The 60,948-nt window shown below is 30.9% G+C and overlaps 3 protein-coding genes across 5 annotated transcripts in view; 2 read left to right on the forward strand and 1 right to left on the reverse strand.

Moving 5' to 3' along the window:
• LOC100810455 (uncharacterized) overlaps window positions 1-14,914 on the forward strand; it is a 21,401-nt gene extending 6,487 nt beyond the window's left edge. Inside the window, exons 3-12 of one of the 2 annotated variants that reach the window (XM_014777797.2) lie at window positions 380-3,303; window positions 3,399-3,650; window positions 3,754-4,470; window positions 5,186-5,992; window positions 9,140-9,529; window positions 9,638-9,802; window positions 10,185-10,958; window positions 12,565-13,029; window positions 13,562-14,381; window positions 14,572-14,914. In XM_014777797.2, the coding sequence (XP_014633283.1) occupies window positions 421-3,303; window positions 3,399-3,650; window positions 3,754-4,470; window positions 5,186-5,992; window positions 9,140-9,529; window positions 9,638-9,802; window positions 10,185-10,958; window positions 12,565-13,029; window positions 13,562-14,377 (7,269 nt within the window). In that variant the 5' untranslated portion in view covers window positions 380-420 and the 3' untranslated portion in view covers window positions 14,378-14,381; window positions 14,572-14,914. Of the gene's footprint in view, window positions 1-379; window positions 3,304-3,398; window positions 3,651-3,753; window positions 4,471-5,185; window positions 5,993-9,139; window positions 9,803-10,184; window positions 10,959-12,564; window positions 13,030-13,561; window positions 14,382-14,571 lie in introns of both variants that reach the window. The other variant, XM_006583213.3, reaches the window with a different exon arrangement.
• Window positions 14,915-31,288: 16,374 nt separating this feature from the next.
• LOC100812611 (uncharacterized) lies at window positions 31,289-33,945 on the reverse strand. Of its 2 annotated transcripts, none has more exons than XM_006583212.3 (4): window positions 33,845-33,945; window positions 32,990-33,621; window positions 31,842-32,567; window positions 31,289-31,659 (listed from the first exon to the last, which is right to left on the reverse strand). In XM_006583212.3, exons 2-4 carry the CDS (start codon window positions 33,617-33,619, stop codon window positions 31,516-31,518), a joined length of 1,500 nt encoding a protein of 499 aa, XP_006583275.1. In that variant the 5' UTR covers window positions 33,620-33,621; window positions 33,845-33,945; the 3' UTR covers window positions 31,289-31,515. The 2 variants fall into 2 exon arrangements, with proteins under 2 accessions (XP_006583275.1, XP_003529918.2); XM_003529870.4 differs by having other exon boundaries at window positions 33,705-33,855.
• A 2,065-nt stretch (window positions 33,946-36,010) lies between these two features.
• LOC100782848 (uncharacterized) lies at window positions 36,011-60,403 on the forward strand. Its single transcript, XM_006583211.3, has 10 exons — window positions 36,011-36,261; window positions 38,044-38,132; window positions 43,869-46,850; window positions 46,946-47,197; window positions 47,301-48,014; window positions 48,478-49,287; window positions 51,872-52,522; window positions 53,312-54,154; window positions 58,451-58,909; window positions 59,500-60,403. The coding sequence occupies exons 3-10, from the start codon at window positions 43,908-43,910 to the stop codon at window positions 60,295-60,297; spliced, it is 7,470 nt and encodes a 2,489-aa protein (XP_006583274.2). The 5' UTR covers window positions 36,011-36,261; window positions 38,044-38,132; window positions 43,869-43,907; the 3' UTR covers window positions 60,298-60,403.
• Window positions 60,404-60,948: the final 545 nt, after the last annotated feature.

The following is a 60,948-nucleotide window of genomic DNA, read 5'->3' on the forward strand; positions in this document are numbered from 1 at the left end:
AAAATAGTTATCTTAAAATATTAGTACAGGTATTAAAACCTATTTCAACAATAAAAAGGGCTATACATGCAGAATTGGTACACAGATAATGAGTTTAAAAATTCAGTAGATGTGCACCAATTGGATGAAATGTTTTTCAGATATGTCTGAGTGTGACGCTAAGCATTCTTCTTTCTTCTGGGAATAAAAGAAAAATTATTTGCTGAAGACAAAAATATACAATATACATTCAAACTTGATATCTTTTTTATGTTTTTTAACACATGGTTGCTTGATTTGGTTTTAGTAAATGTACTTTGATTTTTGATTGATCAACTATATAATATTCTTTCCTCATTAGTTCTTGACCGATCTGTTTCCACTCTTCATTTTGTTGAAGAGATGTAATTGTACCTAGTACAAGAAAATCAAGGTCAAAGCATGGAGGCTGTGTCATCCGCACTACTAGAGCCAGTAACTAATTCTGTGTTGGATCTGCTTAAAAAGCAAGTGGATTACATCCGTTACAGGCGAAACTTTGATGAACTAGACGAGTGTGTTAAGCAACTTAAACTTGAAAAGGCGAGAGTAGATCATCAATGTGACGAAGCTGTCAAAAATGGACACAAAATTGAAGGTAAGGCTAGAGAATGGTTAGGGAAAGTGGGTAAATTTGAGACAGAAGTGGAGAAGTATTGGAACGATGATGGCCACAAAAAGACACGGTTTTCCAATTGTTTATTTCCTTACTTTAGGCATAGACTAGGCAGACTAGCAAAGAAGATGGCAGTTGAGGGTAAAAAGATAACCGACGATTGCCCCAAGTCTGCTGAAATTGCCTATCGGGTAAACGTAACATCTAATGATGCCATTTTGTCTAATACTGACCTTATGGATTTTGGTTCTAGAAAATCCATAATGGAACAAATAATGGCAACACTTGAAGATCCCACTGTGAAAATGATTGGAGTGCATGGGCCAGGTGGGGTGGGTAAGAGCACTTTAATCAAAGCAATTGCTGAAATTGCTCGCGACAAGAAGTTGTTTAATGTGGTGGCTTTTTCAGAAATAACAGTCAACCCCAATCTGAAAAAAGTCCAGGAAGATATTGCTTACGTGTTGGGATTGAGATTGGAAGGAGAAGGTGAGAATGTAAGAGCTGATCATCTACGGAGGAGGTTAAAGAAAGAGAAGGAGAACACCCTCATAATCTTGGATGACCTTTGGGACAGATTAGACTTGAATAGGATGGGGATTCCACTTGATGGTGATGTTGATGATAATGATAAACAGGGTCTCAAAGGACCGACAAAAGAAAAATCTCTTGGTGATTATAAGGGCTGCAAAATTTTGCTAACTTCAAGGAATAAAAACGTATTAACTGATAAAATGGAAGTTAAGTCAACTTTCTGTGTAGAGGAATTAGATGAAAAGGATGCTCTGAAGTTGTTTCGGAAGGAGGCTAGAATACAGGGTGAAATGTCCCAGTGGAAACAAGAAATTGTTAAGAAGTACTGTGCTGGGTTACCTATGGCAATAGTTACAGTTGGAAGGGCATTAAGAGACAAGAGCGACTCAGAGTGGGAAAAACTTAAAAAGCAAGACCTGGTGGGAATTCAGAATTCTATGGAGATTTCTGTAAAAATGAGTTATGACCGTCTAGAAAATGAGGAGCTTAAATCCATTTTCTTTCTTTGTGCTCAAATGGGTCATCAACCCCTAATTATGGACTTGGTGAAGTATTGCTTTGGTTTGGGAATACTTGAAGGGGTCTACTCGCTTGGGGAAGCTCGGGGCAGAATATCTACATCAATCCAAAAGTTGAAAAACTCAGGTTTAGTGTTGGATGGAAGTTCTAGTATTCATTTCAATATGCATGATCTGGTTCGAGATGCTGCTTTATCTATAGCACAGAAGGAGCAAAATGTATTTACTTTGAGAAATGGGAAACTTGATGATTGGCCTGAACTCGAGAAGTGCACTTCTATTTCTATATGCAACAGTGATATCATTGATGAGCTTCCAGAAGAAATAAATTGTCCTCAACTTAAATTTTTCCAAATTGACAGTGATGATTCATCTTTAAAAATACCTAACAGTTTTTTTAAAGGAATGAAAAAGCTCAAAGTATTAATGTTGACTGGTATTCAACTATCAAGCTTACCATCTTCAATTGAAAGCCTATCAGACCTCAGATTGCTTTATTTGGAGAGATGCACCTTAGATCACAACTTATCCATCATAGGGAAGCTAAAAAAATTAAGAATTCTCAGCCTTTCTGGATCTCGAATTGAAAATTTGCCAACTGAGTTAAAGGACTTGGATAAACTACAATTACTAGACATCAGCAATTGTTCAATAGTCACCATGATTCCACCTAATCTTGTATCAAGGTTGACTTTGTTGGAAGAGCTGTATGTAAGAAAGTGCTTCATGGAAGGGTCGGAGGAAGGAGAGAGAAACCAATGTCAAATTTCATTTATTTCTGAACTAAAGCATTTGCATCAATTGCAAGTGGTGGACTTAAGCATTCCATGTGCTGAAGTTTTTCCCAAGGAATTGTTCTTTGACAACTTAAGTGATTACAAGATTGAGATTGGGAACTTCAAAACGCTTTCAGCTGGAGATTTCAGAATGCCTAATAAGTATGAAAAGTTCAAGTCTTTGGCATTGGAGCTGAAGGATGACACTGACAATATTCACTCTCAGAAAGGAATAAAGTTGTTGTTTAAAAGAGTTGAAAATTTGTTGTTGGGAGAGCTGAATGGTGTTCAAGATGTTATTAATGAGTTGAATTTGGATGGATTTCCACATCTGAAACACTTATCCATCATAAACAACCCTAGCATCAAATATATCATCAACTCAAAGGATTTGTTTTATCCTCAGGATGTTTTTTCCAAGTTGGAATCTCTATGTCTCTACGAACTAAGAAAGATAGAGATGATATACTTTAGTTCAGGTACAGAGATTATATGCTTTAGTCCATTTACAGATTGCTCATTCACCAAATTAAAAACCATCAAGGTCAAGAAGTGTGACCAATTGAAGAATCTTTTCTCCTTTTGCATGGTAAAATTGCTTGCGAGTCTTGAAACAATTGGTGTTTCCAATTGTGGTTCTTTAGAGGAGATCATTAAAATACCTGACAATTCTGATAAGATTGAGTTTCTTAAGTTGATGTCTTTGTCACTTGAATCATTATCATCATTCACTAGTTTTTATACCACAGTAGAGGGGTCTTCTACAAACAGGGATCAGATACAAATTACTGTTACAGAGAATGAGCATAGTGAGATGGCTCCTCCTCTTTTTGGTGAACTGGTATGATAGTGCATATTTTTCCTTTAAAATTTTTAATTAGTTTGTGACTAATTATTTTTCAGTTGTAAATATGTTAATTGTGTATGTGTTTGCAGGTTGAAATACCAAACTTAGAGAACTTGAATTTAATCTCAATGAACAAGATCCAGAAGATATGGAGCGACCAGCCCCCGTCAAACTTCTGCTTTCAAAACTTAATAAAATTAGTTGTGGATGATTGTGATAATTTGAGATATTTGTGTTCAATGTCCGTGGCCAGCAGTTTGAGGAAACTGAAAGGCCTCTTTGTAAGCAAGTGTAAAATGATGGAGAAGATTTTTAGCACAGAAGGAAATAGTGCAGGCAAGGTGTGTATAGGTGTAAATAAGTAAATTTTTATAGTTGACTGAATGTTATGCATTTCTGTTTAGTTTGATTACCAAATAATGGTTTGTTTTCATCAAAGTGCAGGTCTGCGTCTTTCCTAAGTTGGAGGAAATCCATCTCGAAGGAATGGTTGAGTTAACAGACATATGGCAAGCTGAAGTGAGTGCTGATTCCTTTTCTAGTGTCACTTCTGTGAACATTGATAGTTGCAATAAACTAGACAAAAATTTTCCGAGTCACATGGAAGGATGGTTTGCGAGTTTGAACAGCTTGAAGGTTTATTATTGTCAGTCAGTGAAAGTGATTTTTGAAATCAAAGATTCTCAGCAAGCAGATGCATCTGGTGGGATAGACACAAATTTACAGGTTGTTGATGTATGTGGACTCCCAAAGTTGGAGCGGGTGTGGAGCAGGGATCCAGGAGGAATTCTTAACTTCAAAAAACTGCAGAGTATACAAGTGTTCTCTTGTGATAGACTGAGGAATGTATTTCCAGCTTCTGTGGCCAAAGATGTTCCAAAGCTTGAATACATGTCGGTCAGATGGTGTGATGGAATTGTGGAAATTGTTGCCTGTGAAGATGGATCCGAAACAAACACTGAACAATTAGTGTTTCCTGAACTAACCGACATGAAATTATGTAACCTATCAAGCATCCAGCATTTCTACAGGGGGAGACATCCTATAGAGTGTCCAAAATTGAAGAAGTTGGAAGTAAGGGAATGTAACAAGAAGCTAAAAACATTCGGAACCGGAGAAAGGAGCAATGAAGAAGATGAAGCAGTTATGTCAGCTGAAAAGGTAAGTCATATAGTGAGACATAAATGGAGAGTGATATTGTAAGATGTGTGGCATACTTAAAAAAGATATAGCCCTGCTAAATATAATATGGATTATTAATTTAACGTCTCTCGTCCCCTAATCCCTCTTTTATTTAGAATTGAAGGGAATGTTTGATAATTATTATATTTTTTTAGATATAGCTAGGAATGATTAAAAGACGCTAAATTGAAGCATCATTATAGCTAATTTGAAAATCAACTGTGATTACACTACTACCACAGTAGTGAAAAAAGTTACTTGCATTTTATTCATCAACTGAATTAATACTTCTCTTTAAACACAAATTTGGTAGTTGGCCCAAAAACTGGTAGTTGATCCTTTGATCAATCTATTAAAATTTTGACACCCATTCACTTATCATAATTAATATTGCTGAAGAGTAGTCCATGGAGGCCAATGGAATGATTATATGGGGGTTGGGATTGAGACAGCCTATTCCTTTTTCTCTCATCCCCTTTTAAGTTGCTCTCAAGATCTCTATATTGGGGTGAAATTGTCCTAACAACCACAGTAATGCGGTAGGTTTGTTGGTTTTAGGAAAATTATTCAGGTACTATTTTTCAAACCCATCTGATATCATTAGAGTAACCAATGTGCAGGCAAGGGGCGCTCCATCAGGGATAAGCTTCCTTCTTCATAGTTTACTATTTACTTTTCTTTTATTTTTCTTTAGATATTCCCCAACTTGGAGTATTTGTATATTGACTTTGACGAAGCACAAAAGTGGTTATTGAGCAATACTGTGAAGCATCGAATGCACCGTTTAAAAGAGCTTAGGTTAACCGAAGTTAATGATGGTGAACGTCTCTGTCAGATTCTGTACAGAATGCCAAATCTAGAAAAGTTATACTTGTCGGGCGCTAAATATTTGCTTAAAGAGTCGTCGGAGTCACGTTTGGGAACCGTATTACAGCTGAAGGAATTGGATTTGTGGTGGTCGGAGACAAAGGATATAGGATTTGAACGAGAACCAGTTCTACAGAGACTAGAGCTTTTGAGCTTAAATGGGTGTGACAAATTGAGGAATTTGGGTCCTCCCTCGGTATCATTGGCTTACTTGACAAATTTGGAAGTATGGTATTGTAAAGGATTAAGGAATTTAATGGCATCCTCAACGGCAAAAAGCTTGGTTCAACTTAAGTCCATGAAGATAGGGGGATGTGATGAATTAGAGGAAATAGTAAGCGATGAGGGAAATGAAGAAGAAGAGCAAATAGTGTTTGGCAAATTGATTACTATAGAACTTGAGGGGCTAAAAAAGCTGAAAAGTTTTTGCAGTTACAAGAAGTGTGAATTCAAATTCCCGTCATTGGAAGTATTGATTGTGAGAGAATGCCGAATGATGGAAAGATTCACGGAGGGTGGCGCAAGAGCAGCAAAGTTACAAAACATAGTTACTGCTGATGAAGAAGGAAAAGAGGAAGCCAAATGGCAGTGGGAAGGAGACTTGAATGCCACCATACAAAAAGGTTTCAACAAGGTACTTATTCATTTATTTATGATTTAAATATATTTTTATTTATCTTGTTAGTATTTTTTTTATTCGTCCTTTTTTATTTTTGTTCTTCAAAGTTATTATTTTTGTTAATTTTAATTTTTTAAGATATTTTATTCATTTTTAATACGTTAATATTTTTTTTTTAATTTTAGCCTCTTTAATATTTTAAAACATACATTTATAATCCTCCACGCGAAATTAAAATTAAAAAAAATACAAACTTATAAAATTAAAAATGAGTAAAACATATTATGGAGATCAAAATAAAAAAAGCATAAAATTTCAAGGACTAAAATTAAAAAAAAAAACTTACCAGAGACAAAATTAAAAAAATATTAACTTTCATTTATCAAATACATATTTAAACTTATATTTATTTCAAATTCTCCTAGTTTTATTAACTTTTCTTCTTTCCTTAAAAAAACAAATTTTTCTTCTTTCATGAGATAAAAAAAATTACTTGCCATGAATGGAAATTATAAATCCTTGTTTTTGCCATAAAAAGCCTTAACCAGCAAGTATGTTAAATTTCTTAAGATATAAATATGTTAGCTCAAAAAAACCAGCATTTATATAAATTTATTAATCATTTTTGTTTTAAAAAAATTCATTCATAAAATTTAAAATAATACAATTTGACTGCTTCACGTAGCCAGCGTAGTCATAAAGAAAACTTTCCCTCATCATACAACTTTTCTTTTTAATCAAAATAAATAAACTTCAATTCATATTTGATTGTCATCCATTAATTTTTTGTTAACATTTTTAGTCCTTCTAGAAATTTTTGCTCATTATTAATCCTATTGTTTATGTTATATTTAAGAAAAAAAATGACTAAAAATGGATCGACGAACACATTTTTAGGGGAATTAAAACTTTAAAGAAAGATTGAAAATTGTTAAAAAAGAGGGAAAAATTAGAATATAAAAAGATGTGAAGTTAAAAACTTAATTAAAAAAAATTAACTTGTTGATTTGTGAAATGGAACAAGTTGTATTTGACTTTACATATATAAAATAACATATAAACGTGATAATAAGTTAATAAATTTATTCATATAATTTGTGACTATTTATATATCTATAAAATAAAAGTCACATGAGAAGTTATTATAACTTACAAGGTTGATTTTGTAGTTGGGAAAAAGGATTTGAAGGAAAAAGGATGAAAGAGGTTTTAAGTTACGATACTTTCACTAATATTTTAATAAAAAAACAAACAACTAATATTAATTGATGAAAAAAATGTCTTTTATACATACTGAAAAATAAGGATAAAATATATTTTTTTCTTTTTTTGTTGAAATATAAAATATCGTGAAAATAAAATGACATTATTAGTAAATGATAAAATATTTCTTAAACAAATCATCCATAATTTCATCATTGATAAAAATAAATTATCATATTATTTACTTATATATTTTTTTTAACCTTTTGTGCAGCTATCCATATTTAGTATTTTAGCACATGAATGGCAGAAAGTGAATATTTATTTATACAACAAGAATTTGTAATTTATAATAAATAAATATTTTAAGTATATAAATTATATTATAATTAAATTTTCTAATATATAATTTTTAACATATAAATTACATTTTAAATTTATGAAAAATAATTTATGTTAGGATGTATTATTATTTTAAATAATTGATGTTTTCTTTTAAAAATATTTAAATTAAGTTAGAAACAAGGATGCCGTCAAGTTTTCTTACGCCAATTATCTTAGTTTTGTTTCTCTCTGATGGAAGGAAGGTGTTTTAATGGTCCCCTATGATTGATGATGAAACTTGGAATGTAATTTTATAATAAACAACGGACATAATTGCTCCCTCCATATTAATATCTGTCTTGTCACACAACTCAGTCTCCTCATTCTTTGGCGTTGGCTTCTTCATCTTATATCAAGATACCAAGAGTCCATGGATTCATTTTTTACTATTAATTATTAATTATATAAAAATTTATTCATTTGACTAGTGAGTTTTAAGATATTAGGTGTTTTTCATTAAAATATAATAAATATATTTTTAATTAATATGATAATCTCAAAGTAAAAAAAATATTAAATTTATTATTAAGAATTTTTCATTGAAAGTTTAAAATAATGTTAACAACAAATTCTCACATAAATTAATTTAATGATGACATCCACGTATGAATTATATATATATATAATTTAATAAATAAGATTAATTATTTTTTTTCAATAAAGATGATTATGTATACATTAATATGTCTCGATTATTATTATCCTATTTTATAATAATCTTATGATAAAAAATAAATTAGATTAAAATTATAAAAAAATTGATTATTATTATTATTATAATTTCTATCATATAACATGTGTTTAATTTTAATCTAGACCTATCAAGTTAACAATTTAATAAAAAATAAATAATAACTTTTTTTTATCAAAATTGATAATAAGATGAATTAGATATTTAGTATATATATTTAATTCCAACAAATATATATATATATATATATATATATATATATATATATATATATATATATAATTCTACATTTTTACTTATGGTTTATCTAAAAATAATAAAATAAATCTATGATCTTATAGTTTATATTATAAATAGCTTTCTTTATTAATTAATAATAGTTTTTATAATATAGAGCTATTTCTTTTCATTTGTTAAACCATGTTTGTTTGAATTTTTATTCAGAACTGTTATAATTTTGAGAGAGAAAAATATGATTATTTTCTTTAAGTTTATTAAAAAATCCATAGATTTTTTTCCCTGTATCCTCACACAAATATTTTGTATATAAAAAAACAAACTAAATGTTTCAGGTTCATTTTTTCACACAAAAAATGGAAATGAAAATTTTAATTTTTCAGACAAAAGTAAAAAAAAATTATACTATATAAAAAATATTTTGGTTCCTCCAATATTTTTTTTTCTCAAAGTTCCGCCAATGATTTCATGCGTCTCTATGTCTAATATCAAGTTCCTCTCTTTTTCTTTGTCTTTTTATTAACTAAATTCAGTATTAATAAAGTAACTGATTTATGACTAATCTATCTATTTGTTATAATGTAATCGCCAGCTATGAAACTGACATATTAGCCTTTTGTAAATAATATCCTATTTTGCATGCACAGCTTTTTGAGTCTGCAAGTACTGAATCATCTCTTAGTCTCATAGATAGCCCACTACAAGTGATATGGCTTGACTCACGGCGGATCCCAAAGTCGTGCTTCAGTAAGTTGAAGTCTTTGACTGTGGACGGATGCCAATTTTTAACAGATGTTGTCATACCCTTCTATTTACTTCCTTTCTTAACTAATTTGGAAGAATTAGAAGTCTCGGACTGTCGTTCTGTGAAAAGCATATTTGAAGTGAAAACAGCTATGGGATTGGGAGCAGCAGCCTTCCCTAGACCTCTCCCTTTTTCCCTCAAGAAATTGACTTTAGAGAGGCTGCCAAAACTGGAGAATGTCTGGAATGAAGATCCTCATGGAATTCTAACCATGCAACTTCTACAACATGTTATTATTGAGAAATGTAAATGCCTTACAAGTGTGTTTCCGGCATCAGTAGCCAAAGATCTTGTGAAACTTGAAGATCTATTTGTGCAAGACTGTGAGGAATTGATGGAAATTGTTGCAGAGGATAATGCAGATCCAAGAGGAGAAAATCTAGAGCTTACGTTCCCGTGTCCCTGTGTGAGGTCATTGAAACTACAAGATTTGCCCAAGTTCAAGTATTTTTACTACTGCTCACCGCAGTTTGACATGTTCCAGACACCTAGCGAGGATGAAATGGTACTATTGTCTTACTACTTTGTCCTTACTGCATAATCTCATGCCTGCAAATTAAATATAATTGCACTACTTCATTTTTATTGTTCAACATGAGTGATATGAACATTCTCTTAAAATTAAAATGTGAGAATTTCACGTTCATTACTATATATGCTGTGTTCTATCTTCTATGCCTATAAACTCCCATTTTTCATATGTTTTACATAAATAAGTAAAAGAATACTCTTAAGGGTACATGTTGCATTCATGATACAACAATTACAGAGAATCTTACACACGCCATTTTACTGTATCAAATATCATGTATGGATCCCAATCTTTATAAACAACCTTTATAACTGCTCTAACCTGCTTTTGCTTGGTTATCGGTTTCTCTTGGTAGCCTACATCCAACTTACAGTGCCTGTCACTCGGTGAAAAAGGACTGGAGATGATCAAGCGTGGAGAATTTCAGAGAAACTTCTTACACAAGCTACAACCGGCGCCCAATATAGAGAAGCTTGTGGTGTGTGATGGTTCCTTCAAGGAGATTTTCTGCTTTGATAGTCTTAATGTGGATGAGGCTGGACTCCTATTACAGCTTAAAGTCTTATGCTTGGACTCCCTTCCAGAGCTTGTTTCCATTGGGTTAGAGAACTCTTGGATTCAGCCCTTACTGGGAAATTTAGAAACCTTGGAAGTAATAGGTTGTTCTAGTTTAAAAGACTTGGTACCATCTACAGTGTCTTTTTCCAATCTGAAATATTTGAAAGTAAAAAGTTGCAATAGCATGCTATATTTGTTGACATCCTCAACAGCCAAAAGTTTGACTCGACTCAAAAGAATGGAGATAGAATGGTGTGATTCAATTGAAGAGGTAGTCTCTAAGAAGGGAGGTGAATCACATGAGGATGAAATAATATTTCCGCAGCTCAAATGTTTGAAACTTGAAGGATTAGGAAAGCTGAGAAGGTTCTACAGAGGAAGTTTATTAAGTTTCCCATTATTGGAGGAATTGTCAGTAATCTATTGCGAGTGGATGGAAACATTATGTCCAGGTACCCTAAAAGCAGACAAGTTGGTTCAAGTTCAACTTGAACCAACTTGGAGGCACTCAGATCCTATTAAATTGGAAAATGACCTGAACTCTACCATGCGGGAGGCATTTTGGGAAAAGGTATGTTTTCAATTATTTTGATTAAATATGATTGATATTGGTGTATGTTGTTCTTATAATGCAAAATATACAGCGTTAGGTTAATTAGATTCATCTTCAAATTAACTTTGGCCTCATCCAATTTATCTTGGATTCTCAGCGTCGTCCAATTTTTCGGAAAACCAAAAAACTCTTAGAAACAACATTTATGTGCCAATCCAATTTGGCTAATATTAATTTTTTTTACGTTAAACTCATAATATTTAAATAATTTAATTTATTTTCTATGTATTTTATCATTGCTACTTAACTTATATATATATATATATATATATATATATTAATAATATATAATGAATCCAAACTCTTTCAAGTCATTGTAAAAATGATTTGAAAATTATTTAATTTTTTTTATTAGTAAACTATTTAATTTTATTTATATTAATCCTATTAAATAAAAGACACTATCAATCTTTTATAATCCACTCTTATATACATATTCAAAATATTTATCTTTTAGCAATTTTAACTATATAAAAAAATTATCTTCTAGGATTAAGATACTAATTATATTTAAAATCTAGATTAGGTAATTAAAATGTTAGTTGTTCATTTTTTTAATTATCTTTAACTTTTTGTTATTTCTTCATTTATACATAAAAATAATTAAATAAATATTAAAAAAATTAGAGTGACTTGAAGAAGTTTAGATTCACTGTATATTATTATTATTATTATTAATTACTAATACAAATAAAAGTTAAGTAGTATAAGTAAGGCATATAAAAAATAATTATTTAAATATTAGTGAGTTTAGCTTACTAAAATATTAAGAGATTCTTTTTTGAGTATAAGATAAGAGATTAATAAAAGTTAAATAATTTTGTTTGTCAACTTAATTGTATGACGTGAATGCAAGCTCAATCTTATAGTATATATTGTGTTGGAGAGAAAAGTATGTTCGAGAGCATCTAGATCTTATATTTTGACGGAGATTAAATGTGTTGTATTTATTAGTAATCATTGCATATATGAATTTTTTATAAGGAATGGTCATTGAATTTGTGCGATTTTCTTATAAATAACTCGCCAGTTGAGACCAATAAATATGTTAATTTTTTTTTTAATTTTTCTAAGTAAGATAAAAAAATACTCGATCCACTATCTAGCTTTGATTATGCATATGTTTTGTCGAATGATTAATTTTGAATTTTGAAAAATAATCTACTCTTTCTGATACAAATATCTAGAAACTTTTTTATGAGTGCAACAAAGGCATATCAAAAATATTCTGGAAAATACTTTCATTGTGTGTATTTGATGATAAATTTAGAATGAATGTACTAGAATCAACTAGTTGAAAACTGTTATTTCAGACGAATTCATCCAGAAATCAACTCAAGGAGGAGCTGATTTTTTTTCCTTTACAAATTATTTAAATAATTTTGAAGGCAGATTTTGATTAGAGAGCATCCACGATTAACGGAAATCTGGACTATAATCAGAAATTTGTTACTTTTTATAATTTATTAAAATTGAGAGCACATTAGTTATTTGGTGCGATTGGGGATGCATTTCTTCCTACAGAATAATACTACTCTTTTTTTTTATTCTTTTACGTTTGCAGTTATGGCAGTATGCACGTAGGCCATGGGAATCAGTTCTTAACCTCAAAGATAGCCCAGTACAAGAGATATGGCTTAGGCTTCACTCACTGCATATCCCCCCACACTTCCGCTTCAAGTACTTAGACACCTTGATTGTGGACGGCTGCCATTTTTTATCAGATGCGGTCTTACCCTTCTCTTTACTTCCTTTATTACCTAAATTGAAAACATTGAAAGTTCGAAACTGTGATTTTGTGAAAATCATATTTGATGTGACAACTATGGGACCACTCCCTTTTGCCCTCAAGAATTTGATTTTAGATGGGCTGCCAAATCTGGAGAATGTTTGGAATTCAAATGTTGAGCTTACGTTCCCCCAAGTCAAGTCATTGTCACTGTGTGATCTGCCAAAGTTAAAGTATGACATGTTGAAGCCATTTACACATCTAGAACCACATCCTCTAAATCAAGTCTCTATTCAAAAGGTATCATTACTACTTGTATATATATGAACTAAATTGCCATCATTAGTGTTCTTTACTACTTCTATATATATGAACCAATTGCATCCTGTTAAAATTAAAAAGTTGTGAACCTTTCCCTTATACAGTTATATATGCTATGTTGAGTCTTCTATCCATCTTCTACGCATATTGGCTTCCATTTTTATTTTATTTATCTACATAAGTCAGATAATACGGCTACAGCTACTATTCAATATTGATCATGATGAATTTATAATGGAACATGTTGCATTCATGATGTGAAACAGGATTTGAGGTACGGTCCTTATTCTCATTATTTTCTTCTACAACCTTACTAATAATCTCATTTATCACTTTTCCCGTCTTAAAATATTAAACTCGACATACGGTGTGAATATCCTTTCTCCACCTTATTCTTTTTATGGTATCCTTTTCCACCTTATAAATAGTTCATTATTTCAATTATATAAAAAGAGCTGGATCTATAACTGCCCTAACCTGCTTTTTCTTCATTGTTGGTTTCTCTTCGTAGCTTACACCCAACATAGAGCACCTGGCACTCGGTGTGCATGAACTGAAGATGATTTTGCGTGGAGAATTCCAGGGAAACCACTTAAACAAGTTAAAAGTTCTTGCTCTGTTCTTTCATACTGAGTCCGATGTGTTTCTACAACGGGTGCCCAATATAGAGAAGCTTGAGGTGCTTGATGGTTTCTTCACAGAGACTTTCTGCTTTGATAGTCTTAATGTGGATGAGGCTGGATTGGTTTCACAGCTGAAAGTGATATGCTGGGACTCCCTTCCAGAGCTTGTTTCCATTGGGTCAGAGAACTCTGGGATTGTGCCCTTTCTCAGAAATCTAGAAACATTGCAAGTAGTCAGTTGTTTCATGAGTTTAATAAATCTGGTACCATGCACAGTGTCTTTCTCCAATCTGACATATTTGAAAGTAAAAAGTTGCAAGAGTCTGCTATATTTGTTCACATCCTCAACAGCAAGAAGTTTGGGTCAACTCAAAACAATGGAGATAGGTTGGTGTGATTCAATTGAAGAGATAGTGTCTTCAACAGAGGAAGGGGATGAATCAGATGAGAATGAGATAATATTTCAGCAGCTCAATTGTTTGAAACTTATAAGATTAGGAAAGCTGAGAAGGTTCTACAAAGGGAGTTTAAGTTTCCCGTCCTTGGAGGAATTCACATTAAAGGATTGCGAGAGGATGGAAAGTTTATGTGCAGGTACAGTCAAAACAGACAAGCTGTTACAAGTGACATTCGAATGGAGACATGATATCCCATTGGAAACTGATCTCAACTCTGCCATGCAAAACCGATGGTTATATTTCTGACAGGGTATGTCTTTTTATTCAACATTATTATAATTGTTGTTATCATACACCGTGTCAGTTATATGTTACGTGGCACGATTAACTTAAATTTTGAGAAGAGTTTAATTACCGTGTTTAATTATTATTATTATTATTATTATTATTATTATTATTATTATTATTATTAACTAGCATAATTTTTATAAATTGTGTAGGCAATGACTCCAACATTAGAGTTAGAGGAGATTGATTCACCAAAAAGAAAATGGTTAGAGGAGATCAACGAATTAAGTGGCTTGGTGCCTACCGAAAAAAAAAAAACAAAGTGGCCCAATTTTATTATATTTGTTTGTGTGTGAATAAAAAAACAAATTGTGCGTGTGGTCTACACAGTTAGTGGTGAAATACACTGTTCTATTCTATTTATTATGTAATGTGTGTGATTATAAGTCTTAAACGACCCTGGAGAATAAAAATGAAGTGATGAACTGTAAGTTTGTAACACTAAAACTTGACTCTATTGTTTTATGACAAAATAAAATAAAAATGTGTCCTAAATTATGTATGTTTACTATTCATTTTACTTATATTTCAAGATTCAAATTCTTCAACATAATTCTTGAAAAAATGTCTTCAGCATAACTTTGATTGTGGTAGGAGTTTAATTATCACTTTGTCCATCTCCTACTATTAGCATCTAAAGACTGTGTTAGCTTTAATTTAGTAAAGGCTAACAACGGGATTGATTATATCTTTGTTGTACTAAATTGTGATAATGAATTGAAAATTTTCATAATTTATTGAAATGTTATTTTTTTAATTTTCATGCGGTGTTAATATAGTATGTCAAGAAATTGTAACATTACTAAAAAAATCATTTCAAATATCATTTTTAAGTATTTTTTTACGACGATTCTCAACCATCTCTAAATCTGTGTTGTGAAAATACTTTTCACCGTGATTTTTTAAATTCTATAAGAATATTGATTTTTACATTGATTTTCTTGAAATTATTTAGATTGTATTATTTATTATTTAAAAAATGTTAAAAATATTAGGATTCTAAGATGATTTAAAAAAAATTCTAAGATGATTTAAAAAAAAATTCTAAGATGATTTTTAGATTCCAATGTTGTTTATTATTTTAATACAAAATTTCATTAAAATAATAAAATATAATTATAATATGATTAAAAACTAATATTTACAGCAAATAAATCACAACGTAAACTATGGACCACAAATTATATATTTACGCATCCAATATGTGGGATCCCTAATGCTAGATTCCTTTCTAAAAAAATATTAAACATCTATCAATTTGTTGTAAATCAAATCTAAAGTAGTTTAACACTCTAGGTTTAACATATTTCAATCAAACAATAGAATACAACTTTACATCTTAAAAGTGATATAGTTTTAGTATTTTCATTAAAAAAAATTAGAGGAGACGTCTTTGCATGTTAAAATATAAAAGTTAAAAATGAATAATTTTTTTAAATAAAATAAAATTAGTAATATTTAAAGGATAACGAAATATTTAATTCAACCAAACTGTAGTAGTCATAGCTAAATTTTTCAGATTTGAAATTACTAGGATTAAACCATAATACTTGTTTGTCATTTAATCTGTGTGCATTGAGGTATCATATTGTCTTATTTCAGAAATAAAGAAAAACATGGAAAGAAAAAACTAATTAATATAAAATACTCGTAACTAAAAAACTGAAGAAAAATTAGGATATATGCTATGATAGTATTTACACGTGTTAATTTTAATTTATCTATATTTTCTATAGTAATTAACTTTTGATCAAAATAATGGAAAATATTTTTTGATCAAAATTGAAAAATTAATTAAAAGTTACAAAATTAATTTTTTTAACATGATCTTGTTAACTGATTTATTAAATTAGAAATATTTAATTAGTAAATTAACTGTTAAGATTGCTAGTAAAGACATAATAATATAAAAGATATATTTATGATTTTTATATAAAATTTTATTGACTTTGTGCCGCAATGATGACAACACGTTCCCATCTCTAGAGAATGGATAAGCCATCCTGGACAAATTTTAAGCGTAACATTATATTCATAAGTAACTAACTAGAGAAATTAAATCCCTGTCATATGGAAAATGCACTACGGGAAGGTAATATTATTATTATTATTACTAATTGAAAAATAGATATTCTGTGTCTTATGTCTTAATTGTTTTTTTAGTTGGATGTAGGTGTAATAATTATCCTTTTAAAAAGTTATTAAATAATAATTACTTATAATTTGGGAGTGTTTTTTAAAGTAATACAAGAATAAATTAGGAATAATAACAAATGTATATAAAAACGATTACCTTTATTAATAATTATAAATTTACCATGAATTGCTAAGGACCGAAGTCAAACCACAGAAACAGCGACAACTAGCAAGCAAATAATGCCCCCAATTCCATGGGCGTATCTTCTCTTGAAAGGCAGATAAAACATTTGAGCAATGGCATACCCACCAACTATAATAGATATCCCAACTTCAAAAGGTAAGGGATGTTAGTAACTGCAAAGCTAATGCCTAGTATGTAATCCCATCCAACTATAATATAGATATCCCAACTTTGCTGATTATTCCTTTTGGTCCATTTCTGTCTGCAAATGCAAGTTAATTTGTAGTAAACAGAAAGTCTTCTTGGTCTAAATCATATGAGCTGATGCATCATACCCAATTATGGCATATTGACTCTGTTATGAAATTGAGGCGGTAAACATTGGTGAAATTTATACTAATGAGCTTAGAGTAATCACATAGGTATACCTCAACCACATTTTAACTTAAAACCTTAATTATAGATTTTTTTTCTTCTTTTTCATTTCTATCGGATGTAAGATTTCAGCTCATAGTTACACTTCAAGACACTCATTAGTAAAATATGTTGGGTTTTGTGCTTTCATATTGAGTCCAATGTATTTCTGCAACAGGTAACCAATTTAGAGAAGCTTGTGATCCTTCGTGGTTCCTTCAAGGAGACTTTCCACTTTCCAGAGCTGAAAGTATTACCTTTGGAGTCCCTTGGAAAGCTGGCTTCCAATGGTTCTGAGAATTCTTGGAAGTATTCATCTGTTTTAGTTCAATAAATTTGGTACCATGCAGTGTGTCTTTCTCCAATTTGACATATTTCGAAGTAGATAGTTGCAAGAACATGCTATATTTGTTCACATCCTCAACAGCCATAAGTTTGACTCAGCTTAAAACAATGAAGGTAAGATGCTGCAATTCAATTGAAGAGATAGTGTCTAAGAAGGGGGATGAATCAAATGGTGATGAGATAATATTTCAGCAGCTCAATTGTTTGAAACTTAAAGGATTACCAAATCTCAGAAGCTTCTACAAAGGGAATTTAAGTTTCCCATCCTTGGAAGAATTGTCGGTAATCCATTGCAACAGGATGGAAACTGTGTCCAGGTACTGTAAAAACAGACAAGTTGTTAGATGTTCAATTTCAGAGGTTCTCAGATGCTATCCCATTAGAAAATGATCTCAGCTCTACCATGCGGAAGGAATAGCCTAATTGATCCTTCGTCCAAGTAATTTGAAGCACGAGATCTTCATTAGCTTACATATAGCATCCAATATTTCAAAGCCGTCACAGAACTATTGTCATTTAAAGCTTCAACTGCACTGCTTTCAACCACATATCCACATAATCTTTTAACCCAAATCCACTGCTAGGTCTTAGAATTTGCTTGAACAATGCCTTTTTGGGAACATTCCAGTGCTCCACATGCCTGAAACTTTTTCATAGATATTTAGATCATTGCCAAAATAATAGCACTGAAAGGTAGAAACATCAAACATGTGCCTTCACAATTGACAGTTTTTATCACCTGCATACTTTTTCCAGATTGTGCATCAAAGTAGTATTTTGTGTATCCAGTTGCTGCAGCATATATCAACATGGTCAGATTGAATTGCATATAGTATGAATTATGCTATTTTGTCTCTGTTAAATGAGCATTTTTCTGAAGACAACTAACTGCCTCTAATTCTACTAGAATACAGAACCATGTTTATTAGCCCTTGCAACCAATAGTATAAAAAACACAAGAAAGCAGAAGGATCCAGTGAAATGCAGATAAAACATACAACAAATATTTATAGTAATATGAGACCGGCTAGGAAATTTTGGCCTTCCACGGTTCAACTAATGGAATATACACTGATAAGCTCGAAATGTACCAGAAAGAATGGGCTTCCAAGGAAAGGACAAGATACAGTTGAATCGCCAGTGTCCAATTCCTCTATCCTGTCATGGAACCATATCTATTAAAACACTAAGCTTTCTGTAGAAAGAGTACAACATGCAATGAGCACAACATGCTCTTAACTAGGACTATTACTTGCAAAACTAAATTTAGGAAAGGAATAAAGTTGTATCAAAAGTTTCTTCACTTCAAAATCTTCCCACTTCATAAGCTGCATGTTTGAGTTCTCCAGATGGGATCCAAAATTAGTTCAGTTCCTTTTGAGTCGCTGAAGCCCTTTAAATGAGCCTGCAGTACTGGAAGTACACTTCAAGTATGGCCCTTTTCTGCTAGTCTTCATACACATTTAATGTCAGATCTCCTGATGAAAGAACATACTCCGGTACTGGAAGTACACTTCAAGTATGCCCCTTTTCTGTGTAGTAATTCCTATCCTCCACACTCTCCCCTGATAAGTTGAGTGTAGTGATATAAGACTAACAGTGATAATCTCTCTGCCTGTACCAAGTTGCATCAGGGGAGCTAGCAACAATTTGTAGTACAAGTCATCAAACCTTGTAGATGCATAAGGATTAAGGAAATCATGATGCTTTTCCCTTTGATTAAAATAAGACAAGAAGCCAAGGTTACTTAGAAGGGTTCAAATTTTATAAGGAGGGCTTTAGTAAACACTCGTAAGTCATTTAATTTTATAGAGGGACTGTACCATAGAGCTTATCAACCAATCAGGATCAGCCAAGGATAAAGTAATTATCAAAATAAATTATTTGCTATTAAATTTTATGAAGCAAAAAGGTCACATATGTTCACATTAAGGTCATATACACAACTCTCGTTTAGGGTCTGTTTGATAGAGATGTTAGAGAGGAGAGAATTACGATGAATAGAAATTAAAAAAAAAAAAGTAAAAATAGGCGAGAAAAAAGTGAAAATTAAATGTATTTAGTTGAAAAGAAAAAAAAAATAAGTGAGGAGAAAGATAGAAAAATGAACAAAAATATGTGACAATAGTATAGTAGGTCTCATCATTTTTAAAATTATTTTCACCTTTTCATCCACTTTTTTCCCCTAATTTTTCAGTGCCTCACATACCAAACACAAGTTAAAGTAAAGTCCCTCAAAATTTTCTTTAGGCCATCCCTGCAACCAAATAGACCACTACGTACTATCATCTTTGCAAAAAAAAATGTAACCTTCACTTGCTAAAAAAATATTCTTAATTTACATGCCAACAGAATATATACAAAGGAGGGAGATCAGTTAGATTACTCAAAGATATTCAATGAACGACAATCACTTATAATCTCAATAAAATTTGTGTTTATCATGCAAGCTATAGAAGTGCATTGTTATGTGATTCCGAGTCTTTTATTCGGATTAGTTCCAGTGCATCGAAACCTGTGGATTCTAAGGTGCTGCAGCTTCTGTTGTTTCGGTGGAAAAATCAAAGAGCTATGCTGACTTCTCTTGAATGAAGTCAAGGCAGTTAGTGCCATGACACAACACAACACAAGACAGTGTGAGAGAATCAAAGTGGCAGTTGCTGGTTGTTACCTACGGTTTGTTTAAACATCTAAGCTTCAAACTAATGATAGCCATACAAAAACAGTTTTTTTTTTCTTTTTTCTGGTCGCGGGAATCACCAACCAAGCATAGTTGGAAGTTAAATTTCAACTATTTTAATCAACTCTATTTTAGCATGTAAAATATAATATACAAGATAAAGATTTTTTTTTTTTAAGATTAGCAGAAGTAGATTGAGTCTCCAGCCCTCAACATGCATGTTGGTGCGCGTAGGCGAAATGATGACAAATAGGAGTAAATTTTATATTAACACCAAAAAATGAGTAAATCCTAAGATATTTCACGAAATACAAAATGGTAAACTAATTTAAGCCTTTTGATGATGACACAACTCAACACCCTCAAAGACAAGGTCACAAAAAACTCATGAAACGATGTGCTTGCCCACTAGCCTCTTTACTTCTCCTAGCAATAGTAATCATAGTTTTAATCTTCACAATATTTCGTGTCAAGGGCCCCATGATCACAATGAACACCATCAAGATCACAAAGCTCCAACTGGTCAACACCACCATGGTGTCTTGTTGAGGGAGGCTAGAGGACCACCTGGGAGGGCCAAGGCCAGAAGAACATTGAGGATGAATGTCACAATTGATGTCATCACGGATCGCGTCGTTTCTAGCCCGGATTTTGCAACGCGATTTAGGTTCGGGGCTGTTGACTATGAGCAGCTTCTCTAGAGTTCCTGGGCAGGTGAAGATCTTGAACTTGATATTTCCACACAGGCTATTAAGGAGCAGAGTTGTAAGCGGAAGGTTAAACTTTAGTGATCATGTGTAATGTGTTAGTTTATTTTCTTTCCTCCACTTTGTATCATCCATCCAAATTACTATATTAGTTTAGTTTATCTTAGTTTCCTTGAATATACTTGCAAAATTACTGTACCGAAAATAATGAGTGTTTACTTTCTTCTAGACAAAAGTTAAATTGATCAAAATCCCTCTGTTTTGAAGAGTTGAGATTTCATATTAAAACAAATACAATTTGCCTGTAACTATTCTCGTATGTTTTTTATTTTATTTTGGGTAAGTCTTGCGTTCCATCATCTTTAGCTAAGGGGATGAAATAGAATGAGAGAATTTATGAATAGGTTGTGGTGTGTTATCCGAAGAATAATGCTACGAATTTTCATAAAAGTGGAGTGTTGCCTAATTTGGAACCATGCAGAGTGCCTTTCTCCAATTTGACATTTTTGGAAGTAAAAAATTGCAACACTGCTATATTTGTTCACATCCTCAACACCCAAAATTTTGAGTCAACTCAAAAAAAAAAAGGAAATAAGTTGGTGTCATTCAATTGAAGAGATATTCTCTGAGGAAGGGTTGAATCACATGAGAATGAGATAATATTTCGGCATCTCAATTGTTTGAAACTTAAAGAATTACCAAAGCTCATAAGGGTATTATGTCACTAATGGATTGCGATTGGATGGAAACTTTCTGGCAAGAGTATGTCTTTTTATTCAACATTATTATAATTGTTGTTATAATACACCGTGTCAGAAATTTAGTTTTATGAGTATGTTATATGATAAGATTAATTTAAATTTTGAAAAGGGTTTAATTACCATATTTATAATTAAATTCAAAAAATTTCTATCTTTCGTTGTCTTTGTCATAGTCGTCATTTTATTATTATTAACTAACGTAACTTTTATAAATTGTTTAGGCAATGACTCCAATATTGCAGTTAGAGGAGATTGATTCACAAAAAAAAAATGGTTAGAGGAGAATGATGACAAAGAGAGTTGACGGAGATGAACAAATCAAGTGGCCCAGTGCCTAGAGGAAAAAAAATTACCAACTTAGCTTTGACCAATTTGCACGCTCATTTGACTCTTACGAATTTTCATTTTAAAAACTTGATGTTGTGACTACTTTGTAATGTCATTCATATTGGGAAAATCATCCTCTTGCATACAAATTTTCTCTCCGTTTCTACAACTATTAGTAGTATACTATTGCACTCTCAATAAACTTGAGAAAATAAATTTTAAACATATATATTCAACGTATTGAGCAAAAGATAGATTTTTTTTTAAAAAAATTATAATAGATGTGGTAAGAAAAACAAAAAAAAAATTATAGATATAAAAATGATATAAGAAGATGAAAGTTGAAATTATTAAAGAAAAAAATTGATGATGCGATACCAAATTAAAAAAAAAAAAAACCCTTTCTCCAACTAGAATTTAGCTCTTCTAGATAAAAAATAAATTTCAATTATAGATGAAAAAATTAATAGTTGATATTCTAACACATTACCATATGACCAGAAATTACTTATTATATTCTCTTATTTACCTAACAAATCTCTACACATATTAACAAAGATAAAATAATTACTTTTGTCCTTCAATATGTAATCAAATTCGCTGATAAATATGTCTCTAAAAGATAAAAATACAAAACTTAATTTCTGAAAGTGTAAAAAGTACAACAAATATGTTTTGTCATTAACTTTTGTCCGTTAATAAAATAACTTACGTGACACAAAAGGACAAATTTGTCATTGAAATGATTATCAACATAGATTGTCAGCATATAGACATATTTGTAATAATATTTTTTTGGTTTTTTGTCTTCCAATTCCGTTGACAAATACATCCCTAAATATAAAAATGTAAAATTTAGTTTCGGAAAGTATAAGAAGTCCGACAAGGAACGTTAATAATGAATTGTATATGAGAGAAGCTATGAAAAAAGAGATTGAAAACAGTAAAATACAACATAAAATTTGAATTTTTATACTTTGATTATTTATCTATTTATCTATCTATCAAATTGTTAATTATTTTTTTTAATTAATCAATATAAATACTTATTTTCCAAAATAAAAAAAATCTTTAGTTTTATGATATAAAAAAATCGAGTTACCATTTGAAAAAATAAAAGTCTTTTATTTTTTAAAATTTTTTGTTTCTTCAATTAATTATTAATCTTTATTATGCACTATGCATAGTATTCAAATGAAATGTAAGGTCGTTACAACACCTAAATCAGCGAGAGATACAACTCTACATCCCAAAGGCAAAGAATAAACTTCTGTATTAATTTTTTTTGTTTTAAAGTTGACATTTGTATTAATTTGAGCATTATTGTATTTTTTATTTAGATTTATTTGGTTTCTTTATCTGTTAGTAACTATTTTCATTTCATATTATGTATAATAAGTGTTGTATCGAATGGAAGCACATAAGGTTTATCCAAGAGATTTTTTCATATTTGAGATGTATATATATATTATCAATTAAGGAAAATGACTTATAATTTCACTTTAGTTTTATCTAGTTTAAATTTTGTGATATTTTTTTAAAAAAAAATTAGTTGATTAAATTCTTTTTTAAAATAAATAAATTTAATCTCGTGGTCGATTGTATTTTTTATACTCAAAATTCTCGATATATTATTTTCAATCTAGATAGGAGGACAGTTAAGTTGAAATTGTAATATAGAATAATTTTAAAGATTAAAAGTGAAAAATTTAGTAAAAATTTGATAAAATTATAAGATATAAGATAAAAAAAATTTTAACAACAAAGATATAATTAAGGTTTGAGAAGGAAATAAGCTAATAGAAATATATATATATATATATATATATATATATATATATATATATATATATATATATATATTAAAAGGAAATTTAAAAAATATATTGCATAGTTAACAAATAAGAGTAGTAAATTATAAACTAATAATAATAATAATATGGATTATTAATTTAACGTATGTCGTCCCCTAATCCCTCTTTTATTTAGAATTTAGAATTCAAGGGAATGTTTGATTAATTATTATAATTTAAGAAAAAAATTTAGTCTTGATGGGACCCGAGAGTAACCAATGTGCAGGCAAGGCGTAAAATAATGGAAGGGGACGCTCCATCAGGGATAATATATATAAAGTAGCTTCCTTCTTCATAGTTTACTATTTACTTTTCTTTTATTTTTCTGTAGATATTCCCCAACTTGGAGTGTTTGGTTATTGACTTTGACGAAGCACAGAAGTGGTTATTGAGCAACACTGTGAAGCATCCAATGCACCGTTTAAAAGAGCTTAGGTTAAGCGAAGTTAATGATGGTGAACGTCTCTGTCAAATTCTGTACAGAATGCCAAATCTAGAAAAGTTATTATTGTGGGAAGCTAAACATTTGCTTAAAGAGTCGTCGGAGTCACGTTTGGGAACCGTATTACAGCTGAAGGAATTGGTTTTGTCGTTGTCAGGAATAAAGGATATAGGATTTGAACGAGAACCAGTTCTACGGAGACTAGAGCTTTTGAGCTTATTTGCGTGCAAGAAATTGAGGAATTTGGCTCCTCCCTCGGTATCAGTGGCTTACTTGACAAATTTGAATGTAAAGTATTGTAATGGATTAAGGAATTTAATGGCATCCTCAACGGCAAAAAGCTTGGTTCAACTTAAGTCCATGAAGATAAGCGGATGTGATGAATTAGAGGAAATAGTAAGCAATGAGGGAAATAAAGAAGAAGAGCAAATAGTGTTTGGCAAATTGATTACTATAGAACTTGAGTGGCTAGGAAAGCTGAAAAGTTTTTGCAGTTACAAGAACTGTGAATTCAAATTCCCGTCATTAGAAGTATTGATTGTGAGAGGATGCCGAATAATGCAAAGATTCACGGAGGGTGGCGCAAGAGCACCAAAGTTACAAAACATAGTTACTGCTAATGAAGAAGGAAAAGAGGAACCCAAATGGCAAGTAATCAGTTGTTTGAGTTCAATAAATCTGGTACCATGCACAGTGTCTTTCTCCAATCTGACATATTTGCTAGTACAAAATTGCAAGAGTCTGTTATATTTGTTCACATCCTCAACAGCAAGAAGTTTGGGTCAACTCAAAACAATGGAGATAAGTGGGTGTGATTCAATGGAAGAGATAGTCTCTGAGGAAGGGGATGAATCAGATGAGGATGAGATAATATTTCAGCAGCTCAATTGTTTGGAACTTGAAGGATTAGGAAAGCTGAGAAGGTTCTACAAAGGGAGTTTAAGTTTCCCGTCCTTAAGAGAAGAGATTGAGAGAATATATAAAAATTGAGCTGCTGAAATATTGTTCACCATTCATATAGGAAAAGAGACTGAGAGAATATATAAAAAAACAAAAAAAAAATTCTCATGATTCATCTCACCTTAAGATTATTGAGATTATGTTCAATTTTTGACACACCATTAAGTTTCACCATAACTTATGAAGTTATATGAAGGAAAGTGATGTAAATATGTTCTTTTGTGTTATTTTACTCTTGTCCATTACTTCAAAAATTAATTATATCAAATACTTTTAATTTAATTAATTTGTAAGTGTAAGCTTTCAGTTGAAAGCGTGGAAAGCATATTTGGTAATACTTTTTTAACTACATGAAAAATTATTTTACTAGCTAAAAAATTTGTATAAACAATCTCTAAGTAGTGTTCCATCTTCTTATCTCTTAGTTGAAAATGTTTTCTTCTCATTTTTATTTCTAATGTGTTATTTTTTTTTTCACAATCTCTAGTTTACCCGTTTATATATTTTCAGAAATGTAATAGCCTCTCACATTCGATACTTCAAGTGCTTCCTTCAACATGGTTGATGAGAATGAATCTTTGAAGACCAGAAGAAGATTATTGCCAGCAAACCTCAGCAATTTTATAAAAGAAATAGCAATTGAAAAATGAAAAGCATTGCTTCCTTGGGCAAAGTTTTTACAGTAACTGCCAGATTGGGGGACCATTATGTCAAGTAATAAGGATTACTTGCATGGTACTCACTGACTCCCGATCTTTAATTGGTGAGGAAAGTCGCGTTTCTTTCGCTATATATAATTATTTTACGTGTGTGGAAAAAGGGTATAAAAGCAATGAAATGTTTTTAATACATTATGGTATGTTTAATATATTTGAAAGATAGAAAATTAATGGAGCATTCTCCTGTTAGAGACTAACAGGATAAATATATGAGATAAGTGCCAAAGCTAGAACACACGGATATCTAAGACTCGAGAATATAATACTATTTTTTATTAATTAAGATCATGAATTCATGGTCCTTAACGTGAATGATTTCTCTTAATTTTTTTAAAAATAAAAGTATGAAGACACTATCAAATTAAATTAAGGATGATAATTGTTAAAGGAGTAGGTATCACACAAATACCAATATATATTTACTCCAGGGGAGATGATATGGCCGCATATTTGGTGGAGGATCGCAGATGACAGTGATAGTCACAATATACAGTAGTCGTATAGCAAACAAGCACACGATACTATGATGCGGATTGCAACATGACAGGTATAAGAGATTACACAACTATTCAAATATTCATACAATAAGTTAACTATTTTATAATACTGTTTAGAAATTGTTCACCATTCATTTTACTTATGTTTCAGCAGGAAAAGAGATTGAGAGAAACTTAAACTCCCTTTGTAGAACCTTCTCAATCTCTTGAAAAAATGAGATAATATTTCAGCAGCTCAATTGTTCACCATTCATTTTACTTATGTTTCAAAATTCAAAGTCTTCAACATAACTCTTGAAAAAATGTCTTCAACATAATAGTCGGAATTTACCACTTTGTCCATCTCCTACAATTAACATCTGATTGTTAGCTTTATTCAAAGGTCAACATCAGGATTGATTATAACTCCATTGTACTAAATTATGATAGTGAACAAAAAATTCCATAATTTATTGAAATGTCATTTTTAATTATTATTTTCATGCGGTGTTAGTATAGTATGTCAAGAAATTGTACCACTAGTAAAAAAATAATTTATAATCCACACTTAACAACAGTTTTGAAGTTATTATTAGTAGGTGTTGCATAAAATATATGATGGAAGGCAGCAGCCAGACGGCGTCTAAGCAATGCTAAAAACATCTTTACTTGATGACCGCACAGTGCCACCATTAATACTTCACATTGCTCTTAATTTCTATTAGACTTGCCATCTACTTCTATCATTCAAACACATCATAAACTTATTGTGTATGGATACTCAAAATTAAAAAGGTACTTTTTAGGGTGTTCACACTCCTTCATGCATACAGAATGTTGCTCAAAATTTTGTCATAAAACGCTAGGTATCTAAAAACTATTAAAATATATTATTTATATTTTAATATACATTTATTTATTAACATTTCACTTAAATAAAATCATATTTATACTCCATTTCTTAAAAAAAAATGTTATAAAAGTTATACATCTTATGTTTTTTAAATTACCTTACGATTAACAATTTACTAAACATAAAGTTAATTTTATAATAATTAATTATGAAAAAAATACTACCTCTACTCTTTTTTATTTGCATCGCTTACATATTTTGTCTAATCATCTTAGTTATGTTTCTTGGTATATTACCTCTATTCACGAGTCTACGTCAATGCCGCTTTCAGGATTTGACTTTACATTTTCAAACGTGGATTCGACACTAGTACACACGCTTAAGTGTTTATTTACTCCAGATTATTGAATAATTTAGATGTAATTGAAATATAATTTGTGTACTAAGACATAAGTTAGTTAGTGTTTGGAATACAATTAATTGAAAAAGTGAAATTTGATTATTGAACTTAACTTTATAAATTTAAATTTAGTTAATGTAGATTTAATGTAATTTTGATTTATGTTTGGACTTTTTTATGTATAACGGAAAAGCTAGGAGAACAATAACTTTAAGAAAAAAAATCTCAATTTGGATGAAAGTTTCATTTAATTCAATTAGAAAAAGTTTAGAAAAAGTTTTGTTAAACGAGTAGGTGTAACTTTTCATCAACATCGAATTTTAGTTTGGGTGTCATACACCATTGAAAGTCTTAATTATGAACGTTATTAAAAAAATATAACTTTTTTCTGTAAAAAAATATAGCTTTACTTTTATTATTTCTTCAATTGAATGTGGATTGTGTTAATTGAAATGAATTTTACATAAACTGGTATGATGTTTGAAGTTTCTTAACCAAAAACATTGTCGTTCTTTTTAACTGATACACCTCAAACATAGGATAAATTTCGCCTGCCATGCAACTTCCGACGGTTTTGGATATAGTTCGAAAAACTGTCAAAAATGTCTTTTGTCATGTAAGTTTTGGCAATTTCAAATTGGTACAGAAAATATTGCTAAAAAATGTCAATCAAAGCTATATTGATTGTTTATTAATTTATGCTTAAACTAGTGAGGAAATAGAATATTGGTATGATACTCATATTCTTTTATTTCTTTCCCCCCACCATTTCCTCACCATTTATTTTTTACCAGTCATACTCGTAATTCCTCTGAAAGTGTAAGTGCTGCTTGAGTCTCTTTAAATGAATATTCTTATATTAGTATGTTAGGATTTGAAGGCTTTTCCTATCTTAAATCGAGCTATATTTCCCTAAAATCTTAATTATATATAAAAACAACAACTTTAATTTAGAGCAATTTTTGGCTTCACTTTTAACTTTTGCTCAGTACGCATCGCGAATTTGGTCCTAATTTTTGTTTTGTTGGGGACTACTTTAAAACAAAAAGAAAATTCTAGAATTTGACATTCTCTCTGACTTCAAAAAGGTGGAACATGGCAAGTATATGGATTCATCAGCACAGTCAGGTAAAGCTACACATTCAGCAACTTGGAAATTGTAAATAATTTATTAAAATACAACTGGTTTGAAAGAAACATAATTTGTTTTTCTAACTAGCGCTCCTTGTGCCCTTCTTAATCTATATGTATCTATATCTTTTTAATCTGTTTTCGATCAACTTTTTCTCAATAGATTTATTAAAATACTATTGTTTTAGTATGCTAAAAAAGTTTCAAATTGTTCAAGAATCAAGAAAAAAATAATTTATAAATATTCTCTTTGTTTCAAAGGTTTATTCCTTAGCTGGGTATACTGGTATAGCCTTCATATATAGTGACGTTCCTTTTAGGATTTTTAAAAGTTCGATCCTTCTGATTTGTATCTTTTTTTAGCTCTTCTGGGAGTTTCCTCAGACTGTTTTCCCCTGTGGGGTTTGAGGTGTTTTTATCTATTTTTTGTCTTAAAAAGATAAAAAAGAAGCAAGCAAACACTATAATATAGGAGGCATTTTAAACCAAATCTAAGAACCGGTTTTTTCATGGTGAGAAGAACCAATCTTCGTATTTTCGATTATCTGAGCTAAAATATAGGAGGCATTTTAAAAGGCAATTCCTATTCCAAAAAAACCAAACAGTTACATGACAAAAAATATATGTATGACTTATTTATATATTTTGAAGTTTTGATTTATTAGTTAGCTTCTCAGTATGTCAGGTAGAACTTTTTCACTTGACTTGCATAGATGATGCTTGTATCAACCCAAAACTGAAGTATTGTTGGGGTCTAAGCTCGATCTGGTGACAAGTACATTCTTTACCCTTAGACACTATATAGTCATTCCATATGGATAAGGATGACAATTTCTTAGATTCTATTTGGAAACGAAAAGGATGTCCTATTGTCTTAACCGATAGATAACATTTTTGTCATTCTAGATGCAAGAGAGTCAGTGGCCAAGGAATCTTTTGAAAACTCCTTCCACTGGCTTACTACTAGTGAGTCTGATGATTTGACTGCTTCATTTATGTCCCTCAATTATCGTTTTATGACTTGTTTATGCCCAAATGAACTCGTTTCGTGAAATAATCTGGTGCTTGAAACTGCTTAAATTCAAATTCCATGCTCGTGGTGTTTAATTTGCCTAATTATTTTTCTGTTGACACATTTCACTTCTGGAGATGATCAAGTATTTCTGTTTAAACTTACAAATAATTTCCCCTGTATTTTTCTACAACAAGCTGTTTGTGTTAATTATGATGGTGAATGTTGTATACTTTGTCTTCCCAAATGCAGTACAATATAATCTTAATTGTTTACATGCATGCTGCCCCACCCCCTCTCCTTTTCCTTAATGATGGATCATCTAAAGTGTGGATGTACCGTGAGACAATGAAAATATAAATTACAATGATGAGAACATGGAAGGAACAGTGCTCAATCGAGCTAGAAGACCTCCTTGATGGTAAATCCATAATTTGTTAACAACGCTCTGTATTTGATCAGAAGTTAAATGATTTTTTTATTCCAATTCTAAGTTGTGATTTATTGATCCACTTTAGACATTCTAATCCCTAAAATGACATCATAATTCTGAAAACCTGTATCTATTTATTTTCTTGATTTTTTATTATATTTGCTTTAGTATTGACAAGATTATACAAATGTTTCTTATTTTTATATGAAATATGTATATTTTTATATTGAAGTTTTTCAAACATTAGTCTATCCTCTAGTAAATATGTACTTACACAATTTGAATGTACCGATACAACACTTCAAGTATGGGTGCCCACTGTCCACATGTACCCGGTAAAAATTGAAAAAAAAAAAAACGAATCAAAAATTGAAATTTTAATAAATTAAAAATAAAATAAAAATCATTCTTTTTATTAAGTTGGACTGGGTTTCATATTTGATTTTAAACATCAATCCAAAGAGAATTTATACATATACACATATATTTTTGTTTATAAATTTATGGCATTGCTCTCTCTCTCACAGGCACACAAATATATATATATATATATATATATATATATATATATATATATATATATATATATATATATATATAATTAAAGATAATTTTTAATAACTATTTGAGTAAAATATATAAATATAAGACTTGAATATGTTTTTACTCTCGAATTTGTTATCATTTTGTTTGTCCTCTATATTTAAAATTTAATTGTTTTTTCCTATGATTTGTGTGTCTTTGTTAAATTTAATAAATATATTATAAATGTTTCAAAAATATTATATTAATAATATTATTCAAATTAATTATATTATTTTTAAAATATAATGAATATCACTATTAAATGCCTATATAATTTTTTCTTTTGGTAAAAATGTTTATACAAATATTACATTAATAAAATATTATATTTTTCTAAAAAAAATTATTATACTTGTTTAAAGTCTAATTTACTTGGGTAATTATTCTAAAAGATTAATAGATGTGCATGATTATCATAAAGAGATAAATTCTAGAGACATTTGGGAGTCAATTTCTGAGGCCCTAATAATAATTTACACTTATGGACCAACAATCCAACATTCTAACGACTTTCATAGAACAAGATAATTAAATATTAGATGACCATCTAATTTACTTAAACATAAAAACATATACCCATTTCTTTCATCGCTTTTCTGTCTCAGCTGGATATTCTTTTTTTTATTCGTCATAGCACTAACTACCTCTCAATTTCTCCCTCTTGTTTTTTTCTTTTTTCTATGTCTCATTTTCTTCCATCCCAACACACCCCAAAATGGAATCCCAAAATGGAATGCATCTTTGGCATTTCCACTTCTTCAATAGGCTCCGTGTCAAACCAACTTCTTTGGATGTCAAAGACGTCCTCAACAGGTTCAGTGCCTGAGCAAAATAGGCACAATAATGAACATCACTTCTAAATTGAAAAGGGCATATATAGAGGGTAACATGGAAGAAGTATTGACCAAATTAAGACAAATGCAGACTAAATCTATTAATATGAATCAAATATTCTTAAAAAAAATATCGTGGCAGTGCCAAGAGTGGATTGCTAATATTATTACCTCATGTGACTTCCTGATTTCCACCATATGTTCCTTCAAATCATCAAACTTGACATTCCCCAGCTCTTGCATATACTGAATGCTAGAAGTAGTTGTCAATTGCCTCACTTTCAGATCATCGCTCACAACAAATAGACACGGCCTCTTCATAAATCCCACAGCAGCTTCTCTTGCTCCATCATAACATCTTGGCTCAAAAAGTTTCAGTTTTGCTGGATATTGTAACATTTCTTTTTTCTTTGAAATCATTGTACGCCCCTCATTATTATCTTTCACTACCACAGTGCCATACCAATACGTAGGAGTGTATTCTTGTGAAGCATTTAGTGGATTGCTCCCACAACCAAATTGAGGAGCGACCCTTGGATTCAGTAAGGATTTGTTTGATGACCCTATGAACCATGATGCATTGAGCTTCTTCACACTCGCGTACAAGTTATCAATGCTTCCCAACGATGATTTGCCATTCATAAGGTTCAGAATAGATCCAAGAGGTGTTGTGAGGAAGCTGACTAGAAAATCAACGAAATCTCCATCTGCTTCAGCAAACAGAACCTTGTTCTTTGATTTGCTCACCATTAGCTTGATTTCTACAGAACCTTTCCAATGACTCGGGCCAGTATCGGGTGAGAAAGAGTACGATGGCTCAATTTTTTTTCTGTTTGGAATGAATACATCACTTAGTGGAGATTTGGAGGTTAATGCGTGCTTTAATATGCTAAATATCTGAACAAGGAAGAAAAAAAAAGTAAGAACAAAGCAAGTTTTAATTCATCAAACAAGGAAATTTCATACCAATACCAAAGTATTCTGTAAAGGAAAGGTCTTGCAAATCTACAACTTTACATACATACATACATAAGTCATAAGTGCAAGTCACAAAAATGTTTTGAATCCAATGTATCTGAACTTTCTGCCACAAAATAATCATTTTTATCCCTTAAATGTATCTTTTTCATTGGCATAAACTTACAACTACTATTTGTTTCCCAATACATATCCATGCTCAAACTTTTAAGTGCGCGATTCTAACATACTAATTGAAGAAAATGTCTCATTTGATTTAGAAATTTGGAGGATTGAAGAGAAACACAAGGCAAAATCCCAGTTCCCTAACTTTTAACCAAATGAATATAAAGCAATAATACCTCCCTCGGGCCGACATCTTGAGACATTTCTTGCATCTTGCTGAAGTCTGTGTGTCCAAATAGGAGGGGTGTTTGAAGGGAGTCACTTGGAGAGCTACGGAGCACTTTCAAATCATCAAAGATCAAGAACATGGCATCCCCTTTAACGAAAACACCGTCGACCCCAGAAGCCTCGTCCTTGGACTCTTCCAGCAGCTCCATTTTCTTTCGCATCAATTTTCTACAAGAACACCATGCCCCATCAAAACTACTCAGCAACAAATCACTTCCTTTTGAACAGCTGTGACACATGAAATACTTTGTGGGCTCTGTGCCATCCACCTTCACTTTTAGTCTCTGGTAAGAAGCTTCTAACGGGTTGCGTGGAGCAAGCAACATTTTCTGGCAGATGTTGTTCCAGAAAACATCAGGGCGCAAATTTTGCACACTCTCGTAAAGATTGTTGATGCAACCAATCTGTACCGGTTGTTGAAATTGGTTCCCAAGCCGGATGATAGTTCCCAATGGAAGGGTCAGGAAACTAAAGAGAACATCAACAAAGTCTCCACTTGCTTCTGCCATAACTACACGCTTTTGCTCATTATCCACCCAATATCTCAAAGGGATTGTTGCTTCTTGGTTGGAAGCCATAACTGAAACATACAACTAAACATTAGTATCAATGAAACGAGAAAAAAAAATGCAAATCTTATAGTGAAATTTCTGATATCTCAACTTAGTTGTTCCTGTGATATCTCAACCCGGTATCCTTTCCTTAATTCAACAAAAGAATCACAAATTCTTACGAAATTCAAAAGTTGCATTACGATTCCAAATATCAAAAAACTCTATTGAACAGTATTGTCAGAACCATACCAAATTAGTCCGTTGACTTAATCATGAAAACCAATCTTGCAAAGAGCTATTCAAAGTTCAAACCAGGCAAACTAGATAAAATTGGCTAGAACCAGCTAGTTGGAAAAGTATTTTTTTTATTAAAAAAATAATATTATAATCAATGATACAGTTCTAATTCAATATTATGTTGATTGATATTATATCAATTATATTTATTTAATTCTAACTACGGTTTTTTTGGTGTTATTTCTAAGTGTACTTAACTGTTAAGGTGAGAGTATTTGATTTAGTTTCATATTTAATTTTTAATTATGAGTTGTGAGTTATAAAAATGATAACTGAACTTCCTTATAAAAAAATATAATTGAACTTTAATTTTTATATGAAGTTATCAATATAATATTTCTTTATTTAGAATGCCTTAATATATTATATTAAAATTAAAATAATATTATTTAATTATTATATATTCAATCACGTACAGTTGGATTTTATATATATAATATATCCAGTTGGATTATATTAAACTTTTAAGTATTGTCGTGACTGACTAATCTAGTTTTAAAAGTTTTGATAATAAATAATGAAGGTTGAAAACATGTACACACTACATACAAGTAACACTTAAAGTTAGATACATTTAATGCTTAAATATTAAAATATGTTTTTATATATAAAATATACTATTTTTAGTTTACTATTTAAAAATATTTTTTTATTTTATTACTGAACATTTTTAAATTTTTTTTAATACCGTCGTTAATCTAAATCTGTTAAGTTATCAATTAAATATAAAAATATCATCGTAAAATAAAAACAAAATATTTTTAAGTAATAAACTTATATATATATATATATATATATATATATATATATATATATATATATATATATATATATATATGTGTGTGTGTGTGTGTGTGTCTACATTAAATTATGTTATAAATACAACTATAGATACAACTCGCACTTGTTAAGCACAGGGAAGTTTCTAAACTTTATAATACCAATTATATTTAAACATTTATTATAAAGCGAATGAAATAAATTTTATGTCAATTATATTTCTTGTAATAGTATGTATGAGATTCATTTAACTAATATTAAAAAATATTTAATTTAGATAGTAATATTAAATTTTTTATTTTTTTAAATTACTCTTAAAACTATTGAAATTCATTATCTCACTCCTTTTCACCTAATTAATTATTGTCTAGCTAGCTATCCATTTCATTAATTTAATTATTATTTATTAATATAAAAGTTATAATGTAATTAAGGATATTTTAGTTAAAAATAATTAATAAAAAACAATTTAAATTGAGTCTTATAGAAAAGGAGAAACAAAAATCTCAAAAGGATTTAAGACCAAAGGCGCGCGGTATCTTTTTCATTTTGCGATGAATAACTTATTATTTTAATACCAAATCAAATCAATATTTATTTTCTCTCTAAGTAGTTATATCCAATCAAAATGAGTGTTTCATTTTTCATAATTATTTTAATTAATATTTAAATCTTTAATCAACAAGATGAATACAATAAACAATTGCAAGTGCAACATATATGTTTTATTATACTTCAAAAATCCTTTTCTCTGCTGCATCACGTATAATTTTTTTAACTTTCTAATGACACATACAAATGTACAACAACCACAACAATTGTTACAAAACTAGACTTCAAATTCAACGTATTTGGTGGTTGTTACCGGACCGTAGCGTGTGATCAAGAGTGAGGCAATTAATTAATGAAATAGATAAAGGCCTGTATTTGGTATCTTTTCAAAGCAAGTGATGATTAAATCTTATCACAGGGTTTGTTCTACAGATTTCACTGTGCCCATATTGGTTTGGCTACTTCATTTTCAGAGTGATCTCAATGCTTTGAAGTGATTGGAGGAACCATGGTTATTAGTATCATATTAAAATAAAAAGATTATTGATCTAATGTACAACAGCGACAACAGTTATTACAAAAGTTGAATTGATTAGTTTAAGTAAGGGCAACATGTTTTATTATACATCAAAAGTCCTTTTCTATGCTGCATCACGTATTCACGTTTAATTTTTTAACTTTCCAATGGCGGAACAAGCAAATGAACAAGTCAACAATTATTAAAAAAGTAGACTTCAATTCGACGTATTTGGTGGGTGTTACGTCTAGACCGTAGCTTGCGGAAATGAAGAGAGGCAATAGATAAATGCCTGTATTTGGTATATATTTTCAAAGCAAGTGATGATTTATCACAGGGTTTGTTATACAGTTTCACTGTGCCAATAATTGGTTTTCGCTACTTCATTTTCAAAGTGATCTCAATGCTTTGCAGTGATTGAAGGAGGAAGGATCCTATAACATTTTTCCTTTTCACTGCTTTCGTTAAAGATTTCTTCAGAGCTTCTGGTTGCTTTTCTTGCCTTCATCGTGGTGATCAGGTAAGCAGTAATTAATTAAAGCACTCATGAAAACTTGATCGATCCTTCGTATTTGAAGTTGAGGTTTGTCATTTATCACTGTGTGCTAGTCATCTTGGTCATATATATGCTCATCTACAGGAAACATATTAGACACAAAGCATGATTAATTTATCTATAAACTGAAACTTTTGCTGCTTAGCTGATACTAGGATTTTCGAGTTACAAATTTTGAATTCATCAATTTTAAAAGTTAACATATATAGATAAATTAAACGTTCATATATATATATATATATATCAAATTGATGAATAATGCTAATTTTATTACTGCGGTTATACGAAAATTAAGAAAAGTTTATATTAAGTATCCAGTTGGTTCTTGGAGGATCTTAAAGGGAACTATTTCCCAGGTAATGGCGTAAATATACCATTTTGGAGGCATCCCGTTTCTGTTCTGGTTGAAGAAATGACGTTATCGTAAGCTTGTAACAATTTTAAGCAAAAGCTTTTATTGTAAGAAATTATATTATTGTAAAAAAAAAAAAATTGGTAATAGATACATGCTTTATGCAGGTGAATACTAACCCAGCATTTGCACATGAGTATATATGTTTTTAGACTTTAATTAAAATACACTAATATAATACTACAAATATTTTTATATTATCATATAATTATATATTAATATGTATGAAAAGTTTATTGAATTCCATAATATAATTACTTTTATAACATATCAACGATCGATAATTTCTAAATAAATATTTTAAAATTCAACAGTATTCAATTACATATATGATAATTAATAATTAGATAATAATAAGGGTGTTTACCGTACAATTTTAAAAGTAATTTAAACCAAATATAAATATTATATGTAATTTGATTTGGTTTGATATAAATATAATATCAAATTTCAATCAAACCAAATTAATCATTTGTGACTTACTTTGAATAAGTTTTTATGTTTTTTTATATTTGAGAATTTATCTTTATATGTTTTTTTTAAAATATGTTAATTTAACTAAAAAAAATTGACGCTACCAGTAAGTGGGTGTCTATTATAAAAATTAACTATCAGAAAATCTATTCTATGGCTATGCCAAACTCAAACGGCTATAATTAGTTTTATTTAGTTTGATATTACATAAAATGTATAAAGGAGCTATTATTTGGAGAATAATCAATACGCCCTTGCCTTTTTACTTCATTGACGTAATGATTAGGTCAAAAGGTTTTTATTATGGGAAAAATGCCAAAATCATTGCTTCAAAGTATGAAAATATTGATTTGATTTAGCATTTAGCAATGAAACAAATTAATGGGTTGCAAAACTTCAATAATATTAATATTAATAGCTATGACTGCTAAACAATTTAGTTTGGTTTTGCACCACCATGGCAAACTGAAACGAAAAACAAATTTAATATATATATATATATATATATATATATATATATATATATATATAGATTTTGTTCAATTTTTAACTTTTTAGTGATTTTTTATTTGTTTTGATTTGAACATCCTAGATGATATCATAAAATAAATTACAATGTCAAAATATTTCAATTAAATTCTTTAATATATGTTTAAGTTTTATGTATGTGTACACATGTATTCACAATATTTATTAACTAGTTAAAAAGAATATAAAATTTGAAAAAAATAGTCATGGACATAAGCTGAATTGATTGATTTTTCATGAAATTATAATTATTTAAGTACTTTCACGTTCCAGATACTTGTATACGAACAAGTAGTATTTTAACATTCACTCTTGCCCCATCTGATAAATAGGTGTAAAATGTATATTTGATGTCGTCTCAGTGATGAACAAACCGGTCCCTGCCCCGGTGGCCCGTCTTATGTTGTAAATTTATCTAAAGGTAAGATTAATTTTGTCATTATTATTTTTATTTTTAAGAATAAGTTCCATTCATATTTCTGGAGTTTGTACTTATTACATTCAATTTTATTTCATTTTTTTTATCATATACAAGACTCTCTTATTTTTTACATATCATTCATTATACTATAACCTCCTAACCCACTAACATGATCAAAGATAACGGGAAAAAAAGAAAGAAGTAACGATTTAGGAGCGGCGCCATCACGTCCTCAACCCTCGATAAATATGGCAATGTCGTACTTGATAAAATAGTTGTCAAGTTACATCACATTGTCGCAGGAGGTGAAATAGAGGATGTCAAGCTGGGTGACCACATGCAAGAGTTGTAATAGAGGTTGTTGACCTCGACATACATATTTATATGATATCATACATGAAAATACGGAATTATTAAAATAATTTTATTCAACAAACATAAAGAAACTCGCGTGGGTAAAATGTTTATATTTGCGTTAATCACCAAATTAAAAATTTATCAAATAAAAATATGAAAACATCTCTGACCCAAAAATAAAATCATCCATTTTTTTTACAAAAGGAAACAAGTTAAGCAACGGAATAACATAAAATAACTTGTTCAAAATATTATGCACATAATGCAAAAATCAATGTCACAATGTCTCATCCTGTCAGAGTATTATGTTTCAGCATTCTCTAACATGAGGTTTTCCATAGTTATCCATCTAATCATCTACTCTCATAAACACAAAGTTCAAGATCATCACAAGATCCAAACACAAATGATACACACACTGGAAGTGAGTTATCACATTCCTAATTAATAGAGAGAAATAGAAAAATATAAACATGAATATCACATTCCACCACTTATCGTATAACATCACATCTCACACTTATCACATCATTTAAGTACTCAAGAATTAAAACACGATATCACTCAACCAATCAATATCGATCAATACACAAGCGTTATGCAACAAATATACTAAGACTTAATCCTATATGCAATGTAATTTCATGTTAGTGAAAAACCTCGTTGGATGCCCAAGAGTACGTGACAAGACAAACCACACACTAGCAAGTCAAGTCACTCTCACTTGGTAAAATCATAAGAAGATCAATCAGGATCACTTTGTTTTACGAGAATGCTCCAACCATATGGGATTAACATAGACATCAAAGAATATTCAAACCGAGTGTATTTACCCCCAAGACCTACACTCCGAAGAGTCTATCAGGTTTTTTTTCTTCTGATTCAGGTTCAACCTAGAAAACATTTTAGCACGCAGACTCTATTTATGAATTGTATAAAACTCATGACTCCTCAATTGTTCTCAAAATAATTTTAATTCGTCGCCCCTCAAAGTTATTAAACTCGTCAGGTTCCCACAATGAATCTCATCACAATATTCGTCTCACATTAACCCGTCACCCTTAAAGGGTATTACAGTCGTGTGATTGTATGGTTCATAGTTCACAACTCAATACACACAACATCTCAATATACATGTGTGATCTAACAATTTAACACATACTTAACTTGTCACTTACACATAGTTTCTCACACTTCCATAATTCCAAAACAACATGTTATCATGCCTCATGCATTATATACGTGTCACACAATAACAATATTAATATGTTATGTTCATATGATTAAACCCCTAAAATAATTTCACATAATCATATCAAAATCAAAGGAATCAAAATCATAGGTGAAAAACATGAAAACACCAAGAGTACTCAATTTTATCAACTAATTCACATTAGGGCATCAATTGACCCATCAAACACAATAATCTTGTAATTATAATCATAAAGGAAGAATCACAATACAGTAAATATCTCAAAATAAATCTCAATTTAATCCTCTAAGGATCCTTATACATGTTTATTCTAACCCCAATTATGATAAACACATCTCTTACCTCTAAGCGGGCACACATATGTAATTTGATAGTGATAACGACATTTCTAATTGTTCTGCTAAGGTTTTCCGTACCTGGGATACTTTTCTCACCCCAGACATTATTTTGCAAGTCCAAACAATGTAGATGAACGAAAATGAGTTCCAAACCTAGTGTTTAAATTTCATGATGATCTAGCAGTTAACGAGTTCGAGATAATAATTTTAATGAGATAGATTATGGTGTATGGGGAAAAAGCTACTTGTGAGGGACATTTCTTTCACCAGAGACATTATTTCTCAAATTCCAATGGTTGGAATGAGCAAAAATGAGTTTTGAACTAGTTGTTCAAACTTTAAGATGATTCAACAGTCTAGGATCATAGTTTTACTGACAGGTTTGAGTGTATGCAAGAAAAAGAGAAGATTTAGGGAGATGAGGAAGGGAAAAAAAATTGAGAGAAAGAGAGAGCGTAGAGACGTATTGTAAATGTAAAACTGATCTAATATGTCTCTGTTTATAGTTAGAGTACTCTTAGCCTATTATTTATTATATTTTTTATTTTATAAAAAAGCTTTATTTTACTTCCTATCAAACGAATAAATAAAATCTCATTTTTATTTTCTAAGAATATATATTTATTTTATTTACCTTAAAATAATTATTTTAATTAATAAAAATATTTCTTCATATCTATTTAATTACAAAAATCTCATTATTTTCTTAAAATTCTTTTTATTTTTAAATAAAATTATTTTTAATTTATTTTATGAAAAAAATAAAATGTTAAAAGAGCACTAGTCGTTGATGAGGTTGCCGCGATATTGGAAGAGATGACATCGGAGGAGGCGATAATAGTCAAGTTGTTGTGATTGGTGAAAGCGACAGAGTTGACAAGGAAGGTGAGGAGTGAGTTGATGATATTTTCGTAAGTAAACCCGACGTGAACTTGGGCTGAGAGGAGTCCTGCACACGAGTGATAGGAGATCTTAGGACATTTCATAAAAAAAAATAAAAATAACAGGGTTAGTAACGATGATTATTTAAGGAGAGACAAAAGATATATAATTTTAGGAAGGGGTGTAAGTGCAATTAACGCAAACCTAACTTTAGGGAGAGAGTGTAATTTGCTTTATTTTTAATTATGAAAACATGTTATGCCGAACTATGCCAACGAAAAGCTGAGCAAAAATTAAACATTTTTATTGCATATTTTTAGTGAAATTTTTTAAGTCGAGACTTAATTTCAAATAACGTGAAATTTTTTATTTTTGTATAAATATAATGCTTTAACCATTTTCTTTTAATTATGATTGTAGGTTTTTTAATACAAACTACACGTGTACCCCGTGTGACTCACGGGGATAAATGTTTCTTATTTTTGTAATATTTATTAAGTTTTTAGTTTATCATTATGTGTAACTTTTTTTGTATTTATTTTTTTCAAATATTATTATTCTACAATTTAAGATTTTAAATTATTATTATATGTTACAAAAGTAATATTTTTCATTCTTAAAATTATAGTATTAATTGACTACTATTTTATATTTTTTGTTTTAGTGTTTTTTAAATATATCTATATTTATTTAAAAATTAGCATATTAATATATATATATATATATATATATATATATATATATATATATATATATACACACACACATATATTTATATTATAAATATCAAACAAATTTTTATTTTATTTTAAATATCCTTGTGATATTTTAAATATTATTATAGCATTTTTTTATGATGAAAAGGACTGTGCACGTGTAAAATAATTTTAAATATCCAGGAATGCTTTGCTGCCATCTTGCCTATGAGATAATTAATTAGTGATTTGATTTCAATCTTACTACCATCATTTCTCCTGTGTCCTTTATCCATTATTTCAAATGTCTTGATATATATTGAACACAAGGCATAAGATGTCTTTCTTGTTAAGTATAATCATTTATTTTTCTATACCCATGTAGACATCTAAATATAAATGATCGAGTTCAATATCTCATATTACTCTATATGTGTGGTCATACATATTACACATCTCTCCTTCGCTTTGTCTCTTTGTAATTATCACTGTCATAATTAATATTGTGACTCTCCTTAGTTGTAGGATTGACATTTTAAATCACAATTAATTGATAGAATTCTACATTAATTTGAACTATCTCCTTTATGATTCCCTTTCGAAATATTTCTCCACATAACTCTTACCATGATATTGGCATTGACCATTAATGGTAATTGGTAACTTTAGTTTTCCCACTATTAGCATTGCTTTTGTTACTCGACATTCCATCGTCCCCTTAAGCCGCACTTCCACTTTCCACACTTGATATGTTGTTCCATAGCCACCAGCCACCATCGATTCCCTCTTTCCTCCTTTGCTTCACCCACAATTAAGCATATTATTCCACTACTTACCTTTTTTTTCAACAATGTCTCACAGGATTTATCATTGTGACCAAGAATGCCACAAACGAAAGAAAATGTACCTAAACGCTCATACTTGAAAGTCACCATTCGCCACTTCCTTCCTGACTTATGTAACTTGATCTCTTTTTTCAAAGATTTAAGGACATCAATATTCACTCGGATTCTCATGTATGTTCTCCACCCTCTTGAATTATTACTAGCATCATACTCCATGAATTCTCCAATATAACTCCCTAGGTACTAACCTAAAATCGGAGTTATAAACCCAGCTAGAATGTGGTGGGCTTGAAGCCCAAAAGGAATATGATATAACTGTATCTGACTAGGGACATCTTCAAGTTGAATTCTTCCCATAAATTCAATGTCCCCTTGACAAAACTCTCTCCATATCCAATTAATTGTGATAAAATTGGAACATAAAGGTTCTTTGAATCACTTCCTTGATTGAGACTCCTTACACATCCCCCATTCTATCCTTCATTCTATGGCCGCAAATTGACTTCTATGTAAGAAAACGACCAACGATACATAGGAATACATCATTGCTTATTGGTTGTTTCCTTATCTTCATCAACATGTAAATTCTTGAAGAGGGATGAGGAACCTTTAAATGTGACTAAGTCCACACTAGTTGATAAAAAAAGAAACTAAGCCTTCATTGTCATCCTGCAACGAAGATAGACGCCCCACATCCCTTATCTCCCTACCACTCAATTTTCGAAAGGCTCGTCTCATTAGAAAAGATACTCTTTTTTTTTTGTGATACTAATTTCCCAAGGACTAGAAAAAGGTCAAAAACTAGGTCATCTCTCAGAGGAGAGAAATAATTATGTATAGTAAAAGTTATAATATCAACTATTTATTCTATAATTAATAATTATTATCAAACTATTTTATGCTATAAAGTGCACTCTCAAATTTTAAAAGAGTCAAATCTTAAATCTTATACTTATATGGGCAAGATTGGGTAAATCAAGACAACCAATGGTGGCTGTCCTTTGTTTGTTTTCTTCTGAGTTTATACTCTTCTTAAAATTAGGAGTATTAAAAGTTTTAAATGCGTGTTTTTAATCCTTTATGAATTTTAATTATCTTTAAAATGTTTTTTAATTAAATTAATTTTAAATCAATTTTTTATTTTTATATATACATCTAATGAAACAATTAATTTTATCTTTTAGATTTATCTACCAAAAAAATTAGTTTAAAAAGAGCTCTAAAACTAAGAAATGAAAAATAGCAAATATCTTTTAATTCCTTTATTTTTAGGACAGTTATTTTGAACTGTCTTTTTTAATTATAGAGTACTTGCAATGATACTTGTGATATTTATTGATAATATCATCATTTTCTTAAGTAGTTGTTGACTGATCTGTTTCTACCTTGGTTTTCTTGGGAGACAGATCTAGTCGTACTTAGTAAAAGATAATCAAGCACAAAGTATGAATTATTTGAACAAAGTAGGGGAAAAAGCATTTGGTTGCGTGTTGGACCTGGGTATTCGGCATGTGGCTTACATCTTCAGTTACGGGAAGAAAGTTGATGAACTAAACAATAGTATTAAGGATCTTGGGCATGCAAAAGAGAGGGTAGATCATCTACGTGATGAAGCTAAGAAGAATCTACACAACATTGAAGGTCAGGTTACAGAATGGTTTCGGAAAGTAGAAGAATGTAAGACTGAAGTGGAGGAGTTTGGGAACGATGAAGGCCACAGAAAGACACGGTTGCTCCATGATTTATTTCCTTACTTGTGGAATAGATACAGGCTAGGCAAACAAGCAGTGGAGATGACAGAGGATGTCAAGAACTTAATAGATGAGTGCTCCAAGTTTAAAGAAGTTGCCTACAGGGAGAACATAACATCTAATGATGTCACTTTGTCTAATGCTGGCTATGTAGAATTTGGTTCTAGAAAATCTATATTGGAAGGCGTAATGGCGCAACTTGAAGATTCCACTGTCAGAATGATTGGACTGCATGGGCCTGGTGGTGTGGGTAAGAGCACTTTAATCAAAGACATTGCGAAGAAATCTCTAGACAAGAAGCTGTTTGATGTGGTAGTTAAACTAGAAATAACAGCCAATCCCAATCTACAAAAAATCCAGGAAGAAATTGCTTACGTGTTAGGATTGAGATTGGAAGGGGAAGGTGAGAATGTGAGAGCTGATTGTCTACGAAGGAGGTTAAAGCAAGAGAAGGAGAGCATCCTTGTAATCTTGGATGACCTTTGGGACAGATTAGACTTGAATAAGTTGGGGGTTCCACTTGATGGTGATGTTGATCATAATGATTTAAGCAAGAAGACACTTGATGGTGATGTTGATCATAATGATTTAAGCAAGAAGACAAGCAAGGCTAAAATGGGTCCCAAAGAGGCGAATAAAGAAAAATCTCTTGGTGATTGTAAGGGCTGCAAAATTTTGCTAACTTCAAGGGATAAAAACGTATTAACCGATAAAATGGAAGTTAAGTCAACTTTCTGTGTAGAGGAATTAGATGACGATGATGCTCTGAGATTGTTTCAGAAGGAGGCTAGAATACAGGGTGAAATGTCCAAGTGGAAACAAGAAATTGTTAAGAAGTACTGTGCAGGGTTACCTATGGCAATAGTTACAGTTGGAAGGGCATTAAGAGACAAGAGCGACTCAGAGTGGGAAAAACTTAAAAATCAAGACCTGGTGGGAGTTCAGAATTCTATGGAGATTTCTGTAAAAATGAGTTATGACCGTCTAGAAAATGAGGAGCTCAAGTCCATTTTCTTTCTTTGTGCTCAAATGGGTCATCAACCCCTAATTATGGACTTGGTGAAGTATTGCTTTGGTTTGGGAATACTTGAGGGGGTCTACTCACTTGGGGAAGCTCGGAGCAGAATATCTACATTAATCCAAAAGCTGAAAAACTCAGGTTTGGTGTTGGATGGAAGTTCTAGTATTCATTTCAATATGCATGATCTGGTTCGAGATGCTGCTTTATCTATAGCACAGAAGGAGCAAAATGTATTTACTTTGAGAAATGCCAAACTTGATGATTGGCCTCAACTCGAGAGGTGCACTTCTATTTCTATATGCAACAGTGATATCATTGATGAGCTTCCAGAAGAAATAAATTGTCCTCAACTTAAATTTTTCCAAATTGACAGCGATGATCCATCCTTAAAAATACCTGACAGTTTTTTTAAAGGAATGAAAAAGCTCAAAGTATTAATGTTGACTGGTATTCAACTATCAAGATTACCATCTTCAATTGAAAGCCTATCAGACCTCAGATTGCTTTGTTTGGAGCGATGCACTTTAGATCACAACTTATCCATCATAGGGAAGCTGAAAAAATTAAGAATTCTCAGTTTTTCTGGATCTCGAATTGAAAATTTGCCAGCTAAGTTAAAGGACTTGGATAAACTACAATTACTAGACATCAGCAATTGTTCAATGGTCAAGATGATTCCGCCTAATCTTATATCAAAATTGACTTTGTTGGAAGAGCTGTATGTTAGAAAGAGCTTCATCGAAGTGTTGGAGGAAGGAGAAAGAAACCATAGTCAAATTTCATTTCTTTCTGAACTAAAGCATTTGCATCAATTGCAAGTGGTGGATTTAAGCATTCCATGTGCTGAAGCTTTTCCCGATGAATTGTTCTTTGACAACTTAACTGATTACAAGATTGAGATTGGGAACTTCAAAACACTTTCAGTTGGAGATTTCAGGATGCCTAATAAGTATGAAAAGTTCAAATCTTTGGCATTGAAGCTGAAGGATGACACTGACAATATTCACTCTCAGAAAGGAATAAAGTTGTTGTTTAAAAGAGTTGAAAATTTGTTGTTGGGAGAGCTGAATGGTGTTCAAGATGTTATTAATGAGTTGAATTTGGATGGATTTCCATATCTGAAACACTTATCCATCGTAAACAACCCTAGCATCAAATGCATCATCAACTCAAAGGATTTGTTTTATCCCCAGGATGTTTTTCCCAAGTTGGAATCTCTATGCCTCCACAAACTAAGAAAGATAGAGATGATATACTTTAGTTCAGGTACAAAGATGATATTTACAGATTGCTCATTCACCAACTTGAAAACCATCAAGGTCGAGATGTGTGACCAATTGAAGAATCTTTTCTCCTCTTGCATGGTTAAATTGCTTGTGAGTCTTGAAACAATTGGTGTTTCCCATTGTTTTTCTTTAGAAGAGATGGTTAAAATACCTGACAATTCTGATAAGATTGAGTTTCTTAAGTTGAAGTCTTTGTCACTTCAATCATTATCATCATTCACTAGTTTTTATACCACAGTAGAGGGGTCTTCCACAAACAGGAATCACATACAAATTACTGTTATAGAGACGGAGCATAGTGAGATGGCTCCTCCTCTTTTTGGTGAACTGGTATGATAGTGCATATTTTTCCTTTAAATTTTTTAATTAGTTTGTGACTAATTATTTTTTAGTTGTAAATATGTTAATTGTGTATGTGCTTGCAGGTTGAAATACCAAACTTAGAGAACTTGAATTTAATCTCAATGAACAAGATCCAGAAGATATGGAGTGACCAGCCCCCGTCAAATTTCTGCTTTCAAGACTTAATAAAATTAGTTGTGAAAGATTGTCATAATTTGAGATATTTGTGTTCATTGTCCGTTGCTAGCAGTTTGAGGAAACTGAAAGGCCTCTTTGTAAGCAACTGTAAAATGATGGAAAAGATTTTTAGCACAGAAGGAAATAGTGCAGACAAGGTGTGTATAGGTGTAAATAAGTAAATTTTTATAGTTGACTGAATGTTATGCATTTCTATTTAGTTTCGTTACCAAATAATGGCTTGTTGTCATCAAAGTGCAGGTTTGCATCTTTCCTAAGTTGGAGGAAATCCACCTCGACCAAATGATTGAGTTAACAGACATATGGCAAGCTGAAGTGAGTGTTGATTCCTTTTCTAGTCTCACTTCTGTGTACATTTTTCGTTGCGATAAACTAAACAAAATTTTTCCAAGTCACATGGAAGGATGGTTTGCGAGTTTGAACAGCTTGAAGGTTCATTATTGTGAGTCAGTGGAAGTGATTTTTGAAATCAAAGATTCTCTGCAAGTAGATGCATCTGGTGGGATAGACACAAATTTGCAGGTTGTTGATGTATGCAATCTCCCAAAGTTGGAGCATGTGTGGAGCAGGGATCCAGGAGGAATTCTTAACTTCAAAAATCTGCAGAGTATAGAAGTGTCTGGTTGTAATAGACTGAGGAATGTATTTCTAGCTTCTGTGGCCAAAGATGTTCCAAAGCTTGAATACATGTCGGTACAAAGTTATGGAATTGTGGAAATTGTTGCCTGTGAAGATGGATCCGAAAAAAACACTGAACAATTAGTGTTTCCTGAACTAACCTACATGACCTTATATAACCTATCAAGCATCCAACATTTCTACAGGGGGAGACATCCTATAGAGTGTCCAAAATTGAAGAAGTTGGAAGTAAACAAATGCAACAAGGAGCTAAAAACATTCCAAACAAGAGAATGCAGCAATGAAGAAGATGAAGTAGTTTTGTCAGCTGAAAATGTAAGTCATATTGTGAGACATAAAGGAAAAACAAAATGCAGAGTGATATTGTAAGAAGTGTGGCATACTTAAAAAAGATATAACCCTGCTAAATATAATATGGATAGAACTTTTAGAATTGATTATTAATAGTTTAACGTCTGTGATCCCCCAATCCCTCTTTGTTTAAATCATCTAATCCAAATTCCTCATTGTGGCTTACAAATTTTTTAGAATTTAGAATTCAAGGGAATTTTTGATTAATTATTATAATTTAATTTACCGTGGTACTATAAAGTACTGTTAAGAGCATTTTTTAGTCTTGATGGGACCCGAGAGTAACCAATATGCAGGCAAGGAGTAAAATAAGTGAAGAGAGAGAAATGCAATATATTTTGCTATGTAAGTGTATGTAAATGCTCTTACAATAAAGTAGCTTCCTTCTTCATAGTGTACTATTTACTTTTGTTTTATTTTTCTGTAGATATTCCCCAACTTGGAGTATTTGGATATTGACTTTGACGAAGCACAGGAGTGGTTATTGAGCAACACTGTGAAGCATCGAATGCACAATTTAAAAGAGCTTAGGTTGTGCTATGTTAATGATGGTGAACGTCTCTGTCAGATTCTGTACAGAATGCCAAATCTAGAAAAGTTATATTTGTTTAACTCTGAACATTTGCTTAAAGAGTCATCGGAGTCACGTTTGGGAACCGTAATACAGCTGAAAGAATTGGTTTTGTGGTCTTCGAAGATAAAGGATATAGGATTTGAACGAGAACCAGTTCTACAGAGACTAGAGCTTTTGAGCTTACATTGGTGCCACAAATTGAGGAATTTGGCTCCTCCCTCGGTATCATTGGCTTACTTGACAAATTTGGAAGTAAGGAATTGTGGTAGATTAAGGAATTTAATGGCATCCTCAACGGCAAAAAGCTTGGTTCAACTTAAGTCCATGAAGATAAGCGAATGCGATGAATTAGAGGAAATAGTAAGCAATGAGGGAAATGAAGAAGAAGAGCAAATAGTGTTTGGCAAATTGATTACTATAGAACTTGAGTACCTACTGAATCTGAAAAGTTTTTGCAGTTACAATAACTGTGAATTCAAATTCCCGTCATTGGAAATATTGATTGTGAGAGAATGCCGAATGATGCAAACATTCACGGAGGGTGGTGCAAGAGCACCAAAGTTACAAAATATAGGTGGTGGTGTTGAAAAAGGTAAAGAGGAAGCCATGTGGCAGTGGGAAGGAGACTTGAATGCCACCATACAAAAAGGTTTCTACCAGGAGGTACTTACATTTATTTTATCAGTTCAAGTTTGTTAAATTTCTTTAAGATATAAATATGTTAGCTTAAAAAAATCAGCATTTATATAAATTTATTAATCATTTTTGTTTGAAAAACTTCATTCATGAAATTTAAAATGATACGAATTTGACTGCTTCATGTACCCAGCGTAGTCATAAAGAAAACCTTCCCTCATCTTACAACTTTTCTTTTTAATCCAAATAAATAAACTTCAATTCATATTGATTGTGATCCATGAATTTTTTGTTAACACTTTTAGTCTTTCTAGACATTTTTGCTCATTATTAATCCTTTGTTTATGTTATATTTAAGATTAATTTTGAGCAACAAAATAAATGACTAAAAATGGACAAACACATTTAGAGGGAAACTTTAATGAATGCTTGAAAATTGTCAAAAAAAATTGAGGAAACAAAAATTATAATATAAAAAAGATGAAAAGTTAAAAACTTAATTAAAAACACTAACATGTTGATTTGTGATAACAAGTTAACAAATTTATCCATATAATTTGCGGTCATCTATATATTTATAAAATAAAAGTCTCATAAGAGGTTATTATAACTTATAATAAGGTTAATTTTGTAGTTAGGAAGAAGGATTTCAAGGAAAAAGGATGAAAGAGGTTTTGAGTTAGAATACTATCACTAATATTCTAATAAAAAAACTACCCGCTAATATTAATTGATAAAAAAAATCTCATGAAAATAATGTCTTATATATTGATGAATAAGGATAAAATGTATTTTTTTTGTTAAAATATGAAATCACGTGAAAATAAAATGACATTTTTACACCTAAGAGTAAATAATAAAATATTTCTTAAACTAAATCATCCATAATTTCATCATTGATAAAAAAAAATTATGTTATTTACTTATATTTTTTTTGTTTAACCTTTTGTGCAGCTATCCATAATTAGTATTTTAGCACATGGCAGAAAATAAATATTTATTTATACAACAAGAATTTTTAATTTATAATAAATAAATATTTTATGTATATAAATTATATTATAATTAAATTTGCTAATATATTATTTTTAACATATAAATTACATTTTAAATTTATGTTAGGATGTATTATTATTTTAAATAATTGATGTTTTCTTTGAAAAATATTTAAATTAAAGTTAGAAACAAGGATGCCGTCAAGTTTTCTTAAGCCAATTATCTTAGTTTTGTTTCTCTCTAATGGAAGGAAGGTGTTTTAATGGTCCCCTTGATGATGAAACTTGGAATGTAATTTTATAATAAACAACGGACATAATTGCTCCCTCCATATTAATATCTGTTTGCCACACAACTCAGTCTCATCATTCTTTGGCGTTGGCTTCTTCATCTTATACTAAGATAGCAAGAGTTGATGGATTCATTTTTTATTATTAATTATTAATTATATAAAAATTTATTTATATTTATTATCCATTTGACTAGTGAGTTTTAAGATATTAGGTGTTTTTCATTAAAATATAATAAATATATTTTTAATTAATATGATAATCTTAAACTAAAAAAAATATTATATTTATTATTAAGAATTTTTCATTGAAAGTTTAAAATAATGTTAACAACTAAGAATTCTCACTTGAATTAATTTAATGATATCATTCACACGTGAATTATATATATATATATATATATATATATATATATATATATATATATATATATAATTTAATAAATAAGATTAATTATTTTTCTTCAATAAAGATGATTATGTATACATTAATATATCCTGATTATTATTATCCTATTTTATAATAATCTTATGATAAAAAAATAAATTAGACTAAAATTATAAAAAAAAATTGATTATTATTATTATTTCTATCATATAACATGTGTTTAATTTTAATCCAGACCTATCAAGTTAACAATTTAATAAAAAATAAATAATAATATTTTTTACCAAAATTGATAATATGATATATATATATATATATATATATATATAATTCTACATTTTTACTTATGGTTTATCTAAAAATAATAAAATAAATATATGATCTTATAGTTTATATTGTAAATAGATTTCTTTATTAATTAATAATATTTTTTATAATATAGAGCTGTTTCTTTTCATTTGTTAAACCCATGTTTGTTTGAATTTTTATTCAGAATTGTTATAATTTTGAGAGAGAAAAATATGATTATTTTCTTTAAGTTCATTAAAAAATCCATAGATTTTTTTCCCTGTATCCTCACACAAATATTTTGTATATAAAAAAAAACAAACTAAATGTTTCAGGTTCATTTTTTTCACACAAAAAAATGGAAATGAAATTTTTAATTTTTCAGACAAAAGTAAAAAAAAAATTATACTATATAAAAAATATTTTGGTTCCTCCAATATTTTTTTTTCTCAAAGTTCCGCCACTGATTTCATGCGTCTCTATGTCTAATATCAAGTTCCTCTCTTTTTCTTTGTCTTTTTATTAACTAAATTCAGTATTAATACAGTAACTGATTTATGACTAATCTATCTATTTGTTATGATGTAATCGCCAGCTATGAAACTGACATATTAGCCTTTTGTATGCAATATCCTATTTTGCATGCACAGCTTTTGGACTCTACACGTGCTTCTAAAAGTCTCAGAGTCAGCCCACGACTACAAGAGATATGGCTTGACTCACGGCGGATCCCAAAGTCGTGCTTCAGTAAGTTGAAGTATTTGACTGTGGACGGATGCCAACTTTTAACAGATGTTGTCATACCCTTCTCTTTACTTCCTTTCTTAACTAATTTGGAACAATTACATGTCCGAAAGTGTGGTTCTGTGAAAAGCATATTTGACGTGAAAACAGCTATGGGATTGGGAGCAGCAGCCTTCCCTAGACCTCTCCCTTTTTCCCTCAAGAAATTGACTTTAGAGAGGCTGCCAAAACTGGAGAATATCTGGAATGAAGATCCTCATGGAATTCTAAGCGTGCAACATCTACAACTTGTTATTGTTGAGAAATGTAAATGCCTTACAAGTGTGTTTCCGGCATCAGTAGCCAAAGATCTTGAAAAACTAGTTGTCAAAGACTGTGAGGGATTGATGGAAATTGTTGCAGAGGATAATGCAGATCCAAGAGGAGCAAATCTAGACCTTATGTTCCCGTGTCCCTGTGTGAGGTCATTGAAACTACAAGGTTTGCCCAAGTTCAAGTATTTTTACTACGGCTCACTGCAGTGTGACATGTTCCAGACACCTACCGAGGATGGAAAGGTACTATTGTCTTACTACTTTGTCCTTACCGCAGAATCTGATGCCTGCTTATTATATATAATTGCACTACTTTTATAAGAATTGAATTATCACCATTAGTTTCTATACTTCATTTTTATTGTTCAACATGAGTGATATGAACATGCTCTTAAAATTAAAATGTGAAAATTTCACGTATATTGCTATATATATGCCGTGTTCTATCTTCTATGCCTATTAACTCCCATTTTTCATGTTTTACATAAATAAGTAAAAGAATACACTTAAGGGTACATGTTACATTCATGATACAACAATGACATTTTAGGTTATTAATACACACGATTACATAGAATCTTACACACGCTATTTTACTTTATCAAATATTATGTATGGATACGATGGTTCTCAAATCGTTATAAACAATCTCCCTACCATCTAAAGGATCGAATTTTTCATCATTTTCTTCTCCGTTGGAACAACTACAACCTCCCTAAAGGTCTCCTTTATCACTTTTTCCATCTAAAACTTTAAACTACAAATAAATAAATTTGTTTAGGCTCATACCGCATCAAAATCCCTTTATTAATAACTAGCCTGGTTCATCTCTTTTTCCTTTTTGGTTTAGTGAACTTTTTTTCTTCTTTGCATTGACTTGTTTGAACCTATTTTATTGTAATAGTTAATTTGTAACTAATTATCGGATATCTTTTATCATGAAATTAGAGTTCGTTTTTCATTGTAAATAAAAGAGCTGGATCTATAACTGCCCTAACCTTCTTTTGCTTGGTTATCGGTTTCTCTTGGTAGCTTACATCCAACTTGCAATGCCTGTCACTGGGTGAAAAAGGACTGGAGATGATCAAGCGTGGAGAATTTCAGAGAAACTTCTTGCACAAGCTACAAGTTCTTACTGTGGGCTTTCATATAGGGTCCGATGAATTTCCATATGAAATTCTACAACTGGCGCCCAATATAGAGAAGCTTGTGGTGTGTGATGGTTCCTTCAAGGAGATTTTCTGCTTTGATAGTCTTAATGTGGATGAGGCTGGACTCCTATTACAGCTCAAAGTCTTATGCTTGGACTCCCTTCCAGAGCTTGTTTCCATTGGGTTAGAGAACTCTTGGATTCAGCCCTTACTGGGAAATCTAGAAACCTTGGAAGTAATAGGTTGTTCTAGTCTAAAAGACTTGGTACCATCTACAGTGTCTTTCTCCAATCTGACATATTTGCAAGTAGAAAGATGCAACAACCTGCGTCATTTGTTCGCATCCTCAACAGCAAGAAGTTTGGGTCAACTCAAAAGAATGGAGATAAAAAGGTGTGATTCAATTGAAGAGATAGTCTCTAAGGAGGGGGATGAATCACATGAGAATGAAATAATATTTCCGCAACTCAATTGTTTGAAACTTGAAGAATTACGAAAGCTGAGAAGCTTCTATAAAGGAAGTTTATTAAGTTTCCCATCATTGGAGGAATTGTCAGTAATGGAGTGCGCGTGGATGGAAACATTATGTCCTGGTACCCTAAAAGCAGACAAGTTGGTTCAACTTCAACTTGACAGGTACTTATATGAACGTGAGGAGTCATCAGATGCTATCAAATTGGAAAATGACCTGAACTCTACCATGCGGGAGGCATTTAGGGAAAAGGTATGTTTTCAATTATTTTGATTAAATATGATTGATATTGGTGTATGTTGTTCTTATAATGCAAAATATACACCGTTAGGTTAATTAGATTCATCCTCAAAATAACTTTGGCCTCATCCAATAATTTATCTTTGGATTCTCAGCGTCGTCCAATTTTTCGGAAAACCAAAAAACTCACAGAAACAACATTTATGTGCCAATCTAATTTGGCTCATATTAATTTTTTACGTTAAACTCATAATAATTTAATCTATTTTCTATGTACTTTATCAATGCTACTTAACTTATATATATTAATAATACTGATATAAAATGAATCCGAACTCTTTCAAGCCACTGCAGAAATGATTTGAAAATTATTTAATTTTTATTTTATTAGTAAACCATTTAATTTTATTTACATTAATCCTATTGAATAAAAGAAACTATCAATCTTTTATAATCCACTCTTATATATACATTCAAAATATTTATCTTTTAGCAATTTTAACTATATAAAAAAATTATCTTCTAGGATTAAGATACTAATTATATTTAAAATCTAGATTAGGGTAGTTAAAATGTTAGCTGTCCTTTTTTTTAATTTTCTTTAACTTTTTGTTATTTCTTCATTTATATATTAAAATAGATTAAATAGATATTAAAAAAAATTAGAGTGACTTGAAGAAGTTTAGATTCATTATTATTATTATTATTAATTACTAGTACAAATAAAAGTTAAGTAGTATAAGTAAGGTATGTAAAAAATAAATAATTAAAATATTAATGAGTTTAGCTTACTAAAAAAGTAAGAGATTCTTTTTTGAGCATAAGGTAAGAGATTAATATAAGTCAAATAATCTTATTTATCAACTTAATTGTATGATGTGACTGCAAGATCAATCTAATGGTATATATTGTGTTGGAGAGAAAAATATGTTGGAGAGCATCTTAATCCTATGTTTTGACTGAGATTAAATATATTGTATTTGTTAGTAATTATTGTATATATGAATTTTTTATAAGGAAGAGTCATTGAATTTGTGTATTTTTCTTATAAATAACTCCCTGAGAGACCAATAAATATGTTAAATTGTTTTTTAATTTTTCTAAATAAGGTAAAAAAAAAAATACTCCACTATCTAGCTTTAGTCATGCGTATGTTTTGTCGAATGATTAATTTTGAATTTTGAAAAATAATCTACTCTCTTTCTGATATAAATATCTAGAAACTTTTTTATAAGGACAACAAAGGCATATAAAAAATATTTTGAAAAATACTTTCATTGTGTGTATTTCATGATAAATTTAAAAAGAATGTACTAGAATCAACTAGTTGAAAACTGTTATGTCAGACACATTGATCCAGAAAACAACAAACACTTCTTGAATTTTATAATAATTATAACATTAATCATTACATCGATAACTTAAATAATTTTACATTAACTATTCTTATTTATTATTATTATTATAACAGACAAGCCTTTTAAAAAAATAATAACAATATACAAGATTGGTTTTATTTTATACTATGCTCTTTTTATATAATGGTTTTATACAAGATTGTCAAAGTAACTCGCTTCCAGATTTCACCAAGCAATGGGTGGATGGAAGAATAAAGATGTGGCAACAACCCATCAAATATTTAAAATGTAATATAAATAAAACACGAAATCAAATAATTAATAATTTACTATATTCTCCATATCAGTTGAAATCAAACATCAAGATTGATCTCTCTCCAAGTACTAACATTAATAAGCTATCTCAAGAAACCATACAACATTCACCAACCTGTTAATTAGCATAGTGTCCCCTTTCCCCGCATTACTCTTTCATCATCTTGTCATAATTTTATTTTTTGTCAGTATAAGTATACTAACGAATCAAATGACGTGAACCTAGAAAGAGAGATGACGTTCTCAAATTCTCAGCCACAAACAACCATCTCTCTTTGGAAAAGGATAGTAAACTAAATATAACTGAGGAAAGAAAAAACAAACCTCGAACCACTCTATAAGCCTCCCTCTTGTATTCCTCCTGTTCATTGGCGTCAAAAACAGAAGCGTTGAAATTGATTACAGTTGGCCATCATTTGGGCAATTTCCTTTGGAACGGAACCACCTTATTCTTCGCAGAGCGCTTCACGGAGTCCCGAACTGGCACTGACAACGGATTCGTGTCACTTCTCTAACCCCACGCAACAACCACCTCTTTTCCGCCGAGACTTCGGTCCCTCCGCACCACAACAGGCTTATGGCTAGATGTGTTACGACGCCAAGACGAAAACCTAGAAATCAATTAAGCCAAAATCGTGAAAACAGAAAAGGCGAGGAAGGTCAAAGCCGCCGAAGTTCCGAGGAAATGCAAGGTGGAAGGGCGACACGAAACGACAAACCTCCAGTTGTGGTCGAGAGTGACCAAGGTTTGCAAATCTCGGTAAGTGTCTTTGCCAGAAGATAGGAACCGTCAAAGTTCAGTTTGGAAAGCGGTTAAGGGAGTGAGGTCGATAAGAGCTTTGGTTCAAATGAGGAGGTGGAGGTGGTGGTGGGAAGAGATAATTTGTTGTGACGTCTGCGGCTTCGACTGCGGCGGCAGAAGGAGGAGCACACGACGGTGAGACGGCAATGGTGACGGCATGGGGATGGCGGAGCGAACTGGGGGGGAAGGTGTTGACAGAGAACCCCACGATCTTGTTCCTTAGCCTCTTCGATGGTCATGGGCACTTCTAGCTTTGTGAGGGAAGAGTGAACGAGAATGAGAATCTCTCAGTTTTTTTTTTAATGGATCTAGGGTTGTCCAAGCTCTTGTCCAATTAAAACGTGCCACGCCAGCAACAAAAAGTGGAAACTCAATGTTTTTAAAGACGGTTTTAAAAAAACGATTTAATTTTAGAAGATGGTTTTGAAAAAATGATACAGTAAAGTATATTTAAAGTCATTTCTAAAGAAATTGCCTTTAAAAAGTTACAACTATTTAAAAAATGTCGCCGCTTTGCTTACTACATTGACCTTTGTATAACCGACTTAAAATCAATATCATAAAATACTTTTTTTCTAGTAGTATAATTGTTTTATACTATAATTTTAAACTAATCAACTTCAAAACATATATACATGAAAAGTTGCAAGCGGATGGGGATGGGGATAGGGTCTGCTCACCTCTAGATCCGCAGTGGATAATAGCCTAACTTTTTGTTATGTGATAAAAAAAACATTAATTAAATTATAAAGTGAAGATAAAATTTACATCCTTGTCGTTAATTTAGTCTCATTCAAAAGTGAAGCATTCTCATGTCATGGACAAGCCTAAATGTTAATGATTGACATACAAAGCAAATCAATGTAACGCTCTGGTGGAATTATTACAAAATAATTCTTATTCTACAAGGCAATGTATCATTGGACTGCATTTACGTTTGTTTTAATCAATACCAGAACTCAGATTCTCTTACCTGCCAAATTATAATTTTTTTACTGAGTTAACAGTTGATACAAATTTAGATGTTACGAAAATTAAATGAAATTCTAAATCCGAATTTTCGTAAATAATTCTTTTCATAATTTTATTTAGGATACGTGTAAATAGTATGAATGTTTTTTTTGTTTTTTTATAAAACAAATCCATTTTATATATGTATCCTTCTTTTTCCCCCTCGGTAAGGTATATACAGTAGGATATTTGCCAATAATTTTACAAAAATAGGTAAAAGTAAAAAAAATATTTTCGTATAAGGTGTAAGTAATTTTTTGAGCGAATTAGGATATTTTCTTATCTAAAGCTACAGAATTAATTCCCCAAAATATTAAGATTCATTTTAAGTAGTTGATATATCTTAATAGATAATTATTCATACACATAAAAATTCATGAATAAGTTTATTTAACATTCATGTTAGATGATATAGTATGAAAATTATTGACATGTCATAGGTTTTTTTTTATATCAATTATAATTATAATTGATGTAGAAAGTGACTTTTACATCAATTACAAACCTAATCAATGAAAAAAGTGATTTTTTTAAAATAATTAGATTACATGTATGACCCATGTAAAAAATACATGGGATATAACTAGGATAAAAAAAAAATCACTCTTGTAAATAATTTTGCAGGCAGGATTTTGGTTAGAGAGCATCCACGGTTAAGGGAAATCTGAAATATAATCATAAATATGTTACTTTTTTAATTTATTATTTTTAAAATAATTACTCTTTAAAAACTGAGAGCACATTTGTTATTTCGTGCGATTCGTGATGCATTTCTTCGTACAGAATAATAGCAATCTTTTATTTATTCTTTTACGTGTGCAGTTATGGACGTCTGCACGTTGGAAATCAAATATTGACCTCAAAGATAGCCCAGTACAAGAGATATGGCTTAGGCTTCACTCACTGCATATCCCCCCACACTTCCGCTTCATTTGGTTAAACACCTTGATTGTGGACGGCTGCCATTTTTTATCAGATGCGGTCTTACCTTTCTGTTTACTTCCTTTATTACCTAAATTGAAAACATTGCAAGTTCGAAACTGTGATTTTGTGAAAATCATATTTGATGTGACAACTATGGGACCACTCCCTTTTGCCTTGAAGACATTGATTTTAGAGCGGCTGCCAAATCTGGAGAATGTTTGGAATTCAAATGTTGAGCTTACGTTCCCCGATGTGAAGTCATTGGCACTATGTGATCTGCCAAAGTTAAAGTATGACATGTTGAAGCCATTTACACATCTAGAACCACATCCTCTAAATCAAGTCTGTATTCAAAAGGTATCATTACTACTTCTATATATATGAACTAAATTTCCATCATTAGTGTTCTTTACTACTTCTGTATATATGAACTAAATTGTCATCATTAGTGTTCTTTACTACTTCTATATGAACAAATTGCCATCCTGTTAAAATTAAAATGTTGTGAACCTTTCCCATATATATGCTATGTTGAGTCTTCTATCGATCTTCTACGCATATTTGCTTCCATTTTTTTTATGATTTATCCACATAAGTCAGATAATAGAGCTACTATTAAATATTGATCATGATGAATTTATAATGGAACATGTTGCATTCATGATGTGAAACAGCATTTGAGGTACGATCCCTACTCTCATTATTTTCTTCTACAACCTTCCTAATAATCTCATTTATCACTTTTCCCGTCTCAAAAATATTAAACTCGAAATAAATTTGTTTGGACACATATCGACATACGGTATCAATATCCTTTCCCCACCTTATAAATAGCTAGCCTAGTTCGTCTTTTTTTTCTTTTAGCATGAAAGTTCATTATTTCAATTATATAATAAAGAGCTGGATCTATAACTGCCCTAACCTGCTTTGTTGGTTTCTCTTCGTAGCTTACACCCAACATAGAGCACCTGATACTCGGTGAACATGAACTGAACATGATTTTGAGTGGAGAATTCCAGGGAAACCACTTAAACAAGTTAAAAGTTCTTACTCTGTCGTTTGAATACGACGAATTTCTACAACGGGTGCCCAATATAGAGAAGCTTGAGGTGTGTGATGGTTTCTTCAAAGAGATTTTCTGCTTTGATAGCCTTAATGTGGATGAGGATGGATTGGTTTCACAGCTGAAAGTGATATGCTGGGACTCCCTTCCAGAGCTTGTTTCCATTGGGTCAGAGAACTCTGGGATTGTGCCCTTTCTCAGAAATCTAGAAACATTGCAAGTAATCAGCTGTTTGAGTTCAATAAATCTGGTACCATGCACAGTGTCTTTCTCCAATCTGACATATTTGCTAGTACAAAATTGCAAGAGTCTGCTATATTTGTTCACATCCTCAACAGCAAGAAGTTTGGGTCAACTCAAAACAATGGAGATAAGTTGGTGTGATTCAATTGAAGAGATAGTGTCTTCAGCAGAGGAAGGGGATGAATCAGATGAGAATGAGATAATATTTCAGCAGCTCAATTGTTTGAAACTTGACGGATTAGGAAAGCTGAGAAGGTTCTACAAAGGGAGTTTAAGTTTCCCGTCCTTGGAGGAATTCACAGTAATCGGTTGCGAGAGAATGGAAAGTTTGTGTGCAGGTACAGTCAAAACAGACAAGCTGTTAGAAGTGAATATTAATTGGGGCGGAGATGTTATCCCATTGGAAACTAATCTCAACTCTGCCATGCAAAACCGATAGCCATTTCTGTCTTTTTAATCAACATTATTATAATTGTTGTTATCATACACTGTGTCAGAAATTTGGATGGAAATAACTTTTTCTGAGGAGAATGACTTTGCCTAAATAACTCGCAATTCGAGGCCATGTTAAATTATTTTTATCTTTATTTATGTACTAGTTTAAAAAATTACTGAATTTCGTTTTTACGAGTATGCTATGTTAAAAGATTAATTTTAATTTTTAAGAGTTTAATTACTGTGTCTATAACTAAAAGTGCGTCATAAGTTATATTAATTGTTCTTTTTGTTTACTATTACTTTTACCTATATTTCAAGCTTCAAAGTTTTCAACATATAACTTCGTCGAGAAAAAAAAATCTTCAACATAACTCTTGATTGTAGTTGGAGTTTTCCACTTTGCTAATCTCCTACAATTAACATCTAAATCGGCTTTAGCCAAGGCCAATAACGGAATTGTAACTGCTGTACTGAATGAATCATTCGATTATTTATTAAAATTACGAAGAGTATCCGTGCGAATATTGTCCCTATTAATTATTTGGGAGACTTTTTTTAATATATATAGCCTGCTAATCATGTGAAAACGAAACCATATTTGGTGTGAAACGTGCAACACAAGACAAAATCATGACTTCTACAACAGGTATAT

The sequence above is a fragment of the Glycine max genome, chromosome 7 (genome assembly GCF_000004515.6).
Source record: "Glycine max cultivar Williams 82 chromosome 7, Glycine_max_v4.0, whole genome shotgun sequence".
NCBI classification, from domain to species: domain Eukaryota; kingdom Viridiplantae; phylum Streptophyta; class Magnoliopsida; order Fabales; family Fabaceae; genus Glycine; species Glycine max.

Coding starts and splice junctions, on each gene's coding strand:
- LOC100782848 (XM_006583211.3), top strand. CDS start 43,908: ATGAATTATTTGAACAAAGTAGGGGAAAAAGCATTTGGTTGCGTGTTG. Junction 46,851..46,945: donor CTCCTCTTTTTGGTGAACTG/GTATGATAGTGC, acceptor ATGTGCTTGCAG/GTTGAAATACCAAACTTAGA. Junction 52,523..53,311: donor CACCTACCGAGGATGGAAAG/GTACTATTGTCT, acceptor TTCTCTTGGTAG/CTTACATCCAACTTGCAATG.
- LOC100812611 (XM_003529870.4), bottom strand. CDS start 33,792: ATGCAACTTTTGAATTTCGTAAGAATTTGTGATTCTTTTGTTGAATTA. Junction 33,622..33,704: donor GATATCACAGGAACAACTAA/GTTGAGATATCA, acceptor TGTATGTTTCAG/TTATGGCTTCCAACCAAGAA. Junction 31,660..31,841: donor AAATCAGGAAGTCACATGAG/GTAATAATATTA, acceptor TATTTTGCTCAG/GCACTGAACCTGTTGAGGAC.